Source organism: Hakea prostrata, chromosome 9 (genome assembly GCF_041222555.1).
Source record: "Hakea prostrata isolate BN-2017 chromosome 9, UWA_Hpros_2, whole genome shotgun sequence".
In the NCBI taxonomy this organism is placed as follows: Eukaryota; Viridiplantae; Streptophyta; class Magnoliopsida; order Proteales; family Proteaceae; genus Hakea; species Hakea prostrata.
This window is the reverse complement of record NC_142608.1, coordinates 58,076,477-58,147,901: the sequence shown is the minus strand read 5'-3', so window position 1 is coordinate 58,147,901 and position 71,425 is coordinate 58,076,477. Positions and strand designations below refer to the sequence as shown.

Sequence of the window (71,425 nt, the reverse complement as noted above, 5' to 3'; positions counted from 1 at the left end):
GTGAACGAGTCCTTAAGGGCTGAAGTTTTAGACTGAAATCTTTTCTTTTTCCTTTATTGGCCAATGAAATAGCAACTAGACTATTACGATTCACTCTCTGACTGCCTGCTTTGTAGTTTTTATGCTTCCACGTCTGTGTTGCACAATTTGGAACATGACTTTTCCTTAGAAACATTACTCCATTACCTTTTTTATGAAGAAAAAGATTTAAAGCTGTTTTTTTAATGTTTGGTGCTTCTCAAAATTGTCTTTCTAGATTATTCGTGCAGTTCCGGTCGTCGGAATCCGAGGAGGAGCAGGAGGGGTTGAAGAGAGAGGGACCATGGGAGGGACATGGAAAAGGAGGGCATTTTAATAATTCTACAACTGAGGGATATTTTGGTCCGTTGACCATACAAATTTGAAAACATAATTAAATAGTGGATTTTTTTCTGTAGAATATTTTGATTTTTACTGTAATATAAGGATCACAAATTAATCCATATCTATGAGCATGATATACCTTTAACCAAAGGAGAAGTACTATTGACTATAGAATATTATTTATTTGGCACAAATTGACATTAACTATTTAGCTGGCTATTCAAGTTTGAGAAAGTTGAATCAAGTTTTTGAACGTTCATCGACAATACAAAATTTCCATTGCTAATGCTAGTAATGTTTTATGTTTAGTGAAAGCAAAATATCTAACTTCATTATAATTATTATTATCATTATCAGTCACCAATGGCATTGTGTTCCTACCCTCTCTAGAAGTGTAAAGAGTATTGAAATGTTTTAAGAAATCAAAGAACAATATGAACAGTATGAAGCGCTTATATAAATAAGAGACAACATGGTACATAATCCTTAAAAAAAGTACAGGGAAGAGGGGGTGGGGTTACATAATCCAAGGCCCAGAAAACATATGGACAAAAGCACACTCCTACACCCTAAGAAAGTACTTCATAAAATATGATCATGGAGATCCAGATAATAGTCCATGAAACTATATATCCTCACAGTCAAGTGCTTCATGTAGATATCTAACACTGTGAGTATTGCAAAGCGTGCTATTGAAAAGTATCAAAAAGCAAGAAGATCTCATGGCTTAGTAGTTGAAGTTGAAGGTGGTGGAGAAACGAAGGGAATGGAGGGCATGTTTGGGATAACAGAAGGGATGTTGGGCACAGTGAGAGAAGGAATTGGAGGCAATGCTGCTGCAGGAATAGTAGGAATTTTTGGCATGTTAGAGATGATCGGCATCGCCGGTAGCGGCGGCAATGTTGGTTTTGGCAAGGTGGGGATGGTTGGTAAGGTTGGCACAGGAGGCATGGTTTGAAGTAGACCACGACTGGCCATGCATATGTTGATGCTTTGCAATGAGAGAAGTGCCACCACATAAATGAAGACAGTCTTGAAAGCCATGGTTGCTTTGGGGAAGAGAAACTACAAGAAATGGAGAAAAGGATTCCTTTGTTGAGTGATGAAGAGAAGCGAAGTTGGGTTATTAATTTATAGAGTGATGGTGGGGCAAATTTTTTGATTTAATCGTTGAAATCTAGTGTAGGTTGGTGGAGTTTGAGTCATGGGCTGTTTGGAAAGTGGGGAAGAGAAACTACAAGAAATGGAGAAAAGGGTTCCTTTGTCGAGTGATGAAGAGAAGCAAAGTTGGGTTATTAATTTACAGAGTGATGGTGGGGCAAATTTTTTGATTTAATCGTTGAAATCTAGTGTAGGTTGGTGGAGTTTGAGTCATGGACCGTTTGGAAAGTGGGGAAGCGAAACTACAAGAAATGGAGAAAAGGGTTCCTTTGTCGAGTGATGAAGAGAAGAAAAGTTGGGTTATTAATTTACAGAGTGATGGTGGGGCAAATTTTTTGATTTAATCGTTGAAATCTAGTGTAGGTTGGTGGAGTTTGAGTCATGGGCCGTTTGGAAAGTGGGGAAGCGAAACTACAAGAAATGGAGAAAAGGGTTCCTATGTTGAATGATGAAGAGAAGCAAAGTTGGGTTATTAATTTATAGAGTGATGGTGGGGCAAATTTTTGGATTTAATCCTTGAAATCTAGTGTAAGTTTGTGAAGTTTGAGTCATGGGCTGTTTGGAAAGTGAGTGATGAGGTAATTACCTAATGTCCTTGTTAGCTTAGCTTACCTCTTTATCTACATGAAGCTAGAACATCAATGCAAATGTGCACTTCTTAGTTTGTAATAGGTTATGCTTGTTGAACAACCTACCCCTCTCTATATATATATGAGTTGTGATATGTGATATTTAAGGGTATCCATAAAAATTTCGATTTAATTCACATTTATTCAATCTATCTTCAGTAATCTTTTAGGTTTCTTGTAAATGGCTACTTCTTTTCTTGTATAGTCCAATAAATGTGTGTCCCATTGTTTGTTTCCTCGATATAATTAAGGAGTGAAATTTACATGCAAAAACATGGAAGAAAATCTGCATTTCCGGGTACTTAGGTTCAAACTGAATCGGACCACATTTATTTGGTTGTGCACCCTTTTCTTTGATACTGTACTAGCACACTAATGAAGGACTAGAATATCCACCAACGGAACCCATACCTATTGGTAATTAACCTGCTAGGTTTGGTAGATTTTTTTATATGATAGCATGGTTCATCCATGGAGCCAATGGAAGTAGTTGACTACTAATGAGATTCAATTTTGATGACCGGTGTGTTGATCCAAAGGCCCTCCTGTAAGTTCATTTTAGGTTTGCCTCTAAATTTTGTACATATATCAATCCATTATCTATGCAACCAATGTATTTTAATGCAATGAAATAATAATATTAAAATTTATGGAGTAGCTGCTTTTTGTTTTGGTTAAATTTCTTTCTTTTCATTTATGTTATTTCTTATGCTTTTTGGCATATGCTGTCCAAATGCATACTAGATTTCAGCCAAAAAACCTGGCAAAATTGAATATATTTATTTTAGTTTAGTATCAAACTCAAATGAATTCCTTAAAATTTTATTTTTAATTTTGTTGATGAGAACCACAGAAACTTCATTAGATAAAGATTAATTACATATATACTTAACTACTGCTAGTTAAAAAGCCATCTTAGTCTTTTTCAATTCCAGCGGATCCATAATCCTAGATTGCTCCATAGGAAGACACAAAATACAACAACAATACGATTCCCTTGGCCAGGGTTTGGCTAAGATAGGCAGGAACAATCCCAAAACATCATATAGAACAGTAAATAAACAAAAGCGGAATACTTTTGCTTCTTGTATTCCAAATACAGCGTTAGTTCCAAAATATGCAGCATATCTTTTGAACTGGACCCTCCTCCAGTTTGAAAATAATCTTAAGATTAAGATTACATACAACAACAAAAGTTGGATTAATAATCATGCTCCAATTTATAGGACCTAACTGCAGTAACTAGAACGTATTAGAAGAGTGATTGGATTTATTCCAGTTAGGTATCCCAAAATATGACGTTGCAGATCAAGTGAACTAGTCTTGAAGGGGTGAAGGGGTGAAGTTTCTAGACTGAAAATTGTATCTTATTCCTTTCGTCGTACCAAATGAAATAGCAAACAGTAGTAATTAAAAATATAAAAAAATAATAATAAAATTAAAAAAAAAAAAAACCAAGTCACTAACATTTTTCCTCTCCTGCCAAATAAAAAAAAAATAAAAAAATAAAAACACCAAATCACTAATCTTTTTCCCTTCCTGCCAAATCAACTAGCAAGTAGCAGTAATTACCCAAATAAAAAAGTCCAAGTCAGCTCATACATTGAACATAAAGAAAATACAAAGTTCAATTGGAAAGTTGAACAGTTGGCCTAATTGTAAACCCAAAATTTTGTTTATTCAATTATACTCAAAAAAAAAAAAGGTACATCACTTTTTATTCATAATATTACACAACAAACAATTCGGATTACCTAGTTACTATTCAAATCCTATTGAAATTAGACCGAATCAAACCAATGTATACATCCTACTTTTATTGCCCTACATTTCTAGAGGGCCGACATAATTTGTTGGCATTCTTTATAACTGTCTTGTATTGTAGCTTTATTTGTCAATTCCAAGAATTTGTAGGTGCTAATTCATCATAAATTATTAGCCAGTTTCATGATCTAGTGGTGAAATAAAATTAAAATCTTACTAAATAAGTTTGCAATTTTGTTTTTTTCCAATGTCTTAGTCTTGCCATTTTAAGTTGAATCATTATGATTATGATTCATTCTCCTAGTTTTAACGCATTTTGATTTGATATTTGAGGTGAAATATATATATCTTGTGATGAATACTTTGGACATGATACAACCAACAGATCAAATATCATGTCAAATATAAAGGTTGATTTTGTATGTTTAGTATTCACACCAAACACATGTCAATTGAGCAATCTCATCCAAGACTACCTAACCAACAGATCATTAGATCGGGGGTTTCTCTTCTGGACAGTTCTTAGTCGATCATGGGCTAGTGATCCTTTTAAAGGATTAGCATGTTAACCTCCACCTTTACAAGTGAAGGGATCAAATGTGTAGAGGCAATTATGTATCTAAAAGCTAAATGTGCAATTGGATAACGTTCTTTTCGTTCTTTTTCGAATTTGATATATACCCTACTTACGCATCATTCTACTTAAGTTTGCATCTTCAGTGTCCATTGTAATTTTTCTATTAATGTTTATTTCTCCTACAAACATTTACATGGCGAGTTTTACTTAAATGTTCCTATTAAGGGTGTGTTTCTTTTGTTCGATATTGAAAATGATCCAGTTCGAATTGATCAGCATGCTTAAGGGGTAGGTACTGAAACCAAACTATTTCAAAATGAAACCTTAAACAAGTTCAACCTTGTGACAATACCAAATAAAATGTAAAAGAGTTAGAAAGATAGAAGTGCTTTCCTTATAACTATGAAGAGTACACAGTGCATATAAAAGAAGAACATATAATCAAAACCTGGAAAGGAAGTGGACAAACCACATATTCATATCCTCACACAAATATATTATTTAATATCATGAAAAACCAGATATTCCATTGTTGTCTCCTCATAAACAAGTTGTTCTTGTGCTAATGCTACCAGTAGGTGCAAAGCATGTTGGTGAGAAGTATCAGATGTCATGAAGATCTTATGGGCTATTAGTTGAAGTTGATTGTGTTGGGTTAGTGATGAAAATCACTTTGTCTTTTGGATTTTAACTTAAACTTGGTGGAGCCCACTTAGTGTTAGACATGGGCTAGGTGTTTGATATCATTAAAGAGGGCATTGAAAGAGGTAAATGGGGTGAGAAAAGGAGGGTTTTTAGTGAGTTCCAAGAGGGTTTTTGAACAACAATAGGATTAAGTTTGTTAGGTGTTTTTGTTCTCGTGGTTTTGCTAGAAAAAATGTTTTTTCTCTTGGGTTTTCTTCTCCATTATTGCTCTATTAAAGCTTAAGTTTGGATTGAAGGGTTTTCTTCAAGAGCTTGAAGGTAAAATTGTGTTTTCAAGAAAGTTTGTAGAGATGGTGTTACACCTCACTCAGCCGGATCCGGTTAGATTCGAATATCTGTGGGGTGATAAACTACATGATCTAGGTTAACGGCCAAATCCATAACACAACACGATATAGTATAACAAAAAAAGAGCAAGAAAATATTAGAGTAACAAATATCCATCAAGTATTAAAATTCAGTTATTATAGTCATCCATAATTTAAATTTGAAGTCATGATTCCAAGTTAGTCCAATCAAATCAAGTATCAAAGTTTAAGGAAATATTGTTTAACAGCAAAATTCTATTTTCTCAAGAGGTTCAAAATACTAAGCAGCGTCATCATCTATCGGCTGGATGAGAAGAATATAACACATAGTCACAAGGGTAACTACTACTTTTTAGAGTATTAAATCAAGGTTAGAGTTAGAGTATATAATTTTGGTAAATTTATATTTATCCTAGTAAAACATTGATTTAAATTTATCTATGTTTACAGTGAATTATCTTAGTACTTGGACTCCTTCAAAAACAAGGATTTCTTGAAGCAATTAGAGGAGTTTCAAGTTGATCAAAAAAAGAAAAGGTGGTAAAAGAATCCTATTCAGGAGAGGGAAAATGAAAAATCCCGTTTTTGGGTGTGCTTTGTCCAGCTTTGATCAAGTTCTTCATTGGATGGCCATTTGACATTTGATCAAGCCGATTTTTAAAAGGGAGCTTCATGACATCTTGATCTTCAAATCCAATGGTGGGATTGTGCAGTTGAGCTATCAAAATTGATGAGATCTGTACACAACTTAGACAAATGAATTTCTTGGTTGAGTCAGATAAGAAACTCAAAGTTTGATTCAAACTATGTCAAGAATCATTTCCCATGTAATATATGAAATTACTCTATAAAAGGAGAGCATACTCGAGAAATAGAGAGACGTTTTTAGAGCTTTGGGGGAGCGTAAAGGACGAATTTTGCAGATGTTGGTTGGCTTTGGAGACTTGCAGCTTGGGAATAAGTTTTTCTTCATCTTCTTTCAATATTCTTGAACTCTTCTATGATGTTTTAATTTCTAGAATGAACTAATTTAATTTTCTAGGGATCAAATGTAACCTATCTTTGAATTTCTGCTCTTGAATTCATCAATATAATTCTAAATATTGTTTTCTTTAATTGAGTTTTTATTTATGTTCTTAATACTTTCAATTAATTGGCCACTAATCAACTAATTCGTTAATCATAATGAACTGATAGAGGATTCATGTGTTTAGTTTATTGGAGTAAATAGCATGAATTACATGCATGATAGAAATATACTTACATGATTTGTGTAGTTGTTACATGGGAATCCATAGAATTAATGATTTTTTAATTGTTTTAACCCACATAGAAATATAGTGGCCCGGTTAGCAATTTAGCGAATTTTATTAGAACTCGAGAGAAACTAGTGGATAAGGAAGGAAATCTCGACTATCAATTATGAAAAATATTTCAAATTATAAAGATGGATCAAAAGGTGGGAATGATTAGTTATGGTGAAATCTGACCCCCTAGGTTTTTAGCTATTAAAATCAAATTCTCTTCCTTATTATTTGTTCGAATAAATTGGTATAATTAATTTAGTACTTACTCTATAGTCTTCGAGGAAACAATTATTTTATCATTATATTACTTGTTACGGCAGCGTACACTTGCGTTGTTATTTTTCACAACATCAATGATTGTATAGTCACAAAGATAATTTTTCAATGAAACCCTAGTTTCATTTGTAACGTCAATAATGGAGATATGCGAACAACTAGTAGCTCTACTATCTACTGGTGGTGAGTCTCCTCCCAAGTGCATTTACGAAATCTTCACATGTTTTATATTTTTTCTCCGGATATGGCTTCAACATTCTCTTAGCAGCCTCCAATCCCCCCTTTCCCCAACCTCAAAATAAATAAATAAATAAAATAAAAAATTGGCCACTTCATAATAAAAGGATCACAAATTATTCTAGACCCGTGAGCATGATAGACCATTAACCCAAGAAAAAAATACTTTTGCAATATAGAATATTATTTATTTGCCACAAATTAACATGAACAATTTAGCACGCTATTCAAGTTTGTGAGAATTGCATCAAGTCTTTGAACTTTCATTGACAGTACAAAATTTCATTGTTAAATACAGTATTAATGTTTTCTATGTAGTAAAAGTAATTATCTAACTTTATTATTATGATTATTATTATCATTATCATGAAATAATAATCCGTTTATGTTGATGTCCTAGCTAGGAAATGTTCTCTTGTGCTTGAAGTACGATTGGTGGATGCCAAAATCAATGGCTTTGTGTTTCGGCCTCTCTGGAAGAGTGAAGAGTATGAAATGTTTTAAGAAGTCCAAGAACAGTACAAAACATTTATATAAATAAGGGAGAACGAAGTACATAATATTTTTAAAAAAAGTAGAGAGGAGAGGAGGGGGGTACAAAACATATGGGCAAAAGCATACTCCTACACCCTAAGAAAATACTTCATACAAGGTGATCATGGAAATTCATCCAAGTAATAGTCTATGAAAGGATGCAACCTCACAATCAAGTGATTCACGTAGATATTGATAAGTTGATTTCATGCATATTATTTTATATGATTAATTAACTATATTTCCATGTATTTACAATTGTTTATATCAATTTACCCTAATATGATATGAAAATGAATATGTTGCACCATTTCCTTTAATTTCTATAATTTTGGTGATTTTATATATTTCCTAACAAATTCTAATAAAGATTTATTACTTTTACATGTAGGAAATTATCAATCAAATCTGGGTATTATTGCAAGAGTCCTACCTCAAGTCAAAAAGATAAAGAGAATGAGTCCTTGCATGATTCTACGTTTTATTTCCCATTTAGGATTTGATCAAAGAAGGGAAAAGAGGAAGAAGAATCCAATTCAAATAAGAAGGATAGAAGAATCCCGATTTTGAGTGTCTCTGTCCAGTTTTGATCAAGATCTTTATCGGATGGTCATATGGTGTCCGTCGAGCTGATTTTTGGAGGAGAGCTTCCGCGTCTTGGTCTTCAAATCCAACGGTGGGATTATGCATTGGAGATCTCTGTTAGCCCGATTTATACATCAAAACACTCCTTGGTTAAGTCGAGATAAGAACTCGAGTTTGATTCAAACTCGGGGTTTAATTAATCTATAAAAGGATAGCAAAGCCAAGGAAGAGGAGGAGGACGTTTTTGGAGCTTTGGAGAGGAGCGGAGAGATCGAACCAGGAGACGTTGGTTGGCTTTGGAGATCTGAATCTTGGGAATAAGTTTTCTTGATCTTCTTTCAATGTTCTTGAACTCCTCTGTAATGTTTTTAGTTTCTAGTATGAACTAATTTAGTTTTTCTAGGGATCAGATGTAGCCTATCTTTGAATTCCCACTCTTGAATTCATCAATATAATTTTGAATATTGTTTCCTTTGATTGAGTTTTTACTTCTATTCTTCATGCTTTTGATTAATTGGCCACTAATCAACTGATTTGTTAATCATAATGAACTGAGAGGGGATTTATGCGTCTAGTTCATTGGAGTAAAAGCCATGAATTACATGTAGGATAGAGATATACTTGCATGGTTTGTGTAGTTGTTACATGGGAATCCACAGAATTTAATGATTTCTCAGTTGTTGTAACCCACATAGAAATATAGTGGGTTAGCAATTGAGGGAATTTCTATTAGTACTCGAGAGAGACTAATAGATATAAAAGGGAATCTCGACTATCAATCAGGAAAATATTTCTCAAATTATAAAGAGGGAGAAAAGGGTGGGAATGCTTAGTTATGGTGAAATCTGACCCCTAGGTCTTTAGCAATTAATAATCTCAATTTAACTTTCAATTTGCAATATAATCTAGAAATTATTATCTTCCTTATTATTTGTTCAAATAAAATTGGTATAATTAATTTGGTACTTAATCTATAGTCTTCGAGGGATCGATCTTTTATCATATATTACTTGTTACGACAGCATACACTTGCGTTGTACTTTTTCACAACAGATATCTAATGCTATAACTGGTGCAAAGCATGATATTGAGAAGTATCAAAAGGCAAGAAGATCTCATGGCTTAGTAGTTGAAGTTGAAGGTGGTGGAGAAAGGAAGGGGATGGATGGGATTGTTGGCATGGAGGGCATGTTTGGGATAACGGAAGGGATGTTGGGTACAGTGAGAGAAGGAATTGGAGGCAATGTTGCTGCAGGAATAGTAGGAATTTTTGGCATGTTAGGGATGGTCGGCATCGCTGGTAGCGGCGGCAATGTTGGTTTTGGCAAGGTGGGGATGGTTGGTAAGGTTGGCACAGGAGGTATAGTTTGAAGTAGAGCACGACTAGCCAGGCATATGTTGATGCTTTGCAGTGAGAGAAGTGCCACCACGAAAATGAAGAAAGTCTTGGAAGCCATGGTTGCTTTGGGGAAGAGCAACTACGAGAGAGGGAGAAAGGTTTCTTTTGTTGAGTGATGAAGTGAAGCAAAATTGGGTTATAAATTTATAGGGTGGTGATCATGGGGCAAATTTTTGGATTTAGTTGTTGAAAACTAGTGTAGGTTGGTAGAGTTTGAGTCTAATGGGCTGTTTGGAAAGTGAGTGATGAGGTAGTTACCTGATGTCCTTGTTAGCTTACCTCTTTATCTACATGAAGTTAGAACATCAATGCAAATGTGCACTTCTAGTTTGCAATAGGTTATGGTTGTTGAACAACCTCTCTCTCTACATGAATTTTATACTATAGTGATATGTTGTATTTAAGGATATCTATCAAAATTTCGATTGCTGTCACATTCTTTCAACCTATTTCCGTATCCATTTAGGTACTATCTATAGCTGATACGTAGATTCTGATTGTAAATGGCTACTTCTTCTCTTGTATGGTTCAATAAATGTCATTTTCTTTATATCATCCATATAAGGAGTGAAAATTTACATGCAATAACAAAGATGAAAATCTGCATTTCTGTGTATTTAATTTCAAACTGAACCGAATCATTAATTTGATTATGCACCTGTCTCTGTTATATCCATTATTTTCTTTAATATTGTACTAGCATACTAATAAAGGACTAGATATCCACCAATGAAACCTATGCTTTTAATGTACAAGGGTAGGTTTAGTAGATTTTATTATTATTATTATTATTATTATTATTATTATTATTATTAGGGATAATTACTATTGCCCCCCTCACTTCTAAAGGTGTTAAGTAGCTGTTAACATCAAATATAAAATGTCTATTTTGTTAAAATTAAGAAGTAAAAAATATGACATTATCCTCATTTATAAAAACTATATTGCATGTCAATTATATTCTTAAAATCTTATATTTTATAATTAGTTTTGGATTTGGTGGGACCACATACTTATGATTGTTGAAACTTTCACATTCCACTTAAATTTTTCATAATCACCATGATGGAAGTTTTACAAATAAATTAGCATATAAGATCTAATTGATAAAAAATTTGGTAACATACATAATGGTCAGCATATATTAGGTGATTTTCAATTTTCAGCTTTAAATTAAATTTGATATTTCTTAATATTTTAGTCTCTATTTAATTACATCTTTCCTTTATTTGGTGATTTATTTTTAGAGAAAAAAAAAATCACATATTTCCTTTATTTGGTGGTTTCTTTTTAAAAAAGAAAAGTGAAATTAAAATTAATTTTTTTCTATTAAGTGTAGTATTATAACTTGAAAAAGAGCAAATAAGTAAAAAGAAAATTGCAAGATTATTTTTGTGATTTTGAAAAAATATATAGATGCCACATCATCAGTAAACTAACTGAATTTAACGGTAAGGGGGCATTAATAATTGTTGACAAAGTTAAAGGTTGGAATAGTAATTTTAAAGAGTACAGGGAATAAAGTAGTAATAAAATCAAAGTACAAGGAGGCAACAGTAATTATCCCTTATTATTATTATTATGGTAGCATGGTCTATCCATTTGCAAGGAGCTAATAGATGTACTCATAAAAAGATCAATCAAAATGAGATTCAATCATGATGAACCGTGTGTTGATGCAATACCCTCTTGCATAGACTCATTTTTGAATCACATCCAAACTTTCTACGTATGTTAAATCTGTGATCCATGCAAAGTGTATGTCAATGTGATAAAATAGTAATATTTTCATCTACTTAAGAGAGCGATAGCTGTAGGGATTATTGCAGATCACTCTATTGGGGAACCCGGCCATGACTCAATTAATATTAAGAATTTTTCATACTGGCATAGCATTTACTGGCGGTACTGTAGAACACGTAAGGACTCACCCTAATAGAAAAATCAAATTCAATGAGGCTTTGGTTCATTCCACATGTACACATCATCAATATCCCGTCTTTCTATGTTATATACACTTGTCTGTAACTATTGAAGGTCAAGCTGCATTTTCTTTTACTTTCTTTTCACTTTTGTTATTTCTTTTCTTTTCTTTTCTTTTTCTTTTTTTCTTTTTCTTCTTCTTCTTCTTTTTTTTTTTTTTTTTTTTTTTTTTGGGTGTATATGTCGAGAATCATAATTAGACTTCATTATCATCTAAGAAATTTGAGAAAAATTGAAGATATTTTATACAGGTCATAAGAAGATAGTTGCAAAGGAGATTGATGAAGGGAGATAGAGAGAGCTAAAAAAGCTCCTTCTGGCACCTAACTTGTGATATATTTATTTTAATTTAGTATGAAAGCCAAATGAATTCCTCTAAAGTTTTTATTTTTAATTTAATACTTTACTGAATTGCTTAATTTTTATTTTTTTTGGGGTAAACTGCAGTCTATTCATTCACGCACAACCAACATACCAAATCTTGGTTACATAGATCACATAACCAAGGATAGCCCCCAAACCCGCTTATCAGGAGAAGAAAGAGTCCTCCGCAGCAAAAAATCCGCTACATAATTGGATTATCTTGGAATCCAGTGAAAAGTAGAAAAGATAAAAGAAGAAGATAATGATAAAATGACCTGTATCATTTGCTGAACTTCCCAAGGTATAATTGTTATTCAAAAACATTTAGAACAAAGAATAAGAAAAAGAATATTAAAACAATATTGCATTATCTCAGTCTTATTGAAAATCATGTTCCTGCAGGACCAACACAACTAGTTAGTACCTATCTTAAATTGGAGTTTCGTCTATCAGTTCCTAACATACAGGGGCGGACCTATGAAGGGGCCGGAGGGGGCCATGGCCCCCCCCGGATTTTTTAAATTTTATGCATATTCCCTTAATTCCTTTAATTTTTCCAGTTTTTTATCTTCTAACATTTGAAATGTCACTATTTGCCCCCCCCCCAATATTGTGAACAATTTTTAAATGTAAGATGATGGGTATAAATGTCATTCTTAATAAAAAACTAATTCATCAATCCCTATTTACTCTCCCCTCTCTTCTCTCTCATCTTTTCTTCCTATTTATTCTATTCTGTTTCTATAAACGTGGGTTAAAGGAAATTTCTGAAAAAAAAAATCTTATGAGGTATTCAAAAATCAAAATGTTATTTCTAATTAAAAACTAACTCTTGAATGCCTATTTATTCTCCTATATCCCCTCCCCTCTATCCTCTTTTTTTTCTATTTATTCTCTTCCTTTTCTATAAGCGTGGCTTAAGAAAATTTGGAAAAAAATCTACTCTACAATTAGGTCTCTTTCTCAATTTATTTATTGTTTCTCTTTTTCTCTTTTCTTTTTTTTTTATTCTTTTTATTTGATTTTATATTCTATGTTTCTTTATTTCTTCTGCAATTTTTGTTATTTGATTTTGTATTGTGAATAAAATGTCCATAGTTAGTTAGTTACTACCATTGATTTGCATCTCTTACCTAAAAAATTTTTTTTGTTTACATCTCTTATTAAAGAAATTTTTGGTTTGCATCTAACTTTTTAAGGTTAAAGTCATGTGTATATATTTTTTTATATTGTTGCTTTAATTTTACCTATATTTTGTCAAAAAAAAAAATCATTATCAAAAATTTATCTTTTTTTTTTTTTCCAAATATGTGTGGGCCCCACAAAATATATGTGGGTCTATTATTTAATTTAATAAAATAATTTAGAGGTGGGACCCAAAATGGGAAGGTTATCTGGCCTTCATTCTTCGGCCCCCTCCACTATTGCATCCTGGGTCCGCCACTGCTAAGATATGTAGGTAAGGATTCATCATAAATTATTAGCTAAGTTTCTGGATATTGAAAAAAAAAATCAAAACTTAAAAAATACAAGAGAGACTTACCACATAAATTCTGATTTTTGTTTTCTTCCAATATCTTAGTGTTGCCATTTAAAGTTCGATGATTATGGTTATGATTCATTCTCTTATTTTTATCAACGCATCTATTAAGTTGATAAAACTTAATATCATGTCAAATATAAAGGATTATTTTGCATGTCTGGTATTCACACCAAACGCATGTCAATTGAGCAATCTCATCCAAGCTACCCAGGTAAATAGATCATGCATGCGATCAGGTTTCAGTTTCTCTCATGGACACTAGTTAATCAATCAAGGGCTAGCGTTCTCTTAAAGGGAATATAATGTTACCCTCCACTTTTACAAGCAAAGGCTTCAGAGGTGCCAAAGTCAATTATGTATCTAATTGTGATTGTTTCGCTAAGTGTACAATATTCTTTTTGATATACTACACTAGTTGTGCATCAATGAGTCCGAATCGCCTCCCCGAACGTTGTTGATCACGAATTTACGGGAGCCCATTGAGTTAGGATGATGGTTTTTTTTTTTAATATTTATTATTTTTTACTTGTGAATCCCACATAAGTTACGGGTGTAACGTTGTCGGGAGAGCACAGATCAGCTTCGGCGTCCATTATAATTTTCATATTGCATACTGCTCTTAAAAAACTTCCACCATGATGAGTATTGTTTCTTTAATATTCCTACTAAAGGTGTGTTTTTTTTTTCAAGTTTAGATAAAAGATCTATCTCGATTTGATCAACATGCTTAAAGGGTAGAAACTGAAACCAAACCATTTCGAAACAAAACCTTAAACAAGTTCAAGATTATTTTAAAAGATAAAACTGATAAAAAGATAGAAGTACTTTCTTATAAATATGAAGAGTACACGATGCACAGAAAAGGGGAAGGGGTGATAAAATCTGGAAAAACAAGTGGACAAACCACACATTCATATGCTCACACAATATATTATCTAATATCATGGAAATTAAACCAGGTATTCCATGGGTGTCTCCTCGTGATCAAGTTGTTCTGGTGCATCTAATGCTACCAAATTGGTGCAAAGCATGTTGGTGAGAAGAATCGGATGGCATGAAGATCTTATGGGCTATTAGTTGAAGTTGAAGTTGGTGGAGAAAAGAAGGGGATAGAAGGGATTGTTGGAATGGACACAGTTGGGATTGTTGGAATGGAAGGGATTTGGGGGATAGAAGGAATGTTAGGCACTGTTAAGGAAGGCATTGGAGGCAATGTGACCATAGGAATGGTAGGGATTTTTGGTATGTTAGGCATGGTTGGCAATGTGGGGATGAATGGTAGGGTTGGCACAGGAGGTGTGGTTTGAAGTAGACGACGAGCACCAAGGCACACGTCGATGCTTTGCAGTGAGATTAGTGTGAGCACAAGAATGAAGATGCTCTTGGAAGCCATGACTGTGAGAAACAAGGCCTTGTGGAAGAGACACAACAGAGGGAGAATGAGAATTTCTGTTGAATGATGAGAAGCAACAAAGTTGGGGTGGTATATATAGCAAGAAGTGTAGCAGAAATTTAAATTTCTTTATTCAGATAGGTACTAATTGATGGGGGCTCCAGTCCCTTGGATCACTTAGAAATCTTGTTAAAGTGGTTGATCAATTATTTGTTTTTGGTGGTTTATCTCCTTCAACTACACTGAAAAGATAAACTAGGGAGGATGATTTGGAATCTAGTGGGACCCATTAGAGTTCGGCTAGGCTAGAAAGTGATGGAACGCTACAATGGAAGTGGTTCTTCCTCGTCGAAAGCCTGGTCGTCCTAAGAAGGCTCACACAGTGAGGATTGTGTTAACAAGTAAAAAGAGTTTTATGGCGGAGGAATTCAAGAAGGTAGATGCAGCTTTAGAGAAAATATCTACAATAAATAAGAATCTCTCATTGGGAGAAGATAGTGTTGCTGTGTATGTAACTATGAAGCTTTTCTTTTGGAATATTCGTGGCATTATTAAACTTTTGTTAATGACTCATCAACCAAATATTTTTTGAGTCACTGAACCAAAAGTAGATGTCAATAAGTGCCCAATTCTGATGGGTTAAATATGAGTAGGAATTAGTGAGGAAGGGTGTATTGGGGGTAATTTTTGTTGCGGGTGAGCGAGGCTGATTCCTCCTAAGGTTCTAATTGCCAAGGTTTAAAGTATCCCACGATACCAGACCGACCATTGCCATCGCACTCGCGTCTCTATCCAAATCTGCGTCACCGCGCGCCCTCGCCCGCCGCTTCCGCAGCTGTATTTTTTTATTTTTCTTCTTCATTTTATAAAATGACCTTTTTAGCGAGAAAAAAAACTACATAGCAAAGATGTCTAAAGAAACTCTAAATTAATAACAATAATCAAATTATTATTGTTAATACTGATTAGATGATATTAAACCTCTCCATGCAAGTAACCTAAAACTCAAAATGCTCCATCTTCATAAAAAATGATTCTTATGATCGGGTTAAAATATGAATGTTATCAAGAATGCCAATAACCAAGAAACCACCCAAAAAAAATGGAGTACGATTATTCAAAACCATAACTATTACAAAAAAATTTTGTATAAATAATAAATAAAAATATTACAACTTTTCAAGACTCCCAGAGTTTGTAAGCATCCAGTAAATCAAAAGAACAAAGAATTCTCCTCTACATCAAAATTTCCATAAACACAGAAAAGAATTATAAGGATCTATACTACTACAACCATATACTATGATTTCTGCTTCAAAAATCCTCCATGTGAACAAATGCCATATTCGTTCCACTGGAAATTTCAGTTGAATCTTGTAGAGCAATCTGGAACTGAATGATTTACTGCTACATTTTCACCTCTTTTTGTTTTTCTTTCTTCCCTTCACTTGTTTCTCTAAACTCCTCAGTCTTTGACTGAGAACTGAAGATGAAGAGATTTTGAGACGCAGTTGATTCTGATGTAGCTGATGTAGAAGGTTTTAATATCGAAAAAAAAAGAAATAGCAGACTGGAGATTGAATAGGTGCAACTGTCACTTTTGGAAGAGCCAAAAACTACTTAACTGCAGGTTGTCTTAGCACTGGAAAAACAGAAACACATGGTTAATCAAGGCAAGACAAGAGAGAGAAACTTCGATAACAACACAAAGTGCATTTCCCTTGAAATTGTGTCAGGTTAACAAAATTTGGGTACCACAAGGTAAGCATTTACGTCCACAGTTATCAAGAAGTTGATGCTGTCAAAACTGGAAAATTTATTACTAAGAACTCTGTCCTACACCACTAAGTATCATCCTTGAAAAGGTCAGGTTAATCACAAATGCGGGAAGACCTTCATGGAGGGTTGGGGGATTGGGATTTTTATTTGCCGCAGCTGCTCACGGTGTTGATTTTGCCACATAAGCAAAAAACAATCGAACGGTGTAGAGTTAAAGGGCAAGGGTTTAGTTGTAAATATGATTTTTTTGTTTTTACATTTAAGGGTTTTAAAAGTTTGTAAATTTACGAAATAGAATCCCTCACTCTACCCGGCGTCTGTGAACCATTTTCTGGTTTCACCCTAGTTAAATTCCTATTTTGCAATCCCTGAAGAGCAAAAGAGATGCCCTTCTCTCCACCGACTCCTCTGGTGGGCTCTTGCGGCGTCAATGGAGAAGGGAGTACCAAACAATTTAACCTAAAGACCTTCATCTTTGGCAAACCACCTTCTAACTCATTCCTATTAATATTCCATTGCCATTGAGAAAAGCTGTTTTCCCCTCTCCTCCTACTGTAATTCAATAAGGTTGACAACAACAACAAAGTTGGAAAAGAATTGAAGAAATAGGGAGAAGTTGATGACATACCAAGGAAAAAGAAGAGGGTTTCTGCTACAAATACTTTAAATGATTACCCTAATGGAATTCGGTTTAGCTGTGAGAACTGTTTTGCTAAGGTGCAAAATTTCTGCTACAAACACTTACAGTTGATCTCCCAATTGAAATCAATGATTAAATCTTGTTTCGTTTAGCTGTGAGAACTCTTTGGCAATTCAGGTGCGTAATCAGAGATTACTCTAAATTCCGTAACCCTAATTTCATGAACGTCCATTTTCACCGACAGATGGAAATCGAGAATGCTTCAACATCCATTTTCAGGATCGCATCCCAGTACAATTGAAATTCCTTTACGATGCTCATTCCTGCTTCAACATCCATTTTCAGGATCGCATCCCAGTACAATTGAAATTCCTTTACGATGCTCATTCCAGCAGTAGCACAGCCGTCGACCTCCATTGACACTGCAAGAGGAGTAGGTGGAGAGAAGGGCAAAATCCCAGGGATTAGAGTCGGTTTGAGTGAGGGGTTCTATTTCGTAAATTTAAAAACTTTAAAACCCTTAAATGTAAAAACAAAAAAATCATATTTACAACTAAACCCTCACCCTTTAACTCCACACCGTTTGATTGTTTTTTGCATATGTGGCAAAATCTATACCGTGGCAAAATCTACACCTTGGGCCTGCCGCAAATAAAAATCCGGGAGATTGGGTAGCTAACAAAGCTCTTTCTAGCACCTAATTTCTAATATATTTATTTTAATTAATTTAGTATGAAAGTAAAATGGACTCCTCCAAAGTTTTTATTTTTAATTTAAATACGCTAGTAAGTTGCATGGTTGTTATTCAAAATCATTTGGAACACTGAATAGGACTATTATATCTCTAGTGAATCAGATCGAAAGCAATTTTGTAATTATTTCAGTCTTATTGACAATCACGTTCCTGCAAAACCAACACAACTAGTTAGCATTCCTTATACCTATTTTAAATTGTAGCTTTATCTATCATTTCCAAAAATTTGTAGGTAACGATTCATTATAAATTATTAGCCAAGTTTCAGGATCTTGAGCAACCAAAATTCAAATCTTAAAAAATAAAAAAGAAACTTACTAGGTAAGTTTTGATTTTTGTTTTCTTCCAATATCTTAATATTCCATTTAAAGTTCGATGATTATGATTATGATTCATTTCTCTTATTTTTATCAACACATTTGTGATCATGTTCTACTTTGAGTTGATAAAACTTAACATCATGTCAAATATAAAGGATAATTTTGCATGTCTAGCATTCACACCAAACGCATCTCAATTACCTAAACTACCTAGGTTATAGATCATGCAAAAGGGTTTTATTAGTTTCTCTCATGGACACTTGTTAGTCGATCAAGGGCTAACGTTCTCTTTAAGGGAATATAATGTTACCCTCCACCTTTACAAGCAAAGGGCTCAAAGGTGCCAAAAGTCAATTATGTATTTAAATGTGATTATTTTGCTAAGTGTACAACATTCTTTTCCCATTTAATTTGATATACCACCCTATTTACATATCAATGAGTCCAAATCGTCTTCATCCGCTGTTGACCTCGAATTATAAGGAACCCACAAAATTAGGATGATGAGATTTCTTTTTAAATTTTTTTTTAACTTGTGGGCCCCACATTACTTTGTGGTTGTAACGCAGGAGCACATAGTCAGAGGAGATGATCCACACTACGCATCAATCTACTTAAATTTACATCTTCGGTGTCCATTGTAATTTTCATATTGCTTATTGCTCCTAAAAACCTTCCACCATGACAAGCATTAATTGTTTCTCTAATATTCCTACTAAGGGTGTGTTTTTTAGTTCAATGTTAGATAAATGATCCAACTCGAATTGATCAACATGCTTAAAGGGTAGAAACTGAAACCAAACCATTTGGAAACAAAACCTTAAACAAGTTCAAGATTATTTTAAAAGATGAAACTGATAAAAAGATAGAAGTACTTTCTTATAAATATGAAGAGTACACAATGCACAGAAAAGGTGAAGGGGTTATAAAATCTGGAAAAACAAGTGGACAAACCACACATTCATATGCTCACACAATATATTATCTAATATCATGGAAATTAAACCAGGTGTTCCATGGCTGTCTCCTCGTGATCAAGTTGTTCTGGTGCAAAGCATGTTGGTGAAAAGTACCAGATGGCATGAAGATCTTATGGGCTATTAGTTGAAGTTGAAGTTGGTGGAGAAAAGAAGGGGATAGAAGGGATTGTTGGAATGGACACAGTTGGGATTGTTGGAATGGAAGGGATTTGGGGGATAGAAGGAATGGTAGGCACTGTTAAGGAAGGCATTGGAGGCTAATGTGACCATAGGAATTTTTGGTATGTTAGGCATGGTTGGCAATGTGGGGATGAATGGTAGGGTTGGCACAGGAGGTGTGGTTTGAAGTAGACGACGAGCACCTAAGGCACACGTCGATGCTTTGCAGTGAGATTAGTGTGAGCACAAGAATGAAGATGCTCTTGGAAGCCATGACTTTGAGAAACAAGGCCTTGTGGAAGAGACACAACAGGGGAGAATGAGAATTTCTGTTGAATGATGAGAAGCAACAAAGTTGGGGTGGCATATATAGTAAGAAAGGTAGCAGAAATTTAGATTTCTTTATTCAGATAGGTACCAATTGATGGGGGTTCCAGTCCCTTGGATCACTTTGAAATCTTGTTGGGGTGGTTGATCAATTATTTGTTTTTGTTAGTTCATCTCCTTCAACTACACAGAAAAAATGTCTAAAGAAACTCTAAATTAATAACAATAATCAAATTATTATTGTTAATACTGATGAGATGATATCAAACCTCTCCATGCAAGTAATCTAAAACCCAAAATGCTAACTATTACAATTTTTTTGTATGAATAATAAATAAAAATATTACAACTTTTCAAGATTCCCAGAGTCTGTAGGCATTCAGCAAATCAGCAGAACAAAGAATTCTCCTCTACATCAAAATTTCCGTAATCACAAAAAGGAATTACAAGGATCCATACTACTACAGCCATATATTGTGATTTCTGCTTCAAAGATCCTCGAGTGAACAAATGCCATATTCGTTCCACTGGAAATTTCAATTGGACCTTGTAGAGCAATCTGGAACTGATGACTTAGTGCTGCATTTTCACTTTTTTTGTTTTTCTTTCTTCCCTTCACTTGTTTCTCTAAACTCCTCAGTCTTTGACTGAGAACAGAAGATGAAGAGATTCTCCGTTCTGTAGACTTCGAAGACTCAGCAGGAGACGCAGTTGATTCTGATGTAGCTGATGTAGAAGGTTTTAATATCGAAGAAAAAGAAATATCAGACTGTGGAGATGGAGTAGGTGCAACTGTCACTTTTGGAAGACCCAAAAACTCTTTAACTGCAGGTTGTCTTAGTACTGGAACATCATCAAAGAGATCATGGTTAATCAAAGGCAAGACGAGAGAGAGAAACTTCTACAACAACACAAAATGCATTTCCCCTGGAAATATGTGTCAGATTAACAGAATTTGGGTACCACAAGGTAAGCAATAGATGTTCGAAAAGATAGCAAATACAATTTCACCATGGATCAGTTCTTGATGGTAGGGAATTCACCTAGTCCATTCATGAGAGATAACAAATTGGAGGTTAGCCAGTAACAAAATATTGCCTGCAATGATAATAATCCAAAACAAATTGGTTATTTAAGTTCCTTGTAGTTTTGTTGTAAGTAGATAACTCACATTCTTAAAGATTGTCAAGCAATCATTGATAAAAGAATAGGATGTGAACCAGGTGCCAAAGGCTTCCGCACAAGCAGAGTCCAAGGACAGTTTTCCTTTGCAGCCTTACCCCAACAATTTTTGTTGAGAGGCTTTCAATTCCTTGACCTCAGGCTAAAACTTTGGTCCACCGACCATTGCGCCAGGGCCACCCCTAAATCAGTAATAAAAGAATAACAGGAAAAAAACTCGTTTGCAACCATAGTAGGCTCACCAGTTCCAAAAAGGATGCAGGTGGCTGGGACACAAATATCAAAACATATGATCCAGCAAAAAAGTATTATATCCCTTGAATGGTCAATGGTGGCAATACAAACATACCTTAGGGAAGCTCGTTTGCAACCATAGTAGGCTCACCAGTTCCAAAAAGGATGCAGGTGGCTGGGACACAAATATCAAAACATATGATCCAGCAAAAAAGTATTATATCCCTTGAATGGTCAATGGTGGCAATACAAACATACTTTAGGGAAGCTCATGGTGAATGGAACTGTGAGAACAGCAAGGATCCTGAAGAAGTTTTTCATGTTACCAGCCATGGGATTACCTTTCATACCTTCTTGCATGTTGCACTAAAGCACAATTTAGTTGACAGCAAGTTAGAACAAAATCATAACACCAACATGGAGATCAACATACATAAAATATAAACGACCAATAGTTGCAAGGACTTGGACATAAACATTAGCTGAGAAACTACAACATAATTCAAAACAAAACCCAATAAAAAAAATCGATAAGATGCAAGATACATAGAAAATAAAAAAATAAAAAAACTGAAAGGTTAACAAAAACTGTGTCATGATGCTTCTAAGAAAAAGCTAATCAAAATTAACTAGCATGCCCAAATGTATCTCCACAGATATCAAGAAGGATAATGCTGTCAGTACTTGAAAGAAGTCTAAACCACTTGGCGCTGAGATGTCTGTATTTACCTCCACAGCTATCAAGAAGGTTAATGATGTCAGAACTGGAAAGATGTATAAAGTATCCGGTGTTGTGAGATCGGTAAACCAGAATGCACCACCTCCTTTGAAAGAGGGAACTTTCTCCACCATATTTGAAATCTGCACAGCATATGGAAAAATTAATTGAGGCACAAATATGGTCAAAATGTAGACAAAATTACTGATTAATGTGACACTTAAATGCACAAACGATCTTACAGAAACAGGACCTTGGATTAAAATTCCTTTTAATAGAGTGAACGGAGTCACTCCATACCTGCAGCAACCAAAGGAAACAAAACAATGAAAATTGTAAGAAATACAGAGTAACAATAAAACAGTAAAAACTAGTTCACTTTACAAGAACTGCAGAAAACAAGGACTTTCTTGATTTATATGTTGTAACAGTTGTAAACACACATGAAGATATATTTTCTTCTGAAACATATTGCATTTATCATGATGAATACAATTTAAAAGAATTAAAGAATCGAGTAAATCAACTGAGGTCATTTTGGGATGTCTAAAACCCAAAGGAAAGTCCCACTTTCATGTCCATGAGCATCATCTGGTGCATGTTTGGCAATTACAGATCATATGACTCAAACCTTCAAATTCTTCAAAAGAAATTGAGCATGTGGGTTTCTGTTAATCATAGATGAACCAAAATTAAATTATATAAAGAAAAAAGCTGGGCATGCCACCATCGTGCCCAGCATGTCAGTCTCTTTCTCCTCCCCCTTGGGGAAAAGAACCCCCTTCTCTCCGTCTAGCAGCATGCCAAATCGCTTCCATTATTTAAATGCTATAATAACTTCGGAAAGAACGCTTCACATTTCAAACTCATAAGAAACTGAGGTGTGAGAAACTGCCAAAATTATCTGTCCTCGCTAATCTCTGACTGGTGATGAAATTGCTTACTCCTTATATAGCGCCCGCACCTGTTTTTTACCCTACTCTCAGTTTCCCCTCCGGGAAGTGAAACTGGCCCATGGTACCTCTACCCATTCCAAGACAGACTACCACAGGCATTCTTCTTCATCCCAAGCCAAAACAAATCTTTACCACACATATACTTTAACCTGGCAAGTTCCCATGGAAACAAAGATATTTATGCTACATTCCGGCAGATAGCCACAGTGCAGTTTTGACTGCTAATATCTACTTCTTGGATTACCACTTTAACCTGTAGACCATATGTAAAATTCCGTGTGAAGCTAACAAATTAACGATTGACATAAAAACAGGAGGAAGCAAGTTATATGAGTGTTCTGATGCTGCTAAATGAAATATAAAATTCCATGTGAAGCTAACAAATTAACAATTGACAGAAAAACAGGAGGAAGCAAATTATATGAATGTTCTGATATCTAATTACAAATGACTACATCTGTAAAAAAGGATAAAAAAAATTTTGCAGTTAACATGTTCAAATAAAGAAAAACTCACCAAATATTTCCAAGACAAGCTTAATTGTACATATTTGCACTTAAATGAGCACAACCAATTATGTCCTTGACAACCATCTTAAAAACCAACTAAAAATCAGTTTCAGAATTTACACAGGAAGCATTGCAGATTAATTCACCTATTAAATGGCATTAAAGGATATAACATAGAGCTAGGCATGTATAAATATGGCAGGGGTATAAATCAAACTTACATTAAGCCTTGAATTAGCTTTGATTTGATTTATTAGAAGAGGAAATGTAGCCCCACGAATCAAGATGGTTGTTAGAGCAATGGATGCCCACCTAGAAGAGTTATCTTGCATTAGATGAGCAAAACCACAATAAGAATGTGCCATACTTGACGCACTCAAAATAAATCACCTCTTAAATATCTTGATGGTGATAGAAACTAAGTCACAAATATCTCAGATATCATTTTACCATAGGTTGACTGCATAACCTAGCTCTAAACAAGAATAAAACAACAAACTGGTGCGATCCCAAAACAGCCAAAAGGATTAATCTCATGGGAAGATGACAGGACAAACAAACAGGGCAGTCAGGAGAAACTGCTTCAATTCACTTCACCTGATATTCACCTGCTGTTTCTAATCTTCCACCACCACCCACCCAACCCTCACCCCCCCCCCCCCCCCCCCCAAAAAAAAAAAAGCCCCACCCTCCAAAAAAAAAACCGTTGTTTCTATTGCAGCAACCTGTGCTGCCATAGCTACCAGTTAATGGAACATAGTTGATGCTTATCCACAAAATATATTAAGGTTTTCTTTGGATAGACTATCTACAAGAATGAGATTCCCAGCAGAAGTAACTTCATGGAGTTATCCATCTACAAGAAGCAAACTAAGTCAAAATAATTGATTGTTCTCTCCCGATGATAACCTGTTTCATGGGTTTGGTATGCTGAACCAATATCTCGAGGTATTCCTCATCTGTCAGCCTATTTTGTCTGTCACTACTGGTCAAAAGGTAAGCTTCTTCAATCTCAGTTCAAGGCCAACCCACACCCCTTTCTTCTGAAAATCACCGCAGCGGTACCCCTTTTTTTCCAGAATCAACTTTAGCACTTTGTTAGAATCTGGCAATCAGATCAAGTGGATTTCTAAGGCTTCACAATATGATCGGCTATAATATGTAAATCACTTAAATTCTGCATTTTTCAGTTTCAGAATTGCTCTTTTTGTATCTTATCCAGAACAAGTTTGTAATGTGGGTTTTTATGAGTTTATACCTAGTTATCTACTATATATTAACTGATAAGGGGCGACATCAGAAAAGGATATTCTGGAATTATGTTGCCTATTGTCCCAAAACTTATTTCTAAATGGTTGCAGGTATATTTTGTTCGTAATATTTGGTATGCTACTCAGTTTAATACCCGAGGGGATTCTCCTTGGTCATTTGGGTGGGATTCCTAGGACCCCACAAAGGTGCTTTTTATTCTATTGTTGTAGCTATTCAAACTTTGCTCCTTCACTCCCACCTACTGAGATCAGACACTTAAATCAACAGTTAGCACTCTATATCCTTAATCTATACCTGCAGACCACTCTATATCCTTAATCTATACCTGCGGACCCTGTTCAGAGTCCTATTTCCAGCCATTGTCTATTTTCAAATGACTATCTCAACCTAACCTTATGGTCCTTAATTCACTGAAAATTTCACCTTACCTTTCTTTTTTTTTTTTGGGGGGTCTATTTTCAAATGACCAGTCAAAAGGACTAAGGCCCACAGGCACAAAGGTTCGAACCAAAGACCTCCTTGGACTTACAGCCTCTACCTATGAAGTTGCCACCATAGTGCTAGAAGCACATCACGAAAATTTCACCTAACCTGTTGAACCATTCCCCCAACCCTAATCTACTGCAAAACCCTAGTATTGGACCTATTTTCATACCCTACCAAAAACTGCCCCCAATCTGACAAATAATAACCAAACATACCCATGATAGCAATCAACAAACCATTACTGATCCCCGTGCCAATTTGAGGTGTGGATGTTCCCTTTAATTACACCACTGAACCTAAATTTCAGTCAAACCTGGACTATATGTTCTGAGTTATCAAACTCAACAATTCTGCCCTGTACCAAAATCATATCATTTCTGCAAACAGAACACTTGAGTTTCCACCTACAGCTAGGAACCTTCAAACACACCCCCATCCAAGTTTCATTTTACTAAATTTTTCCCTAACTACGCATGTACAATTAAGTCCTAATTTCTGTATGATTCAAGTTTTCATTTAACACTGTTATAAGATATATTAAGGTTTCTTTTGAACTCAAAATCAACAATGACCACCTACACTCCAGTTCCAAGGCATGCTAAAGACAAATGAGAGCCTTTGCCAAAGAATTATATCTCAAAATTAAAATAGGCAACCTATAATGATGTGCCAGAATGATGAATTCCTTCTTTGACTTTTCTTTTCCTCATTTTCCATATTACTTACGCTTCACCCCTTAAGATTTCATTTTCTATGTAAGTATCATATCTCCTCAACTATGCAAAATTAAGTAAATAGAAAATAGTAGAATGACAGATAAATAAATGCTAATGAAATAATTTTGTTACCGACCATAATTCATGTGTACAATCATAAAAGTTGCATCATGAAAATCTAAAACTGACACGATATAGAGAAAGCAAGAAGATCCAAAAATTAAACTTTACATGAATAAAATAACACGAACACAACTCAAAAGACGCATTACCAACTTTGGCAATAACAGGAGAATTGTTACACCTGACAAAGTGCAAACACATGCCAAATACCAAATGTCCAAACAATCACTGAAGATCATAACTAAGAACATTATTAGTGTACAACACCATTCTGTGAGACATACAATCAGAAGATGACACAAAAACTAAATTGCTTTCTGAGGAACATGACCAACTTAACTCCCCACTCCTCAAAGAAGACATGGAAGATATAAATTTTAGGGAAAACAAACTAACTAAATTAATAGACAGAGAAATACATAAAAGGAGACAACATTTTACCAATTCAAGCCAGTAAAAGAATGAACACCATCAATTAGGTACTGCAAGGCTGCAACAGGAAAGAAAGAATCAGCAGCTGCAATAGCCACTTCATTCACAACAGGAGCCTGGGAAACTGCCACTTCCACATTGTTCTCAGTGAAGACATCGGCAATGTCACTTGTAAACTCAATCTTATCTGAATCATCTGCAATGGTACTCAACATATGCCTAAAAGATGACGACCCAAGCCCTGAAAGTGCATAAATTGAAGGACTTCTGTTCTCTTGAAACAGAGCATGAAAACCAGAAGCTGAACCATTGAGGTTCCGGTGGTATGACCCATGTCGCATAAAATGACTAATGGTTGTTTGGGAAGGAGTTGCAACAGAAGGTTGGTCTTTCCCATCCTCATCATGAAGAAAGAAACTGAAGGACGGGTGGAACCTTTGCTTGAGATAGGTCACCTTGGTGGAAATGCTGCGCCTGCAAGCCATCTAAAAAAAGACAGAAAGTTGAGACAAAGGAAATGGCTGGAATTAGAACAGAAATGAATCTCAGGGAAGGAAGTATGTATTCATGGCTCAATTAGTCGTTGGTAGCCTTGAATTTGTACTGCTGCCTTATCAAATGCAGAAAACAATGCCAACATTCTCAGTTACAGAGTGAGAAACAGGGTTGGGAGTGATCAGGTCAGACAGCTGTGTTCTCTGACAGTAGAACAACCAAGATTAAGGGCAGCGGCGAGAGAGACAGACGGCTTAATCCGACGCTCCAACTCCGACGAGAATTAGCGGCGGAACAGAGGCTGGGCAGACCGGTAGAGTAATTTGCTCCGGCGGGTGCCTTTCAGGGTTGGGAAGAAAACCGTGAAGGGCTATTATGATCGACGTACCGCGTGGGGAAAATTGCACCAGTGCATTGCTTTGCAAACCGGGTTTTCTGACTCGGAATTGGGTTTCAGAAATCTGGTGACTCGGGCTTGGGTAAACCTAGTGGAGATGCTCCCCACCCTAACCCTCCACCATAAAGCGACACTCACATAATTGTAGGTCCTGCACAGTTTTGCTTAACACAAGCAGACCTTGTGAGTGTGGGTCTCCTACTCATATGAGCGTCGTGAAAGGATTTGGACTCGAATAAATCTACCCGAAGTGATAGGAAAGTCTCTACGCTTTCTTTTTTTTTTTTTTGGGTTCATAGATCTCTTTCTTACTCTTCTATCAAACTTTTTGAGTTCCACCATACATTCAGGAAGATTCTGCATCTGAGCATTAATAAAGCAGATCAGAAATCATCAAAGCAATTGAATCGTTCTCCTAAATATGTGTGGAGAAATATGAATATAACACAATCATTTACCCTCACCTCCTTTTCAACCCTTATTAAGAGACTAATTATAGTTACACGTTAAAACCTACTTCAAATGAATAATGATAGAAATTTCCCTACACTTTCAAAACGAATGCTTAAGAAACACTACAAGAAATCTTTTCAATTATATGCATCATTCAAACATTGAAACACAAAGACAAATTGTATTCAATCTAAATAAACTTTTCCAAATTACTATCTTGACAAGATTAGACTTTACTTAATTTATGGAAATTACCTCAACATCTTCCATCTTCAATGGGTAATTCAAATCTTGACTATTTGAATTCATCTGAATTATCCTTATTCACAAACATACCCCAACAGCATGTGAACCATATGTTGTTGTAACCATACGTTTTCACTGTTTTCGCATGGAATGACAAATACAAAAGATATCCATTTTAAAGACTATCGGAAGTTGGGATATGATATATTGTTTTTTTTATTGGCAATTTGTCATATTGGGATGCAGGTATTGCATAATATCGGGTCAGGCTTTACCCCTGACCTCGAAGGATTCGAACTCTAACCTCCCATATAAAGGTGTTGATTTTTTACCAATTGAGCCACCCTTCATGATCACGATATGAAATCTTTGTTTCGAATTTAGTGGATTAGTCATTTAGATATGAAGAAACGGAGATGTGCCAACTTAGAAGTTACTTGCAACTTATTGTTCCAAAAAAGATAAAAAAAACCATTTGCATATTCATATCTGAAATCAATCTTAGACAGTTGAAGCTGCTGCTGTTCTCATATAAATTTCCATTTAGAAACCTTCCTAGATGAGACTCTTTGTGGTACTCTTCAACCAAGATATGGTACAGCTTTTTGAACACTGCAGTTGTTTTTCTGATCTTGACAGGGCCATTGCTTTCATCCTATTCTTGTGCTGATGAGAGCAAACTAACAGATGGGTACTGCAAATTATGCTTTTGGGAAAGTTGGATAACTCTGTGGGATTCATAGAGTCCCAAAATGGCAAAAAAAGAACCAAGTAAGAAAAGTTGCTTTTGAACAAAAAAAAAACAAATGAACCATATAAGATGCTTTTTGGCAAGTGTGCAGTGCATAGAGGTTGATGCCATCCACAGTGGGGGATTAAATCCTTAAATAGCCATATTTTTGTGAGATAAAGTTTGACCCTTGTAAGAGGCAGCAAGAAGAGATTTTTTGAGTTGCTCTAGAGAACCCAGCATGGATTTCTTCAGATAAAAGAGCAGATTTGGAAAAACACCTGCTGTTATCATAAGCCCAACCTAAAGAAAGATACCCATCAAAGGGGTTGTTCCCCATCCAAAAGCATTATTCAATAATCTTAATGATTCCCCAAGGCCAGTTTGCTTTGTGTAAGTTCTAGAACTGCTACTGTGTAGCCACAAATCCAATTGCATTAGTGAGCTCTGTTGATATTGTCAACCATTCTAACCAGAATAAACTGTCTTATTGTATATCATTGTAGTCATAGAATTACAGATAGAGAAAGGGAGACATCCATATTTAAAGCCATTAAACTAAAACTTAATACAAAGCATGGTTGCATACCTTCACACAGGAAAGCATCAAGACTTTCACATATATATAGTGGTTTGAACTCTCTATGTATATCTAGTATCTTACTACTCTCCCCCTATTTAGTCATTTCTCAACCCTCTCCATCTAGCTGGGAAGGCAACCCCTAATCCGTAATCATAATGCTATGCAGCCGGCGCTATCGACTTCCCATCATCGTCGTCGTCGTCGTCGTCATCATCATCGCCATCACCGTTTTCTTTGTAAATATAACGGCGATGAACCAATTCAGCGCCGATGACGACTGTATTGAACTCCAGGTTCATGCACTTGACAACTACCATCGTCTTAGAAAAGTTAGGTGAAGAACAAGGAGGGACTACAAGTAGGCTACACACAAACGTAGCCATTGTCATCCTTTATATATACTTGAAAGATCGGAAATGGCTTTACACTCTTCATCCAAAATTCCATTTTGGCTGCTTGGTCTTGTCTCCATTTTTCATTTTCTCAAGCACATTGTGGTGAAAAAAAGAAGAGAAGTAGAGGTCCTTCCATGCATTTTCCATATGGGTCCCCCATTTAAAGGTTGCTCATGGAGGCTGTTTGCCTTGCACATTCCACATGTGGAAGCAACAGTCCTTGCACACTCTCAGGTTCCTCTGTCTCGTGTAGGTAACTTTCCATGTGTAAGATTCTGGAACAACCACAATCTACTTCGATGAAAAAAAGAAGAAAAAAAAAATCTGTGTTTCTTGTTTTTTGGGTAAGAGAACAAAAGTCAATGTTAGCATAGATAATTCAGGTCTAGAACATAGGTCTCTTTGCCAAGTCATGTCGGCCAGGCTGGGACATTAATGGATAGATTTTTATGCCCAATGTTAGCTCAACATTTTTCTAGCCCAAACAAAGTATGAGCAGCAACAAATCCTGAACACAACACACCAAATCATATGGTTTTCCATTGATTAAGCCTTATGAATGAAGGTGAAGAAACAAGAAACCACAGATGTGATGTAGAGAATCTCCCTTTCTAAAATCAACTCAAATGGGTATGGGTGGCAGAAATTCTGTCACTATATATAGTTAATATATTCATTACATCTGTTTTGGGCTGGGAGATATAACTGAATTCATTAATGGTGGTGAGTCACACACTGCTACATTCAGCTTACAGAACACCTTGGGTACCATACAGAGTGCTTGGTAGATCTGGCTTTATTACATATATTGCCAGATTCATAGATTTAGAAGACATAAACATCTAATTAGCAAAGAAACTTAACAACCAGCATCACCACAGGAACAACATAAGTAATGTAAATTTCATGGCATCTCCTGTTTATCATCAATCAATGAGACAGACCCTGGAATCTGAACTTCAGGTAGAAAGAACGGTTTGATTGTTCTGTATGGTAGGAATGGAGATACAGGAGCAAGTGCTTCACTGGTTGAAATTGCAGTCAATGTGAAGATTGGATATAGTGTTGCTTCACTTTGGGTTGGGTTATTCATTGACCTTAGACTTGGGTTTGAGTTCTCGCTTGGTGGCGGATTGGGTATGTCGAGAGATGAGGGTGTGGGGAGTAAAGGCCTGACATGGGAGGGAATTGATTCAAGTGGGGAAGGGAATGTGGGGGGAATGGGGACCAAGGAGCCATTAGCATCATCAGGCACTCTGCTTTGGTCATCATCTAGCAGACGACATGATGCCACAAGAAACATGTAGGAGAAAATCAGGAAGTGTATGCTAGGGAAGACCATATTGGATACCATAGATAGAGATAAAGAGTTTCAAGTTTGATAGCTATGAATGAATAGTTCAGGTGGTGCTTTATGCTTGTGGCTTTCACAGTGGGTGTGCTCTCAACCTAACATTGCTAGTCTAGCTTTGGACATGTAGAAGTTTGGAAGTGGAGGGTGAAGCATGAATGTGTGTAGTTTTCAGTTTAGTTCAACAGAAAAATTAACCAAAAAAAGGTTTTGTTGGTTCTTGGTGGGTGCTGTGTTGCAGATCACATAGACTATCTATATTCTGAAGTCTCTAAGATACTAGTGCAGAAACTGCATAGAATCTGTATGGTTTAATTGAAACCTAAGGATTAATGATGAAAGAAGGAATGAAGCTGAAGTGGATCATCTTATTTTGAAACAATTTCAGTTTTCTAGCATAATGCAGGTGAAGTGTCGGTTAGAGCTGGACTTGGAAATAGAGATGATCTTGTGAATAATAATTAGTCAATCATTCTTCAAGTTTTAACTTGCATGGATGGAAATTTTGGTTAAATCTCAGTAAGGAATTGAGACAACCATGAAAAAGTTCTAGAAAAGTCACTTGTTTCGACAGGTTTTGACAGTATTTAGAAAGTTTTCATGGTTTCAACCAATAAATACTAAAATATAACCAAGTTTCTACCGCCCCATTTGCATAGTTTATTTCTGATTAGTTTCTACAAATTACAGCTGTTCTTGATCAATTTTGGTGGTTTTGACTAGTATTAACAAATCCATCACATGCCTAGAACAAGACTTTGGTCTCTATAGATTGAGAATCAGTCATTATCATGTGTTTGCTTGCAGTCATGAAATTTGGTTTCAAGGTCAGTAATTCTTTCTATATACCTAATTCTGGAAGAACCGCCTATAATTCTTTCTATGCCTAATTCTGGAAGAACCTCCTAAGGGCTTGTTTGGTTACATGAAATCTCTGGATTCATTAATGCAAGATTTATACCCGTTTGATTGTGAAAATCCCTAGATTCATGAAATCTAGAGATTCATCTTTTTATATTAAAAATGTGAATCTGTAGATTTATTGGTCTACTATAAAAGAGCTAAACATTTTGACGGAACTCTCCGAACTTCAACTTTCGAACTAGAATGAAGAGCTCTCTAGGATTTTCATTCTACATATTCAGGTTAACCAAACAGTTAATTTTCTGAATCATGACTCCATAAATTTGAAATCTCCTGACTCAAGTAACCAAACAAGCCCTCAATGGTTGTGAAAAATTACAATTTACGAGGTGGAACTGGCCTTTCTTCTTCTTCTTCTTCTTCTTTATTTATATTTATTTATTTACTTATTTGAAGATGAAGAGCAGCATCAGCAATTAGGCAAAGTACGTACAGAGAAACTGTCCTTGTTCATAGGAATAACCTCATTAGAATATCTGTGTTCAAGCTCATTATTTTGCGGAAAGGGAGCTATCTCACCTGTGTGATCATTTACCAAGAATTCAGAAAAGAAAAAAAGATACAATACAGAACTACGAAAACCTGTACAGGTCTCTCATTCTATTGCTCAACTGTGATTATGCTGATACTCAAGCAATGCTTCCTTGGATCCAAGACTGAGTGGATGAAGTGGAGAGATTTTGTTACACAGCTAATCAGTCGCTGAATTCAATTACCAATAGATGATTTTTTCAAGCTTGCAAGCATGGAGGTTCAATTGATAATTTAGTTTAATTAAAACATTATCCTCACCCATTTCAGATGTTTCAGCCATAACTAAATAGATCCAGTTCTTTCTTTTGGATGATGAATGCAGCAATCTTCAGAAAGGAAGTGCACAGGTCGACCTTAAATACCAACTCATGTCTAATCCATTGCTCACATATTAATGATATTCTATTTTTACAATGTTCTCCATCTGATATATGGTAGCAAAGTAAATAAAATTTCCAAGAATTTCCATACAAGAATGAAAGTTGATTGATTTTAGTCACCCAGGTTTGGGATAAGAACGTTTTACTCATTCGGACTTCTTTCCCTTGAGGTTTCCCTTTGGAATTTTGCTAAGTACGCCAGCATCAAATTTACTGTACTGGTTCTGAAACTGCCCTAGCAGATTATAAAGAAAGTTATCCACTTGGTCTTCATACCTTTCGTAGAGCACTGGCAAAGCATGAGCAGCAACAAATCCTGAACACACCAAATCATATGGTTAAAAGTCGATTAAACCTTATGAATGAAGGTGAAGAAACAAGAAACCACAGATCTGATGTCTAGAATCTCCCTTTCTAGAATCAACTCAAATGGGTGACCAGAAAGTATATCACAAGTTATTTAATAGTTAATAAATTAATTTGCATCTGTTTTGGGCTGCGAGATATAACTGAATCCATTAACAGAGGTCAGTCATGCAATGCTAGGTTCAGTATCAATGCTGGTTAGTCTTGTGCATACAGTCAATCTATCCAGAAGGAACTAGAAATTCGTCTTGGTAATTATGGAAGACAGTAAGAAAGAACTCTCACCGACATAAAAAACAGTCAGAAAATTGCACCAGCTTCCTATAATTGCAGCAACAAGCAGGGTAAACACAACCTGTTGAGGAGATAAACATTATTATTCTGCCAGAAGAAAACTAAAAGTACAAATGAGTCTACGGAGAACACAATGGATTATAACCACTCTTGAAATAGCAGTAGAATAAAACATAAGGAAAACTTTTGGAACCATAGCTAATCTATAAAAATTTGCAACAATTATTGATGTGTAAAAATTTATCTGGTTATATATTTTAAGGATTGTATACTTTTTCAAGCTGCATTTGAAGAACAGACGCTAACCGGCTCTATCTACAGTAATATTTCAATGGTGGCATTAATACTAAGACAATCCATCAAATGTCATATTTGTCTTCCAACGTAAAAAGTGGATCCAAAATACAGACGATTCTCACGCCTTATCCATGACAAACTGGAAAATCATTAACAGTGTAAAAGGAAAAGTAGGACAAAGGTACACCAAAATTTTGAAAAAATACATCACCTCCAAGAAATATCAGAAACTCAAACATTTTCTTTTCTTGATTCATTTGGCAAGAAAGGAAAATGGTGTTCAATGAGAAATTGGCAGGAAAAAACCAAGAGATTTTGATACTTGTACTTTATCATCGATGCTCATCTTTGCTAATTTTTCAACCTAGGCTTTCACTTTTTCTGTAATCGCAAAATAATTTACTCCAAGCTGCAAATAGAGTGAAAGGCAGAGCATGAATAGCAAGTATTTAGTACCCAATAAAATGCATACCATGGCAAATTGCTTCAAACTGCCTCTACATGAAACATCCTGAAGAAATCCCAGGAAATGATTGATTTCAGCGCCAATAGATGTAGCAACATTGACAAAAATCTCTTCAGGCAAAACTAAACGGGGAACTTTAGATGGAGACCTGTGGCAGCAGAAAGACCGGAACATCAACAGTATACAAACCAGAGAAAGGAAAAGATAGAAACCAAAAGAGAAGGAGAAGAAAAAAATCTTGTTTCAATTTACCTGTTCATCATACCAGAAGCATTAGTCCATACAAATTGAGCAACCATGCCAATAACAAGGGCAAAGCACACCAAAGAAAGAAAATGGTAATTAAGCCATTCAAAGAGCACCCAGATTATTGTTGCACCACTCAAGACACTCCCAGATATCTTCTTGTTCCTCCATAGCAAAACATCAGCAGCTACATGGTCAAGGATAAAGAAAGAGGATGAGGGAGTGCAAAAAGTATAATAAAATGAATGGAAAAAGAATGGAAGGAACATCATCTTACACTTTCCACCGCCCAAAATATTATGAATAGTTTTCTGGCGCCCAAATAGCCTATTCATCTGAGCAGACACTGAATTTGATTTGTCTTCCTCAAAAAATGACACTTTCTTCTGTTTTTGGATACTATCTGTAAGTGTCTCCATTATGTTGCCCAGGATTTTCTCAGCAGTAATCTCCTCAGGCATCTTTCCTTTTATCTTCAAGGAAACAATGGATGTCATTTGAAGAATATGAAGCAAACAAAAATTACATCATATAGAATGCATGCAGATATCATGAGATAAATGTACAAACATATTGAATTTCACAACAGCATAAATACTCTAAAACAACTGGCTGTCTGAAATGTACACATCTTCCAAGATTGACCAAAAAACAGAATCATTATTCCATGATGTGTGATATCCACACCATCATAAGGCCATTATTCTACTTGATATAATACTCGCAAGAGAGTAACCTTAGAAATGAACATAGGCCCAATGTCAATATAGAAGTCCAACAAAACACCATGAATCCATCCAAGGAACAAGGACAGGATGATAAGTCAATTTTAATACAGAAGATGAGGAAATATTAAAAACAACAATTCCATGATTTTATGAATTTGACAAAACATGGGAAGGGATGGGAAAAGCCAAATGGTGGGTGATAAGTACTGCAGAATAGACTGCTGATCCAAAAACCCTGACTCATGTCATATGGCTGCTATCACAACTGGAAGGAGTTTGAAACAACAGTAATGCGTCGGCTTCAGCTCGCGGGGCATGGCCGCGGCACACCACCCCCCCACCCAAAAGGAGAGAAGGAAGATTACACCAGGCGCATAAATGATTATGGATATAAATCTCCTTTCCTATAAATATCAGGACAGCTCTTAGAAAAGAGAGTATTTTTCTGGACAAACTGAGTACTTCTGTAAAAAATCATCAAATCCTTTCTGTAGAAAACCAAATATTCTGAAAAGGAAATGGAAGTTACTGTGGACTACTCAAGTTTAGAATGAGACATTTAAAACCACAAGTGTATTTTGAGAAAGCTCCACTTCCATGATTCTTGCATCAAATGCTGTGATTCTGTGTTTTTCAGGCAAGGGAACTGAGTATTTAAGGTTTCTTTGCCAATGGTTCATAGTCTCTCGGATTTTTTATTTTTCATTTTTTGGGGCCACAGGCCTCCTCACTCATCTCAAGCTTCAGCCCCAAAGAAGCTGGTCGTGTTGCAAAATAAAGCTTCAGAAATCCACTATGAAAAGGAATACTTTTGCTGGTTCAAAATAGATGGATAAAAAATGCCATTAAGTGGAGGAGAATATAATGAGATTTAGATTTGAAATTTCACATATACATAACCAAGGCCATTCACTGCCTATCCAACAGTTTAAGTTATCAAATCACCCTGCCGCATGGCATAATTGGATGGAGTACACTGGAAGGACTTGCCATGCAGGTCATACAAAATTTTTTCCCCACTGGTTACTCATTTATATGAAAATTCCAAATCTGAAGGAGTATGACCACGTATGCAATAAAATATTCACTGTAAGCATTCATGGGGAGGTTAAAATACTTATGTCATAAAATTCATCTATATATTTCTATCTCATAAATGCATGCAGCAAGAAATTTTTGACCACTGGTTACTCATTTATATGAAAATTCCAAATCTGTAGGAGTATGACCACGTATGCAATAAAATCTTCACTGTAAGCATTCATGGGGAGGTTAAAATACTTATGTCATAAAATTCATCTATATATTTCTATCTCATAAATGCATGCAGCAAGAAAACAAATAAACGTCTCATCACTCAAAAACTCATTAATCCAGGTTGCCTCAACATATTCGTTCTTTCCACTATATTCTTTGGACCCAAGTAACTTGTATACCGTGAAACCTGATAAATAAAAAATAAAAACACAGTAAACAAAGGGAAAGAAAGCAATATTAAGGAAAAACTCACTTGTAGAAAATTGCAAACCCGGTGCCGAAGGCTTCCAAAGAGGCAGATTTTTTTTTTTTTTTTTTTTGGGGGGGGGGGGTTAGGGTAATTTTGCTATGCAGCATTACCCTAGCAATTTTTGCTCGGAGGCTGTTTTGGTGCCTTGACCTTTTGCTACAATTGCAGTCCACCAAACATTATGCCAAGGCCGTGCCTTCTTGTCTGATAAGAGGGGTTTACGATTACAAATCTACTACCATTGGGTGTTATTGAGTCGGGGCAGGTGGAAATGAGAATAATCCCATAGAAATCAATGCACTGGTTAAGTAACTTGAGAAAAAGGAGAAGATTGAAGATCCGAAAGGCTAGATCAAATCCCAACTCCTTATAAAACCAGAAAAAGAAATGAAAACATTAAAAACCCGTAAGAGTAGAACCCCAATCCCATATGAGACCTTGTAACTTTAAAATACTCTCCATGTGACTGATTCACTAGGAAAGGACAGCAAGCAATACAGAAAAAGAAGTAAGCATGTTGCACAGTGAAGTCCAAACGCCATATGCTGAAGTAATAACAAAGTAGAAGGATCAAAACACAAAGGCCCTTTTTTCCCAAACGAAACAATAATTTCCTTATTAGGTGATCAAGGTAGTTGATTCATACACAATTACATACACAGTATACACACCACCGGTGCTACCAACAGCCCAAGACACAAAACAAATCCGAAAACAAAATTGTAAAGTAAGAACAAGTTCTCCCAGTAACCCAGTTAGCTGGAAACATAGATAAGAACTGAAAGCAGTTCAAACTACATTAGCATCACAAATTAATCCAGCAAACGGCAAGAAGAATGACAGCACAAAAAGAACAAAAAAGGAAAAAAAAAGGACCTATATCATATGAAAACAATTAAGTTTGATAAACCAAGAAGGAGACGAAGCACAAACATTCAAAGAATGAGAAACATTATCATTTTTCCTCTAACATGGTTACTTGAGCTGGTAATTAACTATAGAAGTAGAGAAGAAAAGATTGGAAACACTAACCAGTTGAAGAAATTAGGGTTTCGATCAGGGATTTAGGAGCGCGAAATGGAGATGGAGATGGAGAGAGAGAGAGTTTATTCGAACTTAATAACGTCAGAGACTCACACGCAGAGCATGGGAAGCAAAGAGCCAAAGACCGCTTGGTGGATGTGGCCGATGGCGTGCGTGGACGGAATAATCAATAATCGAACGAGTTGGTAAATACCCAAAAATACCCTTGACTTTTATAAAATCACAGGAAAATCCCCAGAAATATAAGTTTTGCAGTTGGTAGTCTGGTTAATCTAATAACCATTAGATTGAAATCTATCATCTTGAAATGAATGAATTAATTCTCTATGCTTATAGTTAGATTGAAAGATGCCAATCTGGAGGTTATTATTATTTTGTTGCAATCGTTCTTTCCAGAGTTAAGGTATTGTAGCACACCTAAGCCGTTGAAGGTGAAAAATGTGGTTAGAGAATGTGGTGGGCCCAACTGGAACTGATAAGACTTCTGTCGCCTCCAGAACGAATAGACTGGGGAGATCAGAGATGCCTGCAGAAGAATGAAGCACGTGGGAATCTAATACATAATAAATAAAATTTTAAAAAGTTGGAATTCCGTCCTCAACACAACACAGATGATGATTTGTTTAAAGACTCTTTTCTTGACCCTTTTCCTTTCTTTTTTTCTTTTTTTCTTTCTTTTTTTGCCGGGAAAGGCCCTTTCCTTTTAGGTTGTCATTTGTGGACCGTTGCTCATTTTATGGTTTGAGATAAGGACCTCATTTTGAAAGTTTGGTGGATGTTGGCAGCATTGAGTTGCTAATCGTTGGATTGGTATCATGGAGAATTCAAAGATAACTATATTATTTTTTTTTTTTTTTTTTTTTTATTATTATTATTTTTTAATGTTATGACTTGTTGGTAACTTTTATTAGCGTTCAACTCTATTTATTGGATTGGATTTGATTTAGTCTCTTACATTGAATCAAACATTATCCAAGTTTTGCTCTGGTTGCCGATGAGAATGAGTTTCCACGTTCTAGAGAACTACATTAGGTTGCATGTGATTGGTGGACAAAAAAAATGAAATGGAAAAAATATAAATATTATGCATGTGATTAGTGCTTGAAGTGGAGTCCGGATTGTCTCCCCTAATGGGGATCGGTTTATTGTTTTCAAATGTTTTATTATTTTGCCCCACATAATTTTTTGTTGTAATACTGTCAGTGGAGATGATCCACATTCCTTAAAATGGGTTTGGGCTAGATCGTCTTAACTAGGGGTGTAAATTTAGCCCTGATGGCCCTAACCCGCCCTAAGCCCGAATAGGGTTTGGGCTCAAGATTTTGGCCCTAAGGTTGGGTTAGGTCTAAAATATTATGGCTTTAACTAGGGCCAAGGGCGGGCCTAGTATTACTCTTTCGCTTGCCGAGCCTATCCCGACCCGTCCCTAATTTTAGCCCTAACCTTGACCCTGATTATGGCCATGATAATGGCCCTAATTTGGTCTCTGATGTTTGATCTCAATGAATTAGAAGAAAAAACATGAACAAGGATAGAGCTAATCAGGGCTAGGGTCAAGGATGGCCAATTAGGACTAAGGCCAAGGTCTAGACTAGGACTAAAGTCAATCAAGGCCAAAGATAGGGCCATCAGGACCAGGGCCAAGGTAAATCAAGGTAAGAATAAACTTGACTTGGCCTTGTAAGGCTTAGGGTCTGGGACATTAATACTTAGCCTTAAATTAGGGCCAAGACAAAAATGAACTTATATTATAATATATATGACTGGACTTTGAAATTACAAAAACCTAACCCTGGACTTTGAAATTACAAAAACCTAACCCAGCCTGACCCTGCTGTAGCCATAGTCTTTAACTTTTGTAAGTAGCCGCTGAAGAAGACGACAGCAGCTGGAACTTCAATAGTACTTTTATGGTAACTTTGGCAAAAATTTACTTCTATGAGTATTTTTGTTTTTTGATTAGTTTTAAGCATAAGGGGTAGAGCATTGTAATCTGACAATGTGAGTGGTAAAATTGACATTTCATCTACCAAACCGAGGAAAACTTGACAATCGGGAATATATTGTCACATGTACCAAGTAAGAGAGAATGTATATGTTATTATCCAATTCCTAGAGAGAATGTGCATTTTAAAAATAAAATTTTCAGTTATAAACCGCATCAAACCGGACCGGTTGAACCTAGATAACCCGATTGAAACCCCTATCTATAACCTTATCCACCACAAAATCTCATCTTTTTGTTATCCACTTCCACATCCCAAATCCAAAACCAACCATTTTCCATCACACATCACAAAAGAACCTTTTCTTTCTTCCAATCACAAGTAATCATCCATCCTTCAAATCTGTTTGGTTTAGTACAGATAAGAAAGAAACTAAGGGAGAAGAGTGAGTGTCTGTGTGAGTGTGAATCAATGGCCTCTACCTCATGTTTTCTCCACCACCATGGACTCTCCACCCCAACTAGATCCACCTCCTCCTCACAGCGCTCTGTGCCAATCTCCAAGCCAACCCAGCTAGTCTGCAAGGCCCAAAAACAGGCCATCAATGATGCCGATGGAAATGATGCCGTCTCCCGCCGGTTGGCTCTCACAGTTCTCATTGGTGCTGCCGCCGTCGCCACTAAAGTTTCTCCGGCCGATGCTGCTTATGGGGAAGCTGGTAATTCAAAATTTTAGTTCATCTTCATGATCATTTCAATATGTTCTGCAAAATTCACTTTTGATATCCTTCTGAAGCAAATTGTGAACCATTTCTACAATGTGATGTATTGGTTTAAGTGTAAGTTCTAAAATCTGGGCTTCTAATTTTTTTCAACATGATTAAATGGATTTGGCTAATGTTGCAGCCAATGTGTTTGGTAAGCCAAAGGCAAACACTGACTTCTTACCCTACAATGGAGATGGATTCAAGTTGTTGATTCCAGCAAAATGGAACCCTAGCAATGAGGTTGAGTACCCTGGACAGGTTCTCAGATACGAAGATAACTTTGATGCCAATAGCTACCTTGCAGTCCTTGTCCAACCAACTGATAAGAAGACAATCACAGATTTTGGCCCACCAGAGGAATTCCTCTCTAAGGTAATTTTTTTGTTATTTTATGATTTCAAAATCAATCAATCTAGAATGCATTCAAAGAATGTATACCAAACACAACCTTCAAGTCTCTAATTGGTTATACATTTTGTTATGAATCTTGAGACACTTTTAGTTATGTTTCTGCCATTTGTTTCCAAGTAAAATGAGTTGTAGAAACCAAACATGCATTTATATAAGCTTGCAAAGTGATGTTTGTTAACTACTAGGCTATATTGTGACTCTGTGCAGGTGGACTATTTGCTGGGAAAGCAAGCTTACTTTGGCAAAACTGAATCTGAGGTAAAATTGCAAATAAAAAATTTAACTGATTGCTATTCTGCTTAGAAGATCGATTATAGTAAAATCACATCTACAGATGATGAACAACTAAAACAATTATGACTGCAAATTGTTCACATCTTTGGGTATATTTGAATCTTTTAGGGTGGCTTTGATCCTGATGCTGTTGCGACTGCAAATATATTGGAGACTGCAACTCCAGTGGTTGGTGGAAAACCCTATTACCTTGTGACTGTTTTGACGAGGACAGCCGACGGAGATGAAGGTGGTAAACACCAGCTAATTTCAGCAACAGTGTCGGATGGGAAGCTCTATATATGCAAGGTGCAAGCAGGAGACAAGAGGTGGTTTAAGGGAGCAAGGAAATTTGTTGAGAGTGCTGCAAGTTCTTTTAATGTTGCTTAGAGAGTAAAAATGAGGGTATGTTTTGAGTATGTAAAGGATCATAAATTCAAGACGAAAACGCTTAATTTGAAGATTGCTGTGTGTGTGTGCTGAACAAGACATCTGTTGATGAAAACACTTCATAGCAGCAAAATATGTTTTGATACCTTAAGTGATAAAGTGAACAGAAAATTCGTAAGATTTTCAGGAGTTATACTAGGTGATCTAAGAATATTAAAAGTCCTAAAGCGCAATTAAATGTCATCACAGTGTATGGGCAGAGTTGAAAAGATGAAATCCTCCAATGCTTTCACAAAAGAGACTTGAAATGATCATAATTCTCTGATAGATCACATTATCCTGTATAAGTTTTGACATCACAAATGATCAAAAGCTGCATCATTAGGATTGTTCAAAGGGTTATCTGTCCTGTATTCAAGTAATATTCAAATGGGAAACTGCTGCACAGACACTATAGCTATGGTCTATGAGACTAGAAACATAGTTGCATTCGCTCAAAATTTGATGAGTAAATGGATATATTAAGCAACAGATGATATTGTCATGGAAGAATTGTCACAACCTGATTCTATTTTGTTGGATTCAAACAGTATGTCAAACAAATAGCACAAACCAATTAGAGGGGATCTTGGAAATAAACAACATTCTTCCCGAAAAATAAAAAAGGAACTAAACAATATCACCCAAACCTCACTTTTAAAAATTAACTAGTGAAGAATGTAGAACTACCTGTTAAACAGTAAGATCAAAACTTTTGCTTAGAAAGACAAGATTTATCAACATTCGCTGCATTAACCACACAGGAAAAGTCGCAACAAAAAGGATCAGTCTCTATAGACAGACAATAAGGTTAGTTCCTATACAAATTAATGACCCGAGCTTCTGATTTGGAAGTTGATTGACACCTCTTCACTTTTACATGAATAACCAGGTTGACAAACCCTTTCAGCAAGAATCTCTCCATCATATTGATAAAATCTGTAGCAGCAAAATGTATGTCACAAATGTGAACTGTCCTATATCCAGCATTGGTCTCTAGACCTGGCAATTTAAGCAATTTCCTAAAATTAGAGCACTAACATCTGCTAATTAATCCAATATTAAACTATCTGAATAAAGAATATATTTTCTGGATATATCTAAGCAAGAGAAGTTTTTCTCATTCTTTTTCCTTTTTTTCTTTTATTTATTTATTTTTTTTTTTATTTTTTTGAGAGAGAATAACAGTTTATTACCAAAAAGCGAAGAGATGAGGGGTCCATAAGGGGAAGAATATACAAGCAAAGTTTACAAACAAAAAAATAAAATAAAATAAAATCAAGCCCACATTAGAAGGAGAACGGGAGGTTTCCAAGAGATTACAATGTATTTATTTCTCAGAGCATCTACACGTCTAAAAGGTTGCCATGGACAAGTTGCTTGTGATGTCAAGACAGATGGAATCTGAAATCTACTGGAAAGATCTCGAATAGAAAGTCCATCTTATTGCTAAGTAAGCAGGGTCTATTGGTAGATGCCTCTGCAAGCAAATTGTAGTCTATGGCAAAAAAGACTGATAGGTAAACTGCACTTGCGAACCCTTTTGCTTTCCTTTCCCTTTCCTTCCATTTACATTTCCTTTATCTCAGATATACATCATGTTGAACATCAAATACCCAAAAATTCTATACGTAGAGATGTCCATTTGTATAAATGATAATAACACTCTTCCTATCAGCAATCACTTGGTTATTGATATGACTGCAATTCAGTTCAAGTAACATATAATTCTGTTGTGCTTTCTAGTATTCTATTAAAAATATTTTCAAAAATAGTACACACATTGAAGCATCTGCCAATTCCCCAAAATAAGCATACTTGACATCAAAGAAAAATACCTGTAATACCCAGTCATGAATTCACGATTCATGTTTTGTACCATTTCCTGCAGTTGCTTTTCCTGTAAAGTATGATTAGAAACAAGATTGTAAGTTACAAATGCAGAGAAAGATGTCCAAAAAGTAATAGATAGATCACAGGACATCTTCAAAACGAATCTGTGAAAAGGTAAGGATTTCTATTTAATTGAAAAAAAGTGCCGGCTACATGCATCAAAACTACACATTAAGGAAAAGTTGGGTCTAAACAAATAAATAAATAAAACAAAGAGGAGAGGAAAAGAGATGAGAAATGCATAATGGAAACTGAAAAATGAAAGATGGAGGAAGAAAAACAGAGGATGAAAGAGGCACAGGCCATCAAGTCAGGAGAAACTCAGCTGAATGGGATCCAGTGCATGGATCTTTGCCCTTCAATAGATCAGTTAAGGTTATTTTAGGTACAAGATATAGAATATGCATGTTCTTCCTCGGGATTTCTCTGGTCAGTTTAGGCCTGCCCCTAACTCTTTCAGCTCCTTCAGTCAGATCATATCACTCCTTACTAGCACATCCCTAGGCCCCCATTGAACATCACCATACTAATTCAAACGACTCTTGGAGTTAAAAGTCGATTGGGCCAGTTCCCAGTTCAGCTCTAATAGTCAGTATCCCTATTAACATCCTCATCTATGCAACATATAGCATCCAAAGTTTAAAGTATCGTGAATTGGTTGGGTGGTTAAAGTTATTTTTCGAATCATATCATATCTCAAATATGTATTGACAGTGCAAACTTGCATGGAAATGGTTAAATTTAAACAAAAAATAATAGGTACAACCAATAAATAGTCATCCAACTTACACAAACAATTAAACATAGAATACTATATACGTAAGACAAGCATGTTAAACCGAAGTTATTGTTAGTTCTTAAAAATGATGTTTCTCACATGTCTGTATAGTACCAGTGAGAGTGTTGGGGAGGTACAACACTATATGTGGACTCTTTCGTATGTTTCGATGTCCTATTTATTTTCCTTAAGGAGTTATTGATCAGATTTATGAAACAAACCCCTTAAACATGTTTCTAACTAAGAACACTTTTAACTTTCAATATATTTGCTTCTCATTATTCTTCTAATTAACAGCAGTAAAAATATGGTTCTCGGTTGCCACCTTTATTTTCTGTTATCTGAAAATACATTGAGTGGAAACCTAGAAGCATATTATACTGCCCACTAATTAACTGGTTACTAGTTTGACCAGCTTCACACCTCATAGTATATAGTGATGGTTAGTGCTCCATGACCTACCATGTGGGAAGCAGGGGTGGATCGATGTGATAAGAGGATCTCATCAAGATATATTCACCCAAAGTAGGTAAACAAAGTGAACAAAAAGTTTACTCTAGACCAAGTGTGAAGCTCCAACAAATCTTTAAAAGAAATTAGCAAGAAAGGCCTTAAAATTTGGATTTTGGCACCAATGGAACCTGGTTATCCATCTCCGTCGAGTTTCATGAGAAACATAACTGAAAAACAAGATTTTTCAGTTATGGTAGATACATGCCAATACATATCAATACATGCAGTTACATGTAGATACGAGTTGGTCATGTTCTGGAATTTTTCAAATTTTTTTTCTAAAATTGCTCAATACATATTGACATGCATTAGCTAATACATGTCTGTGATATGATATGGCTTAAATTTTCAAATACATTTTTTACTAAGAATGTCTGTATCGCAATTTATCATATCATATCACAAACATGTCAGCCAATACAATGGGATACATAAGATACAATATTGAATTTTAAAATTATAGAGACACATCAGCATATATCATCTAGATGGCTTATGATACTGAGACATATCAGCTGATACTTTAAACCTTGATAGCTTCTCAATATGACACTTCTTAATAGTCTAATAAATCATAGCTGGTGATACAATAGTCTAATAGAAATTTTTTTCAGCTTACAGGAATAAGTTGGTAATACAACAATCAAGACACATATCTCATATCCAGCCCAGTTAAAGAATTTGTGAAATGTCATCCAACTAAACTAGTCACTTTGCCGTATCTCTCTTTCCCAACCACGGGCCAGTATCCATTTGACTAAAGTTAACATCATATACTCTATCTTATGTTCTACTAATACTAAAGCTGCTTGTTTCTAAGGTTGATCTCCATACCACTAAACTTAACATTAACCCTTTGTCTCATCCACCAAAATAATTTTATTGGTAAAAAGCATACACCATCAGACCTCATCTTAAAGGCCCTTGGTTAGGTCATCCATGATTAGTGCAAATAGTTTAAGAGCTCCAGGTTGATCCTTGATATAACCAATCGTAACTGTGAGTTCCTTTCCCTGACCTCCCACAGATTACACATAGTCACCACGTTCAACATGTTCATAATCTTTAATTACATCCGCACATTTACTTGACACCATTCTCTCCCTGACCTCCCACAGATTACACAGTCACCACGTTCAACATGCTCATAATCTTTAATTTCATCCGCACATTTACTGACACCATTCTCTCCACTGCAACATGCTGGATGAACTCTTTAGAGACTCGGTCATCAGCTTTTTCCAGGTCAACACAAAGACTGTCTGGAGGTCCTTCTGCCATCTGTATATCTTTCCATTAGCCTTCTCAATAAGTAAATAACTTTTAAAGATGTAATGTTCCTCCATGGACTATGGCCCAAACCTATTTTAAACATAGTCACCATACATTGTTTTACACCTTTATTAACAGTTTAAGCTAATGGGAGAAACGGCTGAAACAGTCATGATCAATGATGATTGAATGGTTCAACAATAAATGTAAAGAATCGACGCTTCTAAATGGAACAACCCATGCTCCTTTTGAACTTTCAAATCACCTCTTAATGCTGAAGCAAGCTATCTCACAGAATTTTGTTCTAAGACGTATCTAGAATATCTGGAACCCAGCAGATATCAAAAAATCTGTCTAAAGATAATGGATTATATAATAGACCTTCAAATGTATTAAATTAAACTCTTCTGCCTTGTGCTTTACCATTTCATGTCTAAATATCTCCTAGGGACCACAAATCTAAGGGAAATCATCAAATCAATTTCATCTCTTGTCCAAGCAATCATCTAATATGTCGAGCCAACAGCTTTGGTGTACTTGCTGCAACCTGTATTGCCACTATTATTTAAAAAAAAAAATTTATTGAACTATACAACAGTCAATAGGTGGCCAGTGGTATTGGGTAATTAGTATTTACTAGGTTGGATAAAGAAGCAGAAGTCATATATAGGCTTAAAATGATAGGAATCCAGGGGCTATGAATTCCACCCAAAAAGAAAAAGTCTGTATGCTTTACATGGTTCATGTTGTCACAGGTCATTCTAGGATATTTAATCATAGGCACCCAGTAGGAGTCATTAGGGTGGTAACTGTGTCAAATATGTAAAATAGTTTTAGGGCCATGGTGAGTCAGATTTAGTTTTCAAATTTGTTACTTAATGAAATGTAACCAACCACATCTAGTTTGTCAACCAGAAGGAAACAGACCCAATGTAGGATCAACTTAAATGAGCTTATACGAGCTGAGCATTACCCGATATATATACTTGTAGCAAAGAGGAAAAGATAAAAGCATGTGTGCCATACTTTATAAGGAAAGAAACACAAGAAAAAGGGAAATAAAAATAGAAAATGTCAGAATACCATGAGATGAGCTTGCAGACAACATCTGATCTATATTATCAATACGCCGTTGTATTGATTTTAAAACTGAGTTCAATGATGACACTCTCTTACGAACACCTGAAATCCTGGCTGCATGCTGCATGATGCATGGCAATGGTGCATCTTCTAACAGTTGATCAAGCTCTGCCAACACGCAAAGTAGGACTATGTCAGACAAGTCACAATTACATCTCAGTAACCATAAAGTTATGGTAATAAGACATGAAGTTACAGTGAAGAGGGTCAAGAGTAGGGATGGCAGAGGAAGGAGGGACTGGCAGCGAAAGGCTTGCCATGAAGGCCACAGGGGTGCTTCAGGTAATTGAAGAATGGTAACTAAACTGTTTATTGAAGAATGAAATAAAATAAGAGTACTGACTATCCAAATATATCTGAATTCGCCTGCACTGACAAGAATGCATCCCATGTGTAGTAAGCAGAACTAATCTTATGCTAAATTCCACCAAAAAGCATACTTACTTCACAAAATAATCTTTCACACCCCCTTCCAAAATTTCTTTCATTATGCCACATGGATAAACAAACCTAAGCAGGTATTATTTAGCATATATTAGAATTTTACGATTCAAAAGTGAGCTTGAAGTTGGGAATTAACTTGTTTTCCAGCCTTCTTGTTCCATTCAAAATTTTAGTACAAGAAGTTGGGTGCAGCCCACCTAAAAAATCAACATGCAATTTCCAAGCATAGAATCATCTAAGAAACTAAGCTAATTTCTGTATTGCATTACCACTGAATGTCATACTTCAAACCATTTATTAAACACAATATAAATACATTTGTGTGTGGGAAACAGACAATACAGATTAATCAAAGCCCCCTCTATTTTGAGATGTCTCAATTTACTAACCATCTTAAACATCGAATACAAAATCAATTGAAAGGTCAATTAAGGGGGAAACAGAAACCTTCAAACTTGGTCAAAACAATAAACATGCAGGTCTAAAAATCAAAGATATAGAGAAGAATGAATACCTCTGGTAAGTCGATCCATCGCAGAACAGAGCTGCTCCTGGCTTTTAGCCGTATTCTCAGCTTTACAGTCAAAATCTTTAATCAACGAACCAAGCAAAGAAGAAATCCCTTTCGCCAAGGCCTCTGAACTCTGTAAATTGACATCAGATTCCGCAACATTGGAAGCTGAGGTAGAAGTGGAAGGCTTATGATTGACATCAGATTCTGCAACATTGGAAGCGTTGGAGGTGGAAGGCTCGGACAGGTTCTCAGTCTCTTGACAAGAAACTGGATTGTTAACTGTATCTAGGGTTTCCAGAGACCGAGGTTGCTCGTGAGATTGATCATCTCCCACCATAATTGGTGCTGGACCAGAAGAAGAAGGGGAGTCCATCATCAGTTGCAGCTGCAGCTGGCTCAACTTCTACGGTGAAGGCTTTGTGTGAGAAAAAAAAAGAGGGATTTCGGTTGATGGTTAAGTGGTGCGTTTGATCCTAGAAAACGTTTTTGGCGTTATTTGTTACGATTCGTTTTTCTGTTCTTTAAGAACGGAACGGTTAGAAATTTTTTATAGATCACATTTAGCAGAACATCAAAAAAATTGTTTTTACTGAATAACAAAAATAAAAGTGCTAAAATTGGGCCGATTGAAACCTTAGAAGTTAGAACGAGTTTATCAAACACCAACTTATTATAATAGTATTTTGAAAATATTTTTAGAACAAATTTATCAAACGCCCATTTCCAAGCAAAGAAAAGTCTTTTAACACAGAAACATTAAAAAATTATTTTGCATAAGAACTGGTCTCTTAGAACAGAAATGTTACCATCCACATACATTGTTGTTGGGTATTGTTTTCCTTTTCCGGTGAGAATTATGAATGGTTTAACAAATGCACATTAAATTTGCTTTTTCTTTTTTTTTAAATTCCATTTGAATGGTGTCGCCATTTTTTTTTTTTTTTTGTAAACTGTCGCCATTTTGCAATGCTAAGGCAAAACGACAACAATTATTGTTACAAAAATAATAAGGGGATTCTTTTATGTAAAATATCATTTGTATGTAAAAAATGTCCTCCTAGTCTCTGCATGTGCGAAGCCTTTTGCACTGAGTTTGCCCTCTTTATTATTTTTATCAAAGAAAAAAATGGTTAGGGCACTTATACATTAGTTGCCCAATATTTAGGATTTTATGGTAGCATTCTTGTTTTTTGTTTTTATGTTTTTTTTTCTAATATTTTTGGAATAAAAACAATCCAAATCATGTATGTGATCTTTGCCCTTTTTCTTGTGTCTTATAATTTTTGAAGCAAAGTAGTACTTTGATGGTTACCAAAAAAAATAAGTACTTTGGTATACACTTCTTTGAAAACACAAAGATGTTCAGTTAAGCCATCTAGAGGCATTTGATGGGGGGATCCTTTGTCACCAGCTTTGTTTGTGATTCGTGCTTAAGCTCTAAGTGCCCTACTGAAAAGAGGAGAAAGCAAAAGGTAGATAAAAGGTATCAAGTTAAGAAGTAGAAGTGAATCTCTCTCAACCTCTTATATGTTGATAATTGTTTAATTTTTTCATAGGTGAAATCGCAGGTAATACATAATGTCAAGATGCTTCTCGACAAATATTGCAAGGCCTCGAGACAAACATAAATTCCAAGAAATCCTCGATTTGTTTTAGCCCGAATACCCCTACAAAGATGAAGAGATGGTTCTTGCAAATACTTAAACTCCACTACGGTGATGCCCCCATCAAAGTACGGATTTTTATTTGCAGCGCCAATGGCATCAGCTGAAAATGTAATTCAACAGCTGAAAATCAAATAACAGGTTTCTGTTGTAAATATAAAATTTTTGCTTTTACATTTGAAAGGATTAAAGTTACTAATTTACAATATCAAACCCTTCGTTTTCCCAACCTTAAGAATCAGAGATTAACCCTGTTTGCGTCCTGTCTGCGTTTGGAGCCATTCCCCGTCCGAACCCTATTTCTTTTTGTGTGCAGAAAATCTCAGAAAAGAAAAAGAACAGAACCACCTGGGTTTCGCTCTAGATGCAGAACCCATGAGGAATGAAGACGAAGAAAGGTGCAAACAGTTGGTAAAGGGGGTCTAGGGAAAATTAAAGAAAGCTTTTTTTTTGTTACAGAGACTCATTCAACAACCCAATTCAGAAAATTTCGTAAGTTCAAATTTTCTCACCCAGATTGAAGAGGGAAGAGAGGAAAACCTGGAAATTACAGAAATAAGATGTTAGGCAAGAAGATTTTGGAGGTTCAAACGAAAGAATCAAAAGAAACCTATACTCTAAACTGTTGACCCCTCATTTTTGGTGTGGTTTTCTGTTGTACTCTGTTGTATGTGTCAATGGTTCAAGTTCTCTGAGAGACATTACGGGTTGGAAGGTGAGGCGGAGGAGAAGGGTTGGGTTCAACATCTTAGAGGGTTATTTGTTGGAAGGCTGAACTGGAGAGGTGCTAACAAACTTCTAGATTTAATTATTTCAGTTTGAAAGCCTTATATTTTGGCAAGCGATGACAAGCTGGAGATCTTCTACGATGCTTGAGACAGGAGGAAATGGGTTTACTTTTGTAAATTTGCAAACTTTCAATCTTTAAAATGTAAAAATAAAAAAATTATATTTACAAAAAAATCATATTGTTTGATTCTCAACCATTGGATTACATTTTGATTGTGTGGCACAATCAAGGCCATTGGCAGCTGCCAACAGCAGCTGCTGCAAATAAAAATCCATCAAAGTACCTTAGCCTTCTTGTTCTTTTAGAAAGAAAAAAGGTGGATATCTTTCATGATTTAAATGATCGAACATCAACTAAATTCAAAGGGTGGGCAAAGAAACTACTATCTCATCCACGGAAGGAAATACTATTAAAGGCATCAGCCCTTCCTTCGTTTAACTATGCTACTCAACATTTACCTCAGGTATATCACGAAAAAACCAAACAACTGGCGAGTGTACTCTTTTGGGGAGGTAAGGAGGATAAGAGAGCAGTTCATTGGATTTCTTGGGAAAATTTAACTCATTCGAAGGAGAAAGGTGGACTTGGATTAAGGGACCCCTCTCTTCATAACAAGGCGCTCTTCTCAAAGGTGGCATGGAAACTCTTACAAAATCCACATTCCCTCTTTGGTCGAGTCATGAAGGCTATCTACTACCCGCACACATCCTTTCGGAAGCTCGATTAGGAAGCAATCCATCGTAGGGTTGGAGAAGCATACTTGAAGGAAGAAAGGTTCTCATGAAAGGTCTACAATGGAAAATAGGAAGAGGGAACAAAATGGATATTTGTGGATTAAGATGGATACCTAAAAATGATAGAAAAAAGATAATCATACCTAATAACCTTGAGGGCTTACTCATTCAAAAGGTGGAGTAACTAATTCACCCCCACAGAGAGAAAATGGAGAAGGTAGCTTATTAAACACATTTTCGAACCTCAAGTAGTTGTTGCAATCTTGAGAATCCACTTACCTCTCTTTCCCGTGGATGATAAAATGGTTTGTGGAAGCAGATAAGGGAGGATTATTTTATGTCAAGTCAGCATACCACCTCCTCATGAATGAGAAGGATGAGATACAACGACAACAACCATCATCTTTTATAAGGGATGCCTGGACTAAGGTTCCTTCAGAGATTTGGATGAAGGTATGGCATTGCCACAATTTGCCAAAAATTAGATCCTTTCTATGGAGAGCGGTTGCTAATGGCGTGGCTTGTGGTGAAGAATTCTTGAAGAGAATGACGAACATAAATCCAATTTACAACTACTGTTGAGAAACAATTGAGAAAGTGGATAATATCTTGCTTCATTCACCTTTTGCTTGAGCCACATGGTTTGCATTGCCAGTTAACCTTGGTAATGACTCAAAGATTACACTTGTTTAATGGATTTTGCAAGGGCTTCTCAGCTAAAGGGAAGGAGGAAGAAAAGAGACTAGAGTGTTTAGCCACCTTTATACTCTAACAGCACTTGTTATTGACACGCAATGAGAAAGTATTCAATGGTGCAAGTCTACTACCTAAGGAGGTTATTACCAAAGCAATTCAAATGGCTAATGAATTTATGGAGAATAGCAAGAGGGTGGAAATTATAACAAATAGGGGACAATAAGGGGCAACACTAATCCAATGGACCCTCCCACCACTTGGCTTCTTTAAAATAAACACAGATGTAGCCTTCAACAAATCTTCAGATAGAGCTAGCCTTGGTTTTATCATTAGAAATGATGGTGGTCAGCACATACTTGCCAAGTTGATTCCGTCCTCTTTTCTTGACATTATTGATAGAGAAGCGCTAGCTATGTGTGAAGCACTAAAAGAAACTAAAGATGGGGGCTTTCTTAATGTGCTGGTCAAAACAAATAGCAAAGAGCTGATTTCACTATTGAGGGATAACACCAAGACTGATCCGCTATCTACACAACCACTGATTTTCTGATGTTTTCTTCTTGACGTCTCAATTTGTGAGTAGTAATTTTACTTATATTCCTAGAATGACCATGTTGTGGTAGATGAACTAGCAAAGGTGGCTTTTTTTGATTTCGAGCTCAACATCATGGCCTTCTACCACTCTATGGCTAGATAACTCTGTTTGACATCTCCACGTGTTTGTCTCGATTGCCTGATGAATGAATGAGTTTCATACCCTTTAAAAAAATAAAAAAAAAATAAAAAAAAGAAGGAAGTGGTATCTCTTGAAAACATGAAGGGGCATTTTTTTGTTTTTTATGTCAGAACATAACATCCTATTTTGAAACCTTAAAAAACTTAAATTGTTTTTCTTGTTTCATTTTTTTTCTTTAAGTCACAAAAACTTTTTTTTTTATGTATATACATGATTTCAGTACCCAAAAATATTGAGAAACAATGAAAACATTTAGAAACATGAAAAATTATTTCTAACGAAAAAAACATGAAAATGAAGTAAAAACATTGCCATACAACCCCAAAGATGCTTATTTAATTAATATACTCTAAGATGGTACAAATGAACAAATTTATCACTCTAATCCAATCATCACTACACCTCCCTAATTTTATCGTCCCTGTAGCTCAATACCTTTCACTTCATATCCTCCCTAAACGGTAAATGGGTTGGGGGTGTGGTGAAGGAGACACCAAGCATGGGGTTATACAATTATACTAGGCTGGGGGTGAAGGTGATGGCAACAATGGTTTTGGAGATTCTTAAAATAAAATAAAATGAAAAATAAAATAATAAAAAACATATAAAAAAAATAAAAAAAGTTTGGAGGGTAGGTGAAGGTGGTTGAAAGTGATAAAATTGAAAATTTACTTAACTTTAAGATTATGATTAATTAAAAAAAGCACCTCAGATAGATTGGATGTACAATCAAACAACCTGTTATTAACTTTGAGGGGATTCTTTGCAAAAATAAACCAACACTATTAAGTAGGAAGTCAAGAACTTGAGTCCATTCTCGGGATCACGGCAAAGCCTTGCCTTGTATATTTTTTTTCCCAACAAATATGTGGGGGTCAATGACTCAAAGGAAAAACTAATTGAGATGTGCTTCACCATTAGCTTGAGGGATCACCTCCAATCCTGGTTAAACATTACGAAGAAGAGCACCCAAGAACACTTTAAATGAAGAGTAACTTTAGACATCCAATCTGCAGTCTTATTCACATTACGTTCAACGTGAACACGACGAGTGCAGTCCATACCCTCAAGGTAAGATCCCGTCTCTCGAATGAATCAACTGAACCTTACTTTATCCAAATAATGGAGGTAGGTCCAAAAGCTCAATTGTCTTAAGAGAATCAAACTCAAACCGAAGAGACAAGAAGTTGTTGCTCAAATCCACCTTCAGTCCTTCACAAATGACAGTCAATTATGCTTCAAGCACTTGCCCAGCTTGAATCTTCTTAACAAAACTACCCTTAAAGCGACCTCTGAATCACAGAAGACATCACTAGTATTGGCTATATCACCACTCCTGGACCTGCAACGCCAACGTCGGCCTTAAGCCACCTTGCATGAGGCGCTTGCCACCTCACCATTAGTCAATACGTACGTGTAAGAGGTTAAGTTTCTTTTGCACCAGAAGGGGGAAAAAAACAGAAAATAGGTTTAGATATCAAATCTTGAGGCCAATGCTGCCTCCCACTTTAATACAACTCTCTCTGGATTAATTTATGTGGCCGACACGGTTTACCAAAAAAAAAAAAAAAAAAAAATGGCCGACACAATTATCGGATAAAAAAAATGTTGGCCGACACACCTTGATTACTACAGCACATCCAATCTTTATGGAAATTTGATACAATTCTAATATATATATTTTTGTTCCTTCTCTTAACATCAACCGACCTTAGCTCAGTTGGTAGAGCGGAGGACTGTAGTGGGTTAACCCGTCAGGTGATCCTTAGGTCGCTGGTTCGAATCCGGCAGGTCGGATTTTTTTTTTTTTTTTTTCTTTTTTAATTGCCACAACCCAAACCCATCAACATGGCCTATGTATATATTTTGAAAGGTGTTAACTGAAATATAAAGCTTACTTTTGAGTCAGTTGACTCCATGGTCACATTGTTATCTCTTTTTTTTTTTTTGTCAAAGTCACATTGTTATCAACCACCAATAACTTGTTTATGTGTCAGGAAAAAAAATGCATGTATTTGTAGGCTTAGGTTCAATTTTTTTTTATCATATGTGATGTCATCTTATATGAGTACATAATTTAAAAATCTTTAAAAATAGGGTAGATAACCATGCTTTCCTTATACTCTTCCATCACATATTTAAAAAGGAACATAATACAAGAAAATGAGAGAAAACCACAGTACAAAGGGTCGGCGATATATCGCTCTGTCGCTGGGGGAGACTCGACCCTCCCATCGACACGATATATACCAAATGTTGACGAGCGGCCTCCCGGACCCCGCCCGCACACCGGACCTTTGTCCGTCGGCAATAGAATGTGAAACATGAATCATACTCAACATAATTGTATAATGAATTGTAGACTTTAATCCATTTCTTCACTAGTTGTGTATTTATGTATTCTTTACATATTTACATTAATTAATATGAGTTTTCTAAACTTTCAGTTTTGTCACGTATATAATATGGCATGTGCCAATCAGAAACTTTAGATTACGTGAACCTTTAGGTCAAAATAATGGTCTCAATGTGTTTATTGGCCTCAAATTAAGTTATACAAAAAAATTTAAGCCAAAACAATCCTAAATACCCCTGAAACTAGGGGTCAAATCTTCATCGACACCCTTGCTAAAAATCGCCAAAATATCTCTATATCGGTGGCGACACTGTCCAACATTTCGGACCTTGGAAAAACCACAATCCTCAAAAGGTAGAGAACCCCATAATCAAAATCCACACTAGTGGATCCAACTTTAGTCATATTTTTACACTTTTGAATGATCAAATTCACTGTATATGGTGCAAGTGATGTTAATCTTTTCTCTACCGAATCCAATTTTAAAAAGTGTCTATCAAAAGAATACGTAGTGCAAGACCCTCAAGTAGAATGTTCATCTTACTTTAAAAAGAGTGAATATCCACACTCGAGTGGTCTTGCAATGTTCAAGTGAAATGGCATTCAATGTGGGTAGATGATTCACATCATAAACCTATCTTTTTTTCCACTCCATGCTAACACAAATAATTAAATATAAATTTTCAAAGATTGAAAAAAAAAATCATTTGAGATCGATGAATTCAATTGCAGTTTTGTGAAACTGGTAAAAATAAATCAAAATATATGTCGAGCAATCGAATGCACTTATCAAATCAGAAAGAAATAGAAAAACCCATTAGGGTTGGTATTTCTCATTGATTTCCTTCTTATGAGAATCATAACATATCAACATAGCTACCTTGCTAGGGTTTTCATCACCTCAAATCACAAGTTTCAGAGTAAAAAACAACCCAAACAAAAAGAAGAAAAAAAAAAAACTCAGAAACATGAGACCTGCAGAAAGAGGGGGATGGCTTTGCCATGATTTTAGCGTTTATTTTTATGACCTATAAGTTTCATGATAATAATGGAGTTTTCTAACTAGCCAAACAAGTCTCCCAGAAAAGCTTACTCCTTTCCACCTCAGTCATCATCATCACCTCCTCTTCTTCCTCTTCCTCCTCTTCCTCTCTGGTGGGTGTTGATTCATCTGTGCAGTCCTGTGATCTCATCTTTCTTTTTTCACAGTTATCTTTATCCACCTCTTCAGAATCTTGATCAGAAGTGTAATTGATCAGCTCAGAAGTGCTAGAATTAGAGTCATAACTGCAAGACTCTGCATCATCGTCGGCCACCGGAGTCTTGCACCCGCCGTCAACATCGACCTCAGAATCTCCAGTTGCTTCGAAAAGGAAGAAGGGAGATGCATCAACAGCATATCTAGACTCCATAGATTAAAGAATAGTAAGAGTTTCTGAGTGACCAGTTTGAGAGAAGGAGTTCCAGAACTAAATCAACATTGTCAAGGCAAAGGAGTTCTAAACATTCTGGGACTCTAATTGCTCTCCAGAGTGGATACTTTCAACCTTACCTTGTGTTAAGTTAGTGGTTCCCACTAATTTCTTAAATTCTTCTAGAAGGAATATGAAATTTAAAATCATATAGAAAAAACTAAAGCTAGATGTCACTGTCACATCATTGTCTTCTAGAAGAATGAAGTTTTAAAGATATTTATTCATATCTAAGAAATTTTCTTACGAATATAGGTAAAGGATTATGTTCGTCTCACACTCTTGTCATCTCTTCAATATTTAGTTAAGAAGAAGTCGTAAACATGTAGATTAGAAATAATTTTCTTTTCTAAATGAATGGTGGTGGAAAAATATAAGAGAATTACCATCGCCTAATTAATGTATGGGTATATAAGTTAGGAGAGTCTAAATCACTTCCCCGCAAAGAGGGCTCATATTGCTCACTCAAAGTCTTTCCGCCATCCAATTTAGTGGGGTCCATATAAGACCCGCTAGAATTTTTAATATGGGTTTCACAAAGTTTTGAATGTTTCGTTGATAGAGTTAGTAACGTTGGGAACTCAAACACCCAAATTCACAAACTTGAGTCTTACTGAAACTCAACTGTATTCCCCTGTAATTCTAACTATATAATTGTATTACACTCTCCTTAAATTTCAAAATAAATTAAACGCTTCCAATTGTGAGAAAGATATTGAAGAAAATTCCGTCAGAAATCTTTTATTTCAGTTCTTATAGGTTCCTTTCCAGTTCTCCTATTTGGTATAGCTATTCGAGTAGGGGTAGAAGAGTCATTTTACTTCTTCATTAATAATATAAAAAAGTTACCAATTCAAAATAAAAAATAATAATAATTTTATTTTCGTTTGTTTAAGGTTAAGAAGCAATTGGGAAGGTAGGGAGTAGGAGAGAATCCAAATCCAAAAATTGTTGACTGGTTAGGATAGCGGATTTCTGTATTGCTCGGCTTCAGTATTTTGGAAAATAAGAAAATTCCTTTTGAAGTTGGAAGAAAATGAAACTCCTTTCAATAATTTAAAATCCTCATTTGTTAGGTGCCTCTTTTTTAAACTAAAAATTTTCTTTCATTGTTATAGGTATCGAGAATTTTATTACTCTTGTTCAATTGTTTTTAGAATGGTTGACTTTTCAGCATGAGCTCATTGTTTTCTCAGCATGATCTCATACATTAGAAATTACCTAGAAAATCATTTCAAAAGTAATTAGAATGAAATTTTATGTGGAAACATGGTTCCTGCATGCACCTACAGACAAATGAGAGCAGAGTCCATTAAATTTCATCTTTCATTTATTGAAAGTCTTTTCATTTGACTTGAAGATCAAATTTTTTTTCCAACAGTATGAAATCATATACAACCTCTCTGTCATTCAAACAAAATGATAACTATTGAAGGAATTTCTCCTTTAGGCTTGAGGAAAAATGTCAAAATATGTTTTTAATAGGGATTTTTCTTTGAAAAATATGATCTTTGAAAGTTTCCCACCACAGGATAGGTACCTATGTATGAAAACAATCTTAACCATTTTTTAGATATCAGTAGGGTGAAAGTCCCATATTGCTCTGCTAGTGGAAAAACTTGGTGAAATTCCCATTTTCTAGACCTGATAATCTAAATTCAAATTTGGAAGTTGAAGTATCACTTGGAAAATTGACAGCCCATCTTTGGGTATAGTTGAAAAACTGTTTTGAGGGACATGAACCAGATATCCAAGCAACTCTCTGAACCAAAGATGATCATGGTGACAGTAGATGACCTCATATGCCTATTCCAAGAACAGCCTCCTGTTGCTTTGTCTTTCAAGCAAGAGATAAATAAGCTCCTGTTGAAGATACCACTCCAACTCATACTTGATTTATTAAGGAGATTGCAAGCCCAGATCGTTCACAAGCAGTTCTACCCACACAATGAAATAACCTGCAGGGACTTTAGCCAAAGAAACCTTAAAGGCTCTGCTTCAGATTGTGCATTGGTAGTTGGAGAAAAGAGCTGAGCAAAGTTATTTACTGAAATATTTAACTGAAAATCCAACTTCTTGATATTGTTGGACAGTATAATCAGGTTTTCTACAGAGACAGTTTAATCATTTGGTTTTCTTTGTTTGAGGTGTTGATGATCTTTAAGCCATTCTTACCAACCATCCTGAGAGTGGAAAAATATTCACAGGCAAAGTTTCAACTATATGAATGGGGCAAATTGGGAAGACTTCCATAACTACACTTGGACAAGAGCTATTTCCAGTCTTCCTCTACATTGGGACATTTCTTCTTCCCATTGATCTTTAGCAAATGCATGTGTTGGGAGAAAGTTTAGTTTAGTTCACACTCTGCTTGTTTCTAACTTCCAAGACTATAAAGACAAGCATCATTGTCATTGATATGTACAAGAGCAAGTGGTAATTCAGCTCAATGGTTTTTACCAGGTAATTGTGAAAGCCTACGGTTCTGTATCTGAAAATAAAGGTCACAGATGAGATCAGGTTGCATAGCTTTATCTTTTCTCTTGCATCAACTTCCCAATGATTCCCCTGCTGCACCACATATTGCACTATTTTTCTAAATTAGGAAAGAAACATGGTGAATGGCTTGTCAAGTAGAATTCAGGACTCCAAACCAGAAAGAACTCACAACCATTTTGACATAGCTCATACACTGTATACTGAATCCTTCCAAATGCAAAGTATTAGTTGTGTTGTTTCTTCCCTGGGCAGATGGATAATAGAATCATCCAACACAGAAATGGTGAACAAGTCTTGCACTTCTGCAATAAGTTGTGGGGTGATTGTGAACTCTGAAAGCCAGCAAGTGCGACACTTCAAAAGCATGCCCTAGTTCATCATTGACCTTGAAGGTTTCACTTGTGAGACTAGTAGAGAAAAGACAGATTATAGTTAAACTATATTACCAGTGAGATGATTGTAATTTTTCCAATAAGTTGTGCTTCTCATGGACATGATTTGCACTTTTTTTTGGTTTGATTGAGTTTTTTCTTTCATCCAATAAGCAGACCATTCTTAAATGTTAAAGAATCTCTGATTCATTTTTATGAGCTTAGTACCTAGTTCATCTTCAACCACCAAATACCCACACTTCATACATTCCTAACTTAACAAATCATGTCATAAATACATCTACAAGAAGTACTTAACATTCATGCCCAACTCTGACGTAGAAAACGCCAGAACAGTTGTTATGAATGCCAGACTATTGTTATTATTGTTCCTTTCGATAAGCATATCTAAAGGATTCTGGAGCTAGAAATAGCTTACAGTTGATGTAGCTTTCAAACACGGGCAGAACCTAAGCAACAGTGGAGAGTTCGAGAAATGGATAATCCGTATAACCAAGGACTGGGTCTTGTATGTAAGCTGTCTCTCTAATGAACTTATTGAGAGGAGCATTAAGTTCAAACCTCTTAGGCAAGTCTGGGTTGGCCAGGAACAAGCGACCATATGCGACAAGATCTGTGTAACCAGTTGCTATAGCTCTATTGCCATCATCTCTGTCATATCCCCCAGCTGCAATAAAAGTACCCTTGAAAGCTTTTCTCATTGGCAGAAGACTGAAAGGAACTTCGCATTTCTCTCCAGAAGTTACCATTCTTGGCTCGATGATGTGGCAATAAGTTATCCCATATTCATTAAGAGCTTGAGCCATGTAAAGGCCTAAAGCTTCTGGGTTTGAGTCTCCACACTCCTTATATGTGGCAAAGGGTGACAGTCTCATCCCAACTCTGTCAGCTCCAATTTCTTTAACAACAGCCTCAACAACTTCTAAAGGGAAACGACAACGGTTTTCAAGGCTGCCACCATATTTGTCAGTTCGGTCATTAACTTCATCTTTCATGAACTGTTCAAGAAGATAGCCATGTGCACCATGGATTTCTACACCATCAAACCCTGTTTAACAAACAAAAAGGATAGGAAATTTGGAAATCTGTTATAAAAATAATATGAATATGTTGGTTAATCAGCTTATTGGAAGGCAATGATCCATGTAGCAGACCCCATTTAGTTGGGAAAAGGCTTGTTGACATTGTTGTTGGTTAATCAGATCAATCATGAGAATCTGTATCCACCCCCCCCCCCCCCTTCTCCCCAAACCCTTTTCTGATATATTTTGGAAGTTTATGGATAGACAACTTTGTAATGACTAATAACCAAAATGAAATATGAGATTCACAGGACTGCCAAAATCTAGTGGACAGTTTCATTCAACAATGTCACTTTCGAGAAACCTAAATTCTAAAGACACTTTTAATCAATAAAAATATAAAAAGTAGAAGAATAAACCTTATCAGGTTATTATAAATTTGAAGGATTTTTCTTCCCCATCATTGAAGCTGCAAATTATTCCACCAGAGAATGCTGCCAGTACCAAGCCCAAGTAAAGGAGGGTTGGTGGGTTGGTGTGCCAGTCAGCAGCTGGCACATGGAAAAAAAAAGTCCTTTCAGTACAAACCCTTTTACATGGATTCTACAAAGAAATTTTTGTAGGACAGTCATATGATTGACTATGACATGTGATGAGAAGCATCATATAGATAAACTCAAGTGTAACAAAGATGAGGATGTTGAGATGGAAGAGTGGCAAAACTAGGAAAGCTAAAGGAATGGTCATATTTAGATCTAAATTTAGAAAAGCTATGACACACAATAAGCTATGAGAAGTCCTTTGATGTGGCATAGCCATGGTCCATGGAGGCCTTGAATGTCATGGTATGGAGGACTGATCTGATTCAGATCAAAGGACTATAACAGCCAAGGGCAGACCTAAAATGATCTTAGGAGCCATGATGAGGACAGGCATGCTTGGCTTATGGAATCAAGAATGACCACAAACTGAGCTGATTGGAACACAAATACCCATGTAGCAGACCCCATTTGGTTGGGAGAAGGCTTTGTTGTTGTCTTCAGGAATCAAGTCAATTTCTGTGTGGAACATTTTGTCTTGACATCAAAGAGGATGGAGTTGAAGTTGAAATCTGTTGAGAGGAACAAATGCTGGCAAACCATCTCTTAACTTGACAGCAAGACCAAGAATTCTGCAAGGGAACACATGAACAACATGCCAAGCACAACCTTTAACTTGGAGTTTGGTCAATATCAGAAATTCCATCCCAAGAAGAGCAATTCCATCCCTTAAAGGCACATTTAACATTCCAGAGCTATTTGGGCAAAAGAATGAGAAGGGAATCTACATGTAACAATACAGCCCAAGCCCCTCCCCCCACCCCAAAAAGAAAGGATAGGTAAAAAATATCCATTGAAGTAATGTTAATCAATATCCTTTAAAACAAAACAAAAAAGAGAGGGTGGGAGGGGGTTGTCAAATTTAGAATCTGTGAGTTTAGCTCAGATGATTAAGATTCCAGGTACAGAAAGTAAGTTGAAATTGGAAAATATCTTTTCAAGATTACTGTGCCTTATTTTCCTTGTAACCTGGTTTTTTACAGTAATGCTTCTCCCTTATAATGCTAGCTATTTGTGTCAACTTCTTTCAGTCTGAAAGAAATTTTTGTTTCTCACCCATGTATGGTAATGATGTTCACCGTAGTCTGCCCCATATTATTTTAATTTTTTCAATTAACCAGGCCTTTAATTTTATTTTTTTAAAGATATAAAAGGATAAAAATTAGATTTTACCAAAAAGAAAAAAGTTATATCTGTGTTGAGTAGCCTTACCTGCTTCCATAGCATTTCTGGCAGCAATTCTAAATTCATCAACAACTAGAGGGATTTCATCTGTTCTTAATGCGCGTGGGGGTGTGAACTCTGCTACATCAACTCCATTGGCACGGATGATTGGCTTCAAAAATTTGTTACTAGATGACACAGGAGCTTGCCCATTTGGTTGCACAGCTGCACACAAAAGTTGAGTAATAAGTGAAAGGTATATCGATCATAGACAAGAATAACAGGTTTCAATAAAATCAGCACAGGAATTAGTATTTTGATTTCCATCAAATGACCTATTATTTAACCAATGAAACAAGAAAAGCACATTTAATTATGACTAGATTGAAGTATATACATATGTGTGTGTGTCTGTGTTACGTGTAAGAGAGAAAGAGGGTATACCTTTATTAGAAACTCTGCCCACATGAAAAATCTGGCAAAAGAAGACTCCTCCCTTTTGATGAACTGCATCCACAATAGGTTTCCAGCCTTCCACCTGCTCTTTTGTCCAAATACCAGGTGTATGTGGAAACCTTGTTGAAGGGGGAAAACAAATTTTTTTTTACTTGAATGCTAATTAACAGTCCAAAATCCAAACAGAGAAGAGAATTTGAATTTCTTTCAGAAACCTTACCCTTGAGCAGTTTCAGAAATCACTGTAGCTTCACCTATGAGAAGTCCTCCTTCATTGGTTCTTTGTGAGTAATATAAGACAGCATGTGGTTGAGGAACATGGTCATAGGATCTCTGTCGTGTCAGAGGTGCCAGAACCACTCTGTTGAAACAAAGAATTCAAAATGGCTAAAGGGCAATTCAGTAATTCACCAGCAGAAGTATGGGAATTATTGGGAAGAGAAGAGGACTTCAGAGTATACTAGTTATATAATTGAGGACAGATATGAGATATTAATGATAAAAGGGTGCAAAACAGAAATAAGTTTCAAGGCATAAGTGCATAACTACTGATTGCAGGGGGTATTCTATTATTTTGAAAACTTATCCTTCTTCAACCTAACAATGGTTCTTCCAAAAGGAAAACCCAGATTGATCTCACAACTCTGATCTCTAATCCAAAACAGAAAACAATTTCACAAAATAAAAAGGGCTATTGATGCATCTGCTTGCTCTTTCCAATTCATCCGCTTAACCTTCTTGATCTTTGAGCTAATACAAAACCAACAATTCGACCAAAAACCAGACAGTGAAGTAAAATATTACGAAATGATCAAAATCAACATGCAAAAAGAAGGAAGGAATCAAAGTGATGATGAACAACAGATGAAGATGAAACAGACCTATGTTTAAGATTGAAGTTGCCCATTTTGTATGGAGTCAATAGAGGCATGGGTTCTTGAACAGAACATGAAATCCTTGATCTTCTCTTGTTCTTGTACGGACCGACACTAATCTTGTATGGATTGAAAAGAGACATCGATACTTGAGCAGCCATGGTGTGGTGCTGTTGTCTTCTCTTCTTTCAACAAGTACACACTTACTTCTGAGTTTAAAGGATTGAGCTTCTCTTTAGAATGGAATGGAAGCGATCAAAACCAAGATCACCTACTGCAAATAAGATTCGGAGAGAGAATGAGCAGAATATTCGAGAAATAAAAATGATTTGATGCTCGCAGAGATGCTCAGAGTGAAGAAAAAAAACCACCTTTTTGGGGAAACGAGGCCGTGAGGCGATCCTTTTTGTGTATCGTTCTGGGTTTTGTTTAGATTTTCCATTACTAACATTAAACATTTTTAGTCCACTTCTTGTCTCTCATCCGTCAGATTCATTCCTTGACTTTTTTCCCTTCTTCTAATTGGACTTGTAGCTGTAGCACGAAAATTGAGCAAATTCGCTTTATTTGTTTTCCTTTTTATTATTTTATTAAATATAAATATAAATATTTGATAGGGCAAATTACATACTCACCATTAGGTTTTAATTATAATTTAATATAAATTTGTAGTTGTAATTATAATTTCTTAATTTTATACTCGAGGATCTTAAATTTTCAAATTTATAAAATTGTGCTCTTCATTGAAACTTCTCAAACACTCCAAGGAGCATTATGCAATTCCAAATTTATAGAATTGTGTCTCTCATTAAAATTTCACAAACACTCCAAAAAAATTTATGCAACATTTTTTTCTTTTTCGAGTTAAAAGGTTTAAACAATTTACCAGGTAAAATAGAAATTGTTAAGTATGCCACCAGGGTGAAACGAACCCAAACCTCCTTTACGAGATATTGTTCATTAACAATTGAGACAAATTCAAGGATTGGAGGTCCACAGGCTTGAAGGATCAGGGGCAGAATAGAAGAAAGTGTGAAGAGATGAAAGTTTGAAATCAAAACCATCTTGATCAGACAAGAAGCCCACAGCCAAGTAGACGTGTTTGGTCCTAAGTACCATTGGGCCTGGACCACTCTTAAATCATTTTATTTTATTGTACATAAAATTATTTCTTGAACTGTTTTTAATAGAAAATGTTAATAAAAAAGTTAACCACTTTCTTAATCGCGAAAATGTCTTTATCTTTTACCTGGAAATAGAAAGAAAACATAGTGTGTCATTGTCAATGATCTTCCGCTTATCAACTTTGCTTTTGCTTTTGCTTTCTCAATGTGCAAAATACACAAAAGACTCATCGATCAAAAAATCCAAATGTCGTTTAGGGCCTATTCTTGTCACCGGCACCGACACGAATCCGACATTTCGATCCTTGGTAATAAGAACAATTTAAAAGACATAAAGGTAATAATAGTTTAGAAATATAAAAGTTGTATATATAATTTAATAATAATTAATATGTCAGACAAGAAGCCCACAGCCAAGTAGCGTGGTGGTCCTATTTTTACCACTGGGCGTGAATCTGGACCTACGGGTAAGGGTTAAATCCTTTTATTTTATTGTACATAAAATTATCTCTAGAGCTTTTTTTCATAGAAATCTTAATAGAAAAGTTCACTTCTTTTTTGGCCGCGAAAATGTCTTTATCTTTTACCTGGAAAAAGAAAGAAAACATAGTGTGTCATTGTCAATGATCTTCCGATCATCAACTTTGCTTTTGCTTTCTCAATGTGCAAAATACACAAAAGACCTGCAAACCAAATTCGTTTACACAAATTCAGAGATTTCATGAATCTGAGAGTTATACCCGTTTGGTTGTAAAATCTCTAGATTCATGAAATCTAAATATTCACATTTTTACACTAAAAACGTGAATCTGTAGATTTATGGGTAAGGGGTAAAATTCAGAGATTTCAAAAAAGCTTTACATTTACACATTCACAAAAAATCACGTCGATCAAATAATTTTTTAGGATGAATCCTCAGATTTCATTCCACAACCAAACATCTAATTTTATAAATTATAACTCCATAGATTTGAAATCTATAAATTTCAAATCTCTAAATATTTGAAATTTCCAGACTCATGTAACCAAACAAGCCCTTAGAAAACTCACAAGAGAGAAGTGTAACATGGCTTTTGCTAGCCTTTGAGATGCTTCATTTGACCAACAAGATTTGCCTTTTGGGATGGTTCCTGTTTACTTTCCTTCTCCACGAATATCTTTGTATGGAGTCCGAATCAGCTCCTTGTTATGAGAGAACAATGTACTCCCTTGACAATTTTAAACCACACTATAAGGGGTGGGATCCACATGAAACCTACTGAGGCTTTAACTCATTTTTTTTATCAATATTTATATGTAGGCCTCACCACTATGTGTGGTTCAAAAACGTCAGGGGAGCATAGTGTTCTTCCCTGATGAGGAAGTGATCTAGCGACATGAATTTAGGGGGTGTTAATTAGCTGGGCCTAATTGGGCCTACTGCTTCAAAAAAGGCTGGACCTACTACAACCTGTTTAGTATTTGGTCTTGTTTGGTCTAAAGCCATTTCGGGCCATGCTGGTCTCGAGTTGTGACCAGGCTACTATAAATGGCTATAACTAAACTACAATTGGACTTAAAATGATCAATGAAGGAAACAAATTCTTTTGAAAATGATGATTTACAATAACCCATATTAGGGATAGAAAAAAAATCTCCTGTTGGGCACAACATTGCACTATTTTATACCAAATAAAAGATTGAGATGAAAAGCTTAATTTTAATTTTAAAAAGTCTAAAATAACTTTTTAGTTCCTTTATTTTCTCAGCCTTTTATTTAGTATACATGTAAACTGCTGTGCACAACAAAGGATATTTACTCCTTCGGACCTCAGACTAACTTGACAGAAGTTAGACCTTCCATCTTGTTTACTGATCAGAAAAGTACAAGGCCCATGAAAGTTTTATCAGGAATAGAAAGCCCAACAAGGTTAGGAAACAAGCCTATTGGGTTTTAGTTGCACCATTTTGCAACTCTACAATTGGGCTAAAGAGTTCAGTTTAATTTCCAAGGATAAACGCACCCTTTATTATTATAGGATAAAAGCAAAACAGAAACCCATCTGCAGGAAGAAAAAAAAATTACAAGGAGAGAAAGAACTTCAATGAGAAACTTCCTAGTGACTGAGATCTCCTTCATCAATGCTTCTCCATTAGAACAATCCCATGGTGACTAGTACTGCAACTCTAAGCTTTCTCTTCATGGAAAGGATAATCAGTGTAACCAAGAACTGGGTCTGTACATTAGCTGTCTCTCAAATGAACTTATTGAGTGGAGCATTAAGCTCAAATCTCCTTGGCAAATCAGGGTTTGCCTGGAAAGAACGACCATAACCAACCAGATCTATTGTAGCCAGTAGCCGATAGCAGCAGCTTTGTTACCTTCTTCTCTTTTATAACCATAAGCAACCAGATCTGCTTCTCTTTGTTTACTAATAATTGGATTTAGCATCTTTTCTGAAGCAGAGACAGGATCCTCCCCCATCAAGAACAGCTGCAGAAGTGTATAAATTAAAACATGTAAACATCATCAGCATCAGAGAAGAAAATTGTGAGTTCTAGAAGAACTAAAGAAAAACAAAAAAAATGCTAATGTGTTGTCTTCCAGCCCAAGAAATTTCCATGAAACCATTAAAGCATTTGAAACTGATGACACACTGAAACACAACCCAGTAGTTAAACATGCATAAAGAAGAAAATGGAACTGAGAAGAGCTCAGGAGATCAAACTCAGAGATAATTCTTTCTTCCTCTCTCACTGAATGTTCTGTTCTTTCTCTGGTCTCTTTTCTTCTAAGTGTATTTCATCCTCAACTATTGAGACGGTTTACTATGAAAACTGCCCAGGCTGTAGAACCAAACATATTATAGAAGCTCAAAGGGGTGTGCCTTTCAAACAGTGCATAAGGAGCAGAGCCAAATGAAGGAAAAATGTTTGAAAGGCACACCCTTTGGAGCTGCTTTCATACGCTCTGTCCAACACCCATGGCAGTTTTTATGGTAAACCTTCTCCAATAAGGGTTCCTTGATACCCTCTCCCTCACCCATTAGAAAACAGAAAGAAAGAGTACAGAAACACCAACAAAAAACACTCTCTGAACTCTTTCTCAAAAACCCACTTGAGCTCTGCTACTACAACAAAACCTACTCTGCAGGTGAATATAAATACCATCCCAATCTTACAGAGTCAAAAATGGGTGAAATATCTCTGAGTATCCAATAACCCAACAAACAATTTGAATTGAACTACTATTAAAACTTCACAATTCTAGATCTAAAATCGTACCTTCGATCAATCCGTCGAAGCCTTCTCCATTCTCTTGGCACCTATCCTCTCTTTTCTGGATTTTTGTACACCTCCGGCGACGATCCACCAAACCTCGCTCTGATACCATTTGTTAGGGATAATGGATGCACAACCATGAACAGAGAAGAACACAAGCAAAACATCACAAGGGGAATTTAACGTGGTTCAGGCAAAACCCTGCCTACGTCCACCAGAGAGAAAAATAGTTTCACTATTTCCAAGAAACCTCACACCCACAAAATATTAGCCTTTGCTTCCGTGTCTACTAAGTTATCCCCCATAGACTATTTATAGGGAAACCTAAAACCCTAATTCCAATGTAATTACAAGTTTACCTCAGTACTAGTAATTGACCCAAACCCTGTTTTAATTACAAATACAACCAAAACTATAATTACATGGACCCACAGAATACAAGACACCTAAACCCAACAATCTTCACCTTGTCTTGAATTCTGCAAACCACCTTGAAGAAAACTGTTGATAATGTCTCTTTGTAATCACCAGTCTCTGTGTATCCACCACATCTTACCACATGGTACACATCCCCTCTAGGAATGCTTTTGTTACCGCCCTCACTAAACTTGCATGGCGCACACCCTCCACCTGGGGTGTCTCGTACAGCTCGCCGCTATACGACGTGACGTGGCTCCATCTCTCCTGTCACAGCCGGCTCCGAGAGATCACTGCCACTCTCCAAATCCAAAGCGAAAGTCACTCGCTTCTTTCCAAATTTGCCCCTGTTTTAGGCCTAAACAACCTCCAAATTCTGTCTACCTATACCCCTTGCCAAAGTGTCAACTGGAGCTCCACCTGTTTCAACACTCCCTGCAAGCCTGTACAACTTACCAATCATCTTTCCCCGCATCACAACCATTGATCCCCTTGAAACCTTGAGAACTCCACCTTCAAATGACCATCTGAAACCTTTAGAATCTAGATGAAATCAGATTCTTTCTTGGATCTGGCACATGTCTAACCCCAATCAAAGTTCACACAATCCCATCAAACATGCGAATCCGCACAGTCCCAACTCCGACAACCCTGCTTTCCACATTATTTGTCATCTTGACTGTACCACCTTCACATGCATGATATGTAGCAAACTGATTCCTGACTGAACACATGTGAAAAGAACACCCATAATCTAAAATCCAATCTGAAGTATTCAAACCTGATGATGAAGTCAGAAGGACATCATCTCCTCCATCATCGCTCAATAAGACAGCAATAGATGATTCATCACTTTCCCCGTCCTTTTGCCGTGTTTCATTCATCAACAATGGAGTAATAACATCGTCAAGTTTCAAAGTATCCTTACCAAAAAGTAATGTGGTCACAATGTGATCAAACGAATGAGGCAATGATGCCAACAAAAGTAACGCCTTGTCTTCCTTCTTAATCTTCTCATCAAGAGCCGACAACTCCGTCAAAATCTGGTTGAACTCATCCAAGTGTTTGTCAAAATTTGCTCCCTCTAACAAATGAATGCCATATAACTGTTTCTTTTAAAACAACCAATTTGTCAACGACTTGGACTTGTACCTGCTCTCCAGCTTTTCCCAGACTTCCTCTGGATCTACCACCCCGATGACTTCATGAAGAACATTATCTGCAAGATACAATTGGATCGTACTATTTGCTAAATCCCTCAACTCTTGTCAATCGTTTTCCATCATCGCCTTTGGCTTTTCTGATTTTTTCTTGAGAACCTTAATAGTCCCTTCCCGCGTTAGGATGTTCTTCACCCGTTGTTGCCACAAGGTGAAATCGTTATGACCATTAAAAAGTTCTATGGAGAAATTAGAACTCTTCACCGCCATTTGATTTGTGCCCTTCATACCTGTCAACAACCTAAAAATCCTATTCGTTGATCTCCGTAGAAACTCACAAAATCAATACCAACGGAGTGAAATCTCCTCGATCCGTCACTTTCACCGAGTCCAGAACACCCAAAAACATTAAGAACACTTAACTCCGTACAAAAAACCTTGACACAAAATCCTGTGGAAACAACTTGTATGGTATGATTAGATAACAACAACAACAAAAAAATAAAAAAAAATAATTCAATCTTCCGTCTCTTTCACCACCGATTTTTTTATTTATTTTAACTCTTCCGTTCCCACTTTTTCACGCCAAACTCAAACTCAGCTTTACAACCTTTTTTTTTTTGTCAAACGAATGTAATGATGATTACATTCAAACCAAAGAAAAAGTTAAAAAAAACTTCAACAAAACCGTTGAACAGCAATCGAACAAACACGTGTTCCTTCTTCTCCTTTTTTTTTTTTTAATCAAACTACAAGAAAAAGAGATAAAAAAAAAAAAACTTTACGATTCTAGATCCAGAATCGTACCTTCGATCAATCTGTTGAAGCCTTCTCAGTTCTCCTGGCACATATCCTCTCTTTTTTGGATTTTCGTACACCTCCGGCGACGATCCACCGAACCTCGCTCTGATACCACTTGTTAGGGATAATGGATGCACAACCACGAACAGAGAAGAATACAAACAAAACACACAAGGGGAATTTAACGTGGTTCTGCAAAACCTCGCCTACGTCCACCAAAGAGAAAAAGAGTTTCACTATTTCCAAGAAACCTCACACCAACAAAATATTAGCCTTTGCTTCCGTGTCTACTAAGTTATCCCACAGAGACTATTTATAGGGAAACCTAAAACCCTAATTTCAATATAATTACAAGTTTAACCCAGTACTAGTAATTGACCCAAACCCTATTTCAATTACAAATACAACCAAAACTATAATTACATGGACCCATAGAATACAAGACACCCAAACCCAACAAAATAAGAAAGAACCGTTTTATCTACAGTTGAACTACTCCAAAAAAGATTTAACAGAAGCCAATGGATGCAGATTAAATATGAAAGACCCATAAACACGGCAACAATACAAAGGGAATAAATCAAATTAACTTTCAAGCCGTTGATGTCGAATGGGTAAAACTAGCCATTATTTCCCAGTTTCACAAAGGGAATAAATCAAGTTAACTTTCAAGCCGTT

General features: G+C 36.0%; 5 protein-coding genes and 1 non-coding gene across 9 annotated transcripts; 2 read left to right on the top strand and 4 right to left on the bottom strand.

Moving 5' to 3' along the window:
* Positions 1–20,370: 20,370 nt before the first annotated feature.
* On the bottom strand, positions 20,371–27,641 carry LOC149005745 (mitochondrial inner membrane protein OXA1-like). The gene is made up of 8 exons (XM_089135986.1): positions 26,724–27,641; positions 23,907–23,997; positions 23,723–23,781; positions 22,439–22,520; positions 22,232–22,363; positions 21,761–21,868; positions 21,130–21,184; positions 20,371–20,929 (listed from the first exon to the last, which is right to left on the bottom strand). The coding sequence occupies exons 1-8, from the start codon at positions 27,197–27,199 to the stop codon at positions 20,517–20,519; spliced, it is 1,416 nt and encodes a 471-aa protein (XP_088992112.1). The 5' UTR covers positions 27,200–27,641; the 3' UTR covers positions 20,371–20,516.
* A 5,356-nt stretch (positions 27,642–32,997) lies between these two features.
* Positions 32,998–38,276, bottom strand: LOC149005744 (Reticulon family protein). 2 transcript variants are annotated; one of them, XM_089169342.1, is made up of 6 exons: positions 38,139–38,276; positions 35,149–35,337; positions 34,878–35,058; positions 34,632–34,773; positions 33,854–33,923; positions 32,998–33,518 (listed from the first exon to the last, which is right to left on the bottom strand). In XM_089169342.1, exons 2-6 carry the CDS (start codon positions 35,330–35,332, stop codon positions 33,349–33,351), a joined length of 747 nt encoding a protein of 248 aa, XP_089025468.1. In that variant the 5' UTR covers positions 35,333–35,337; positions 38,139–38,276; the 3' UTR covers positions 32,998–33,348. The 2 variants fall into 2 exon arrangements, with proteins under 2 accessions (XP_089025468.1, XP_089025467.1); XM_089169341.1 differs by having other exon boundaries at positions 33,001–33,518; positions 35,149–35,344; positions 38,139–38,227.
* A 2,216-nt stretch (positions 38,277–40,492) lies between these two features.
* On the top strand, positions 40,493–42,007 carry LOC149005743 (oxygen-evolving enhancer protein 2, chloroplastic-like). The gene is made up of 4 exons (XM_089168291.1): positions 40,493–40,814; positions 41,002–41,234; positions 41,481–41,531; positions 41,676–42,007. Exons 1-4 carry the CDS (start codon positions 40,568–40,570, stop codon positions 41,934–41,936), a joined length of 792 nt encoding a protein of 263 aa, XP_089024417.1. The 5' UTR covers positions 40,493–40,567; the 3' UTR covers positions 41,937–42,007.
* A 134-nt stretch (positions 42,008–42,141) lies between these two features.
* LOC149005742 (SNARE-associated protein-like protein) lies at positions 42,142–48,980 on the bottom strand. Of its 2 annotated transcripts, none has more exons than XM_089168292.1 (4): positions 48,530–48,980; positions 47,515–47,679; positions 43,814–43,875; positions 42,142–42,977 (listed from the first exon to the last, which is right to left on the bottom strand). In XM_089168292.1, exons 1-3 carry the CDS (start codon positions 48,903–48,905, stop codon positions 43,835–43,837), a joined length of 582 nt encoding a protein of 193 aa, XP_089024418.1. In that variant the 5' UTR covers positions 48,906–48,980; the 3' UTR covers positions 42,142–42,977; positions 43,814–43,834. The 2 variants fall into 2 exon arrangements, with proteins under 2 accessions (XP_089024418.1, XP_089024419.1); XM_089168293.1 differs by having other exon boundaries at positions 42,142–42,914.
* A 5,874-nt stretch (positions 48,981–54,854) lies between these two features.
* TRNAY-GUA (transfer RNA tyrosine (anticodon GUA)) lies at positions 54,855–54,946 on the top strand. The gene is given in 2 exon segments: positions 54,855–54,891; positions 54,911–54,946. It is a non-coding gene; the product is annotated as a tRNA-Tyr (tRNA).
* A 4,843-nt stretch (positions 54,947–59,789) lies between these two features.
* Positions 59,790–64,459, bottom strand: LOC149005740 (putative 12-oxophytodienoate reductase 11). 2 transcript variants are annotated; one of them, XM_089168930.1, is made up of 6 exons: positions 64,356–64,459; positions 63,991–64,258; positions 63,330–63,470; positions 63,098–63,228; positions 62,702–62,878; positions 59,790–60,916 (listed from the first exon to the last, which is right to left on the bottom strand). In XM_089168930.1, exons 2-6 carry the CDS (start codon positions 64,143–64,145, stop codon positions 60,318–60,320), a joined length of 1,203 nt encoding a protein of 400 aa, XP_089025056.1. In that variant the 5' UTR covers positions 64,146–64,258; positions 64,356–64,459; the 3' UTR covers positions 59,790–60,317. The 2 variants fall into 2 exon arrangements, with proteins under 2 accessions (XP_089025056.1, XP_089025055.1); XM_089168929.1 differs by lacking the exon at positions 64,356–64,459 and having other exon boundaries at positions 63,991–64,349.
* Between the last annotated feature and the right edge of the window lie 6,966 nt (positions 64,460–71,425).

Bases quoted from the DNA above. Each gene is read 5' to 3' on its own strand.
- LOC149005742 (XM_089168292.1), bottom strand. From the start codon at position 48,905: ATGATGGACTCCCCTTCTTCTTCTGGTCCAGCACCAATTATGGTGGGA. The intron at 47,680-48,529 runs GTATTCATTCTT...GCGTGTTGGCAG, and splicing joins GATGGATCGACTTACCAGAG to AGCTTGATCAACTGTTAGAA. The intron at 43,876-47,514 runs GTATTCTGACAT...CATACTTTACAG, and splicing joins GTCTGCAAGCTCATCTCATG to GAAAAGCAACTGCAGGAAAT.
- LOC149005743 (XM_089168291.1), top strand. From the start codon at position 40,568: ATGGCCTCTACCTCATGTTTTCTCCACCACCATGGACTCTCCACCCCA. The intron at 40,815-41,001 runs GTAATTCAAAAT...CTAATGTTGCAG, and splicing joins TGCTGCTTATGGGGAAGCTG to CCAATGTGTTTGGTAAGCCA. The intron at 41,532-41,675 runs GTAAAATTGCAA...TGAATCTTTTAG, and splicing joins TTGGCAAAACTGAATCTGAG to GGTGGCTTTGATCCTGATGC.
- LOC149005745 (XM_089135986.1), bottom strand. From the start codon at position 27,199: ATGGCTTGCAGGCGCAGCATTTCCACCAAGGTGACCTATCTCAAGCAA. The intron at 23,782-23,906 runs GTAAGTTTGATT...ACTGATTTTTAG, and splicing joins AAGCTAATTCAAGGCTTAAT to TTGGTTTTTAAGATGGTTGT. The intron at 22,364-22,438 runs GTCACATTAATC...TATGCTGTGCAG, and splicing joins GATCGTTTGTGCATTTAAGT to ATTTCAAATATGGTGGAGAA.
- LOC149005744 (XM_089169342.1), bottom strand. From the start codon at position 35,332: ATGCCTGAGGAGATTACTGCTGAGAAAATCCTGGGCAACATAATGGAG. The intron at 34,774-34,877 runs GTAAATTGAAAC...CTGCTGCCACAG, and splicing joins GCTTCTGGTATGATGAACAG to GTCTCCATCTAAAGTTCCCC. The intron at 33,924-34,631 runs GTATGCATTTTA...TCTCCTCAACAG, and splicing joins GTTTGAAGCAATTTGCCATG to GTTGTGTTTACCCTGCTTGT.
- LOC149005740 (XM_089168930.1), bottom strand. From the start codon at position 64,145: ATGGCTGCTCAAGTATCGATGTCTCTTTTCAATCCATACAAGATTAGT. The intron at 63,229-63,329 runs GTAAGGTTTCTG...CCCTTCAACAAG, and splicing joins ATTTCTGAAACTGCTCAAGG to GTTTCCACATACACCTGGTA. The intron at 62,879-63,097 runs GTATACCCTCTT...TTTTGTGTGCAG, and splicing joins GGGCAGAGTTTCTAATAAAG to CTGTGCAACCAAATGGGCAA.